This window comes from Gossypium raimondii, chromosome 12, assembly GCF_025698545.1.
Source record: "Gossypium raimondii isolate GPD5lz chromosome 12, ASM2569854v1, whole genome shotgun sequence".
Lineage (NCBI taxonomy): Eukaryota > Viridiplantae > Streptophyta > Magnoliopsida > Malvales > Malvaceae > Gossypium > Gossypium raimondii.
The window spans coordinates 40,566,572-40,638,660 of record NC_068576.1 but is presented as its reverse complement, the minus strand read 5'-3'; the positions used below and the strand labels follow the sequence as shown (position 1 = coordinate 40,638,660).

At 33.6% G+C, this 72,089-nt stretch overlaps 5 protein-coding genes and 1 pseudogene across 10 annotated transcripts; 3 read left to right on the top strand and 3 right to left on the bottom strand.

The window, feature by feature from the left end:
• Positions 1-19,864: 19,864 nt before the first annotated feature.
• Positions 19,865-21,658, bottom strand: LOC105764139 (protein ASPARTIC PROTEASE IN GUARD CELL 2). The gene has a single exon (XM_012582630.2). The coding sequence runs from the start codon at positions 21,444-21,446 to the stop codon at positions 20,004-20,006; it is 1,443 nt and encodes a 480-aa protein (XP_012438084.1). The 5' UTR covers positions 21,447-21,658; the 3' UTR covers positions 19,865-20,003.
• Positions 21,659-34,708: 13,050 nt separating this feature from the next.
• Positions 34,709-40,670, top strand: LOC105764138 (transcription factor SRM1). Of its 6 annotated transcripts, XM_012582626.2 has the most exons (4): positions 34,819-34,839; positions 35,086-35,192; positions 35,307-35,743; positions 39,916-40,670. In XM_012582626.2, the coding sequence occupies exons 3-4, from the start codon at positions 35,358-35,360 to the stop codon at positions 40,397-40,399; spliced, it is 870 nt and encodes a 289-aa protein (XP_012438080.1). In that variant the 5' UTR covers positions 34,819-34,839; positions 35,086-35,192; positions 35,307-35,357; the 3' UTR covers positions 40,400-40,670. The 6 variants fall into 6 exon arrangements, with proteins under 6 accessions (XP_012438079.1, XP_012438080.1, XP_052481489.1 ...); XM_012582625.2 differs by having other exon boundaries at positions 34,709-34,839; positions 35,086-35,743; XM_052625529.1 differs by lacking the exon at positions 34,819-34,839 and having other exon boundaries at positions 34,909-35,192; positions 35,336-35,743.
• A 3,619-nt stretch (positions 40,671-44,289) lies between these two features.
• Positions 44,290-47,301, top strand: LOC105764137 (uncharacterized). The gene is made up of 3 exons (XM_012582624.2): positions 44,290-45,340; positions 45,709-45,818; positions 46,402-47,301. The coding sequence occupies exons 1-3, from the start codon at positions 44,459-44,461 to the stop codon at positions 46,994-46,996; spliced, it is 1,587 nt and encodes a 528-aa protein (XP_012438078.1). The 5' UTR covers positions 44,290-44,458; the 3' UTR covers positions 46,997-47,301.
• A 1,618-nt stretch (positions 47,302-48,919) lies between these two features.
• Positions 48,920-50,174, top strand: LOC105764136 (putative GEM-like protein 8). Its single transcript, XM_012582622.2, has 4 exons — positions 48,920-49,154; positions 49,261-49,341; positions 49,474-49,748; positions 49,835-50,174. Exons 1-4 carry the CDS (start codon positions 49,028-49,030, stop codon positions 50,033-50,035), a joined length of 684 nt encoding a protein of 227 aa, XP_012438076.1. The 5' UTR covers positions 48,920-49,027; the 3' UTR covers positions 50,036-50,174.
• A 1,002-nt stretch (positions 50,175-51,176) lies between these two features.
• On the bottom strand, positions 51,177-55,810 carry LOC128035505 (alanine--tRNA ligase-like; annotated as a pseudogene).
• A 2,863-nt stretch (positions 55,811-58,673) lies between these two features.
• LOC105764135 (F-box/LRR-repeat protein 4) lies at positions 58,674-60,681 on the bottom strand. Its single transcript, XM_012582620.2, has 2 exons — positions 60,225-60,681; positions 58,674-59,901 (listed from the first exon to the last, which is right to left on the bottom strand). Exons 1-2 carry the CDS (start codon positions 60,565-60,567, stop codon positions 59,009-59,011), a joined length of 1,236 nt encoding a protein of 411 aa, XP_012438074.1. The 5' UTR covers positions 60,568-60,681; the 3' UTR covers positions 58,674-59,008.
• Positions 60,682-72,089: the final 11,408 nt, after the last annotated feature.

Here is a 72,089-nt window from a genome sequence, read left to right as displayed (position 1 = left end):
TCCAATTAAAAAAAAAAAACTAAAGTGCAAATTCCTAATGAACGTGCACCAAATTCTAGCTCCCTCAGCCAATTTGTTTTCCTTTTTGAACTGCCGTGGGCTTCGCAGAACGCAGTTATAGTTAAAATCAACTTTGTTATGGTAGTTGGTTTTGAGGATACGTTTCAAAATATATTATACTCCATGACATATATCATAATACAATGTAGTAGGATAATACATTTTGTACTTTCATACAACAAGGAGGGAGTACAAATGAGGTAGTGGTGGTTGCTACAAAGGTTGGTTTGTCCAGTCGAGAAGGAGAGCTAGATTTTTCACTACACCAAAACAGGCTTTTAGCGGCGATTTTAGCGGCGTTTGGATAAAAAACGCAGCTAAAGATCTATCATTAGCCGCGCTTTATGGAAAACGCCGCTGAAAATAAGCATTAGCAGCGTTTTCCAGAAAGCGCCGCAAAAACCTAAGCCCAACGACGCCGTTTTACGAGCTTTTGGGGATTTAGCGACGTTTTTAAGAAAGAGCCGCAAAAAAAACATAAGCCCAACGACACTGTTTTTTGAGCTTTTGGGGATTTTGCGGCGTTTTTAAGAAAGCGCCGCTAATTCTCAGGGCTTTAGCGGCAATTCTGAGAAAGCGCCGCAAAAAACATATGCCCAACGACGCCATTTTGTGAGCTTTCAGGGATTTAGCGGCGTTTTTAGGTAAATGCCGCTAATGCTCAGGGCTTTAGCGGCGTTTTTGAGAAAGCGCCGCAAAAAAACCTAAGCCCAACGACGCCGTTTTCTAAGCTTTCGGGGATCTAGCGGCGTTTTTAAGAAAGCGCCGCTAATGCTTAGGGCTTTAGTGGCGTTTCTGAGAAAGCGCCAGAAAAAAACCTAAACACAACGACGCCATTTTCTGAGCTTTCGGGAGATTTAGCGGCGTTTCTAAGAAAGCGCCGCTAAAGCTCAGGGCTTTAGCGACGTTTTTGAGGAAGCGCCGCAAGAAAACCTAAGCCCAGCGACGTCGTTTTGTGAGCTTTCGGGGATTTAGCGGCGTTTTTAAGAAAGCGCCGCTAATGCTCAGGGATTTAACGGCATTTTGAGAAAGCGTCGCAAAAAAACCTAAGCACAACGATGTCGTTTTTTGAGCTTTCGGGGGATTTAGCGGCGTTTCTAAGAAAGTGCCGCTAACGCTCAGGGCTTTAGCGGCATTTTTGAGGAAGCGCCGCAAAAAAACCTAAGCATAACGACGCCGTTTTCTTAGCTTTCAGGGCATTTAGCAGCCAAAAATCTAGGGGCTTTGGCGGCGTTTTTGAAAAGGCGCCGCTAAAAATATTTTATCTTAATTGGTTTATTCATATTAAATAAAATTCAATTTATTTCTAATTGAATATTTAAAATCTTCATAAAAAAATAATGACACGTAGAAAAAATTTGAAATAAAACTCATGGAAAAATTAAAATACTATTATTTAAAATAATTGTAAAAGAGATAATAATAAATTTGTTTAGGGTATATGATTTATTTAAGATTTAAGGCCGGTTTAGGAGTTTATATTTTAAGGTTTAGGGAGTATGGGTTAAGGGATTATGGAATAGGAGTTGGGATTTTATGTTTAGGGGTTAGAGGGTTAGGGGTTTAGAGGTTAGACGTGCTAGGGGTTAAAAGTTAGGGATTTAGGGGTCGAGTTAGGGTTTTGGGTTTAGATTAATTATTTTTTAATTTATATTTTAAATATGTTCTTATATAATTGTAAAAGAGATAATAATAAATTTGTTTAGGGTTTTTAGTTTAGGGTATATGCTTAATTTAAGATTTAAGGCCGGTTTAGGAGTTCATATTTTAAGGTTTCGAGAGTATGGATTTAGGGATTATAGATTAGGGATTATGGTTTAATTAAAGGTTGGCCAAGATTTAAGGTTTAGGGGTTTAGGGTTTAGGGGTTAGATGTTAGATGTTAGTGGTTAAGAGTTAATGATTTAGGGTTTCAAGGGTCGGGTTAGGGTTTTGGGTTTAGATTAATTTTTTATTTATATTTTAAATATGTTCTTATGTAATTGTAAAAGATGTATAATTTAGGGTTTAAATTATGCCTTGAGAGATATATATAATAGATAGAGTACTTAAATATTTATATCCTTCAATGGTTAATTTAGGGGTTTAATAAGATTAAGATTTAATTGAGATTTGAAATTTTATACAATTAATTAATGCTTTTATATTTTAAAAAATTTGAATCTAAACAATTTGATATATTGAAATATTAGCTTAAATAGAATTAATAAATAAGTTAATTTTATTAATTAATAAATAAAATTAAAATAGAAAAATAAAATGAAATAAAACCCTAAAACTGTTAATTTTATCTAATTTATTATAAATATTACTTAAAGGAAACTAATAAATAAGTTAAAAAAATTAATATTAGTTAGGAGAGGACCAAATTAACAAATGGAATTAAATTAAAATAAAAAAATAAAAATGAAATAAAAACACTAAAATTTATAATTTTTACTACTATATATTATAAATATTACTTAACAAAACTATGGAATACCAAAACGGCACCGTTTCAATACAAAATTTGATTTTATAGTGGCGTTTTCATTAAAAACGCCGCAATAAAAGAGACATTAGCGGCGTTTGGAACAAAAACGCCGCAAAAATTCTTAATTTTATAGACAAAACGACGTAGCTTTAGGCTGCGATTTTAATGGCTTTAGCGACGCTAGGAGAAAAACGCCACTAAAGGTGCACATTAACGGCGTGTTGATGAAAATGCCGCAAAGTTGGGCTGTGGTTTAAGCAAAACGACACCGTTTTGTCTAGGCATTATTGGTACTACCGTAAAAACGCCGCAAATGTTCAATCTGTTGTAATTAAGATGTCGTCGCTTTTGTAACCCTCGAAATTATGGACTATTTACCTTAAATACAATTAATAAATAAGTTAATTTTATTAATTAATAAATAAAATTAAAATATAGAAATAAAAATGAAATTAAAACACTAAAAATGTTAATTTTATCTAATTTATTATAAATATTACTTTAAGGAAACTAATAAATAAGTTAAAAAAATTAATATATAACATTTGATAATTTAGGAGAGGACCAAATTAACAAATGGAATTAAATTAAAATAAGAAAATAAAAAAAATAAAAACACTAAAATTTATAATTTTATCTAAAATTTATACATATTAGTTAAAACACTAAAATTTATAATTTTTACTACTATATATTATAAATATTACATAACAAAACTATGGAATACCTAAACAGCGCCGTTTCAATAGAAAATTTAATTTCATAGTGGCGTTTTCATTAAAAACGCCGCAATAAACGAGACATTAGCGGCATTTGGAGCAAAAATCCCGCAAAAATTCTTAATTTTATAGACAAAACGACGTAGCTTTAGGCTGCGATTTTAATGGCTTTAGCGGCGCTAGGAGAAAAACGCCACTAAAGGTGCACATTAGCAGTGCGTTGATAAAAACGCCGCAATGTTGGGCTGTTGTTTAAACAAAACGACATTGTTTTGTCTGGGCATTAGTGGTGCTACTGTAAAAACGCTGCAAACCATCGAAATTATTTCTGCTTCCAAATTTCCCCATACCAGAAAACCTTGCTATTCCCCTCTCTATTTTCCCCAAAATTCCCCCAAATCAAGAACCCTAGCATGCTGCCCTCGACGACCCGAACCTTTTCCAAATCTGCTACATTGTCGTAAACTGTCCCTTCTACCAGTGCTCGTCTATCATCGCACTCGTGGACCGTCGCAGGCCTCTACCGTCACACTCTTCTGCCGTCGGAGAAATCGGTAAGCTTCTTCTATTCTTCTATTTTTCTTATGTTTTTCCCTCTGCCCTTACTTTTTTGTTTCTTTTTGGTTTCTTTTAATTACAAGACAAATAGATGTCAGGTTTTATGCAGACTAAAATGTTTCATTTGAGATGCTCTTTTTTCCTTTTTTTTTGTCGGGTTTTATGCAGATAAATAGATGTCAGGTTTCTTATGCTCTTTTTTTTTTGTTTCTTAGTCATAACTATTGTAGTTCTTCTTCTCAGCCTATTCCCACATCATATTATCAGTCACAAAAGGAGGTATGTGACTTTATGGCCATCTTGATATTTATATTTTTCATGGTAAGCCTTGATAGTTCTTTCTGAGGTTCATCTGACCAATTCCTTGCTCCATATGTACAAATTTTACCTTGAAAATTTAATGAACTGCAGAAATATAATTTAATGAACTGCATGTATGAAGGGATGGTTTGTGCAATATTTATTAATAGTTTTTCCCTTTGTTTTTTGGGGAAAAATAATACCATTCTTGAAATTGTTAGAGAAAACCCATTTCGCTTAGGATTTTGGCAGCTTTTGCTATATGAGCAGAGTCATTCCTAGGTCATGCCACCTTTGAGTTTGGAGCTCAAACACTTTTATCTTATCATTCATCTGGCAGTTCCATAATGTTAAGAACACTAGGACCTGGTGTACTTTTCCAAAATGTTTGTCATATATGATATTTATTACTGTTTCTTTAATCTATACAAAATGGAAGTCACTGGAAGTCTATGTTAGGTAATTTCTATTTGGTTTTGGTGGTCAAGAAATGAACTACTAAAGATTTCTATCTTTACTTGTAGACAATGAAGTTTCTTGCTAGAAGTAAGCACTTGTTTATGGTAACTATTTCTTATTCACCATAGGATGTGGTTTACAAAGATGAGTTTTAGCATTTGGTTTGACTTGATTTGATTTGGTTTCTGATCCTATATACTCTTTCAGTGAGTAGCTTAGGTTACTTCTCGGTATATTTTTGGATTTAATAATTTATGGTGATATACCATAATCATAGGTTAAATAACTTGCATAATACATAGCCTACATAACTTACTTAACTTACATAATACACCACTTACATAACTTAAATAACTTACAACGCTGTTAGAGTTTTTGAGAGAGATGTTTCCGTTTACAAAAATCCCTCAATCATGCAAGGATATGAAGAAAATGATAAAAGATTTAGGTATTGGGTACACCAAAATTCATAGTTGCCCGAATGACTGCATGTTGTATTGGAGCGATCGGAGAAACCAACAGTGCTGTCACATGTGCGGCCAATCACGTAGGATAAATAGAAACACAGAAGATGGGAATGACGATAAAAATGATGCACAACCAAGAAAGAAGTCGGTCAAGATTTTACGGTATTTTTCGCTGATACCAAGGCTTTAAAGGCTTTTCATGTCCTCGAAGACAGCGGAGTCTATGACGTGGCACCATGATGGACGAACCGATGATGGATTATTAAGGCATCCGGCAGATTCTTTAGCTTAGAAATCATTTGACAATAAATTTCCAAGTTTTGCAAGCTATCCTAGGAGTGTGAGGCTTGGCTTAGCATCTGATGGATTTAATCCTTACAAGATCATGAATACTGCGTACAGTACTTGGCCAGTAGTGCTTGTTCCTTACAGTCTGCCTCAGTGGATTTGCATGAAGCAATTTTCCCTTATCTTATCTATGATTATCCTTGGAGAGAAAGGATCCAGAAATGATATCGACATTTATTTACAGCCACTTTTTGAAGAGTTAAAACAATTATGGGTTGGTGTCGAGACATACGATGTGCTGAGAAAGGAGAACTTTAATTTACGTGCAGCTTTGATGTGGACCATTAATGACTTCCCCGCTTATGCCAATTTATCCGGTTGGACTACCAAGGGTCATTATCGTGTCCTTGTTGTCTTTGCAAACATGTTCGCAATGGTTATACAATGGGAAGAAGTTCTCTTACATGGGGCAATCGCTTCGGTGGTTACCGAAAATCATAGATTTAGATTTGAGTTCAAGATTTGACTGCATCAAGAGTTCGAAGCTCCTTCGCAACAACTGGATCTGAAATCTTGTTAAAGTTGGAATATATGAATTTCAGTTATGGGAAGATGAACCAACCGGCAAACACGTAAAGAAATAAAAGATCAAATGATGAAGCTGATGATGACTCCGATGAAGAGGATGATCCTAATGAGGCGGACTTGTGGAAAAAAAGAAGTATTTTTTTGAGTTGCCTTATTGGGAGTACCACCTATTACGACACAATCTTAATGTTATGCATATTGAGAAAAATGTCTGTGAGAACATTGTCAGTACAATTTTGAATGTAGACGGAAAATCAAAAGACAATCTTCAGAGTCTACTTGATTTAGTTCAGATGGTAATTCGACCTGATCTTCATCTGAATCCACTTCCGAATGTGAAATATTGGTTGCCGCCTTTAATTTTCTCAATGTCCAAGACGGAGAAAGAACTATTTTGCATGGTGTTGAAGGATATAAAGGTTCCAGATCCGTATGCATCAAATATATCTTGATGTGTTAGTGTTAAAGATCGAAGATTATATTCGCTAAAATCACATGACTATCACATCTTGATGCAAGATTTACTGCCAGTTGCTCTACGATGTTGTATGTCCAAGAAGGTGACGTCTTGTATAATTGAACTATCTAGTATAATGAAAGCCATTTGTGGCAAAGTTTTGGATGTTCAAGAACTTCAGAAGGTACAGGATCGAGCCACATTGACTTTATGCAACATGGAGAAAATCTTCCCACCTTCCTTCTTCACCATTATGGTTCACTTGATAATCCATCTCCCGCACGAAGCAATTCTTGGCGGACTCGTTTTCTATCGATGGATGTATCCCATAGAAAGGTGTTAATTAAAATTTTTAAAATTTTCCTTCATTCACCTCTATGGCTTTAGTAATACACTTTTGATAATGTTGTATATCGTGTTTAGGTTCCTATCCAAATTAAAGTCTTACTGCTGCAACAAGCGATATCCAGAAGGATCGATTGCTGAAGGCTACTTGGCAGATGAATGTATGACCTTCTGCTCAAGATATTTGGAAGATGTTGAAACAACGTTAGACATTTATTTGTTCCAAAGTTTTGGAATGTTGGACTCACAGACCATAACTTTGCCGATACTTATTTGTTCCAAAGTTTTGGAGAACCAATCAGCAAAGTTGAAATTACAGAATTAGATCATTTATCGTGGGTACAAGCACATCGATATGTTTTGTTTCACCATGAATCAATGGAACCTTTACGGAAGTAAGTTCTACAAAATTGATAAATATTTATCAAATTAAAAATTGTTTATCTTCTAACAAAGTGAAATTTTTTTAACATAGTGAGTACAAACAAATATTGAAATCTAGTTCACGCCCCCGAAGAACACAACATCGAGATATCAATAAGTTGTTTACAGAATCTTTTCATGAATGGTTAAGCCAAACGGTATGCAGTTGGAGCTTCCGCTTACAAATAACAATATTTTCTAATAACATTTTTAATTACTCAGTTTACTTTCCATTCAATAGGTTTGGAGTGGGAAGAACGTAAACGACGAAGTTAAATGGCTATCTCAAGGTCCAAATCGAGTAGTTAAAAGATATAGTGCGTTCCTCATCAACGAATTCAGATTTCATACAAAATCGCGAGAGGTTGAGGAGAACGCAAAGTTGTTAATTCTGCAATTACAAGTTATGCTAGCGCTAGGGACAATAATCCTGTCGAGGGAAATGTGGAATATTTCAGACATCTTACTGACATAATTGAGTTGGATTACTACGGCAAATGGAAAGTTGTCTTATTTCGAGGTGATTGGGCCGATGTTAATACTGTTCGTGGAATTAAGTAAGATCAATTTGGTTTTACAATGGTGAACTTCGCCCGATTGATTCACACAGGACAACAACTAAAAGATGAGCCATATGTATTCTCATCTCAAGTCAAACAAGTTTTTTACTCAAAAGATCCAACTGATGAGGGTTGGTACGTTGTACTCCGTAACATCCCTAGAGACTTGTTTGAAAAGGGCAGTGGAAGTAGAGATAACATCGACGACAGATCAGAAACTTTGCCCTTTCTAGAACAAAACTTAAATGATAATATGCCTAGTACTAGTGCACAATTTCAATGGGTTCGTCAGGATACAGGTGAAGATATTTACAATAATGATGTAGTAAGATTTTACGATTGTTTAATTATAGGTAATATCATAATTTAAATCTTGGTCTTATTATATATTTCAACTATTTTATATGTGCTGTTATTGTTGTAATTAGTTATTAAGTTTTCAACTATTTTATGTTTATTGCAGATAAAATGCCTAGAAAAAAAATTCCAAGGGGAAACATTGTTCAAAATGATCCAAACTCGACAAAAACAAATAGTACTGAACAACAGACAGCAATTGGATCTTCAAATGTTCCGATTACACCTGAGGATCCCCTAGAAGTTCAAAGTAATTTTACATTTAATTTACATGCGTGTTGACTTATAATTGATTTATTTTTCAAATTCTTATATTATAATATACCATTTGCAGCTGAAAATGGTGGGACGCGCAGAGGTCGAGGACGTACGCTACTTACAGGTTTATACGAGTTAGATCTAGTCGAGCGTGTCAAGGTATGCAGAAACAGTTTTGGTCAACCTGTTGGATCAGAAGCTCGACTTTTAGCAGGATACATGGGCATTTTAGTACGAAATGCGAATATGTTGCCTATGAACTACGAGTCATGGCATCAAATGCCCGATAGCAACAAAAACCAAGCCCTCGATAATATTAAGGTAACAAAATGTTAATGACATCTGTAATGCTTGGGAAATAGTTTCATTTATATTTACTTTATTAACTTGTGTTTTTTGTAGGCGAAGTTTGCTTTAGAGGTCTCGGATGCTTATGTAAAGAAGGCATTGGGAAAAAGATGGAGAGACCATAAAAGTACTTTGAAGAAATATTATTATAAGACAAAAACAACCCTCGATGAGAAATTGCAAAATGTCCCGCGGGTTTCTTTGAGGTACCAATGGGAAGATGCGGTTAGATTTTGGCATTCGAAGAAAGGCGAGGTATGACGTACTTCCAAACTATTGTAATTATTTTGGTTTATAGTATTTACTATTTACGTACTAAAAATTTCATAATGTAGGATCGTGAACGAGTTGGAAAAAGCAGCAGACAGAAACAAAGATTCACTCACATAGCCGGGTCGAGAAGTTTTTCATGTGTAGCTGAGGCGGATGTATTTTTAATTTTTTAATATTGTCAAATATGTATAACTTTCCATTAAATAATATTTTTACTACTATATTGTAGGAACGGTCGTCTGGTCAAAAAGTTGGACGCCTTCAACTTTTTGAAATTACACATAGGAAGAAAGATGGATCTGCTATGACTCCTGAAGCTGGTGAAATTATGGTACGTTTACTTAATACGATTTGACTTGTTTTAGTTATTTATAGTGTTTATTTTCTAATGGTTTAATTTATTGCTTGTAATGCGACTATTGTTATGTTGCATTTGTTTTTTTAATATATATTACGTTTCTAACTATGTGATTTATTTATTAGGAAAAACTAAAGGATAAAAAGGCAGAGTACGGAGCGATTGCTTCTAGTGATAGTTCTGTTCATCTAGAAGACATTGATAACCGGATTATTATTGAAGTTTTGGGTCCTGAAAGGTATGGTCGGGTTTGATTTCAAGGATCTTTTGTTAGTCCAACCCAATATTTTGGATCCATCTCGCAGTAATACATGGCTTTGGGGAGTCAGGCTCAAGCTGAAGTTCAGAGGTTAAAAGACCAGATGGCTCAGATGCAAGCGACCACATTTGAGGTTCAAAGGAAATATGAAGAACTCCAGCTACAACTTAAAGTAGAGGCGGCAACGAGAGAAGCAGAGGCTGCAATGAGAGAAGTAGAGGCTGCAGCGCGAGAAGCAGCGAGAGAAGCAGAGGTTCAAAAGAAATATGAAGAACTCCAGCTACAACTTAAAGCAGATGCGGCATCGAGAGAAGCAGAGCAGAGCAAAAAGTACGACGAACTTCAACAAAGCTTGATTATGATGAAGATGTTTTAGCAGTCGCAACTTCCGCCGTCATAGTGTATTGCATAAATATTTTTATCATTTTAACTTTTAACATTTTTGTAAAGAAAAGTATGAATTCACTTTTATTTATTGATAATAATATTATTTTATTCGTTTAATTTGAAATATTATATAATTTTATTGTTTTTGGCTGGTTTAGATCTGGTTGCTTTTGATTTGTTGTTACATGAGGGCTGATAAAATGAAAAATTTTATTTTAGAAAAATCCAAAAATTAGTGGCGTTTTTTATAAAAGCGTCGCTAAAGAACATTACTTTTCGCGGCGTTCGTGATGAAAGCGCCGCTAAAGAACATGATCTTTAGCGGCGTGCTTTTTTTAAGCGTCGCTAAAGAACATGATCTTTAGCGGCGTTTTTTTTTCGAAGCGCCGCTAAAGAACATGATCTTTAGCGGCGTTTTTTTTGTAAATGCTGCAAAAGTTAGCGACGTTGTCGTTAGCGCCGCTAAAGGCCTAAAAAAATGCCGCTAAAAACCTGTTCTGATGTAGTGTTTGGAGAGTGGAGGTGAAAAGAATACAAAGGTTTAAAACTGAATGAGCTTTGAAATAGTATAAGCTTGGTATTTTTGAAGAGTCGATCCCTTCTTCATTGTTCCCGGAGGTATTTATAAGCTCGGGTCCTGTGTAAGCTGATGTTAACGTATTGGACTTGACATTTGGCCATCATTACGTAGTGCATTGGGGATATCTTTGATAGGACAATGATGTCTGTGACAGGACAAATCTTGTCATTCGTTCTGACTTGATGGGATAAAACAGTTGGTTCCACATGATATTTAGTGACCAAATATTTCATGTTCCTAATGAAAATTAGGCCACCTGTTGCTCGTGTGGTCATCTAGGAAAGGCGAGCTCGCAGGTGACCTCCCACCTTGCTGATGGCAAGTTTACTGCTCAAGTGTCTTCTTAACTTATCAGGACAAAGATAAGAATGTAACATGTACCATTTACATATATGTGTAAACACCAAATTAATTATTAAAAGTGAATGATGTAAATATCTTTTAAAATTTTAAAATTAACAAAGTTACGCTATCTAAATACACCATTATTTATTTAAATTTAGGTTATAAAATTTCAAAGCAAAGGTAAGATGTTATTAATCTATGTTAAAATTGATATACTTTAAATATACATTTTATTAATTTATTTAAAATAATAATTAAACTTTCTCTATTTAAGTATGTAATTTTTGTTACAAAATCAAGTTACATATTAAGAGGAGAATTACATCTACATAATTTGAATTTTGGTCAACAAGAAACTTTAATTATCCTCTTTTATACTCTTAACATTTTATTAATTTGTTTAAATTTAAATAAACTAAATATATAAAAATAAATTCCATTGCTTTGATTAAAATAAAAGTTAACTTACAATTAAATCATTACATTCTAAACTTTTATTTTAAAAATATTTTTACTATAAATTTTGATTATTTAATCATCTATGGATGAAATAATAGAATAATAAAATATAATTTTAAAATTTTACATTGGCTATTAAAATAAATGATAAAAAAACATAATCATATTTTATCATACAACTATTATTAAACATTTGAGTTTTTAATTATGAAAACTTATTATCTATTGATATTTCTTCTTAATTTTTATTATACAACTAGTATAATTCACAATTAAGTTTATATAGCATGTTTAAAAGTCCTTACAAATACTTATTATCTATTGGTATTTCTTCTTAATTTTATTATATTTATTTCCATTTTGAATTTAAATTTTAAATCAATATTATAAAAATACTAAATTAATTCAACATATTATAATTTTACTAGTTCCTAATGTCACATGTGTCTTATGTGATTTTATACGTTTGAATTTTTAATTAGTTTTATAAATATTGTATTTTAATTATTGTAATGAGTTTAAAATAAATTTTTATTCATATTGTTACATATAATTAATATATGTTAACCTATTCAACAATTCAAATATTATAATATAAAAAATTAAATCATAATTAAATTATTTATAACATATTCAATATATATTATAGTTTTACTTAAGTAATATTATTCAAAATAATAACTAATTAACATATATAAATTATTTTGATATAGTTCTAAAAGAAAATTCTAATTGTTTTTTTTTGTGTGTAAAGAAATTTCTAATTGTTATTAAAACATTTGTAAAAACTACGAAAAAAAAGAAGATATATCATAATTTGTTAAGGACCGATGGATGAGTCAAGTTGTCAAGATAATTCAATTAGAATATAGTTAGAATATAGTCGAGCTTATGTTAAATGTTATTTATTCAGTTAAGGTTAACTATTCAGTTGTACAAATGGTTGTTCAAGCTTAAGAGGAATCTAGATGATTCTATTACTCGATACAAGGCACGTCTGGTTGGGAAAAAATACTCACAAGTGGTAGGTTTTGACTATCAAGACACCTAGTCCCATAGTGAAGCTTATTACAATTTGATTATTATCTTTCTTACTGTCTCAAAGGGTTGAAAGGTGAGACAAGTTAACATCAACAAGACATTTTAAATGGAGATATGATAGAAGGTGTTTATGCTTCAACTACCTTAGTATGGACAACATTTTGAGAATCAACAACTAGTTTACAAACTGGTTAGAGTATGCAATATTAAGCACATCATATTTTGTTAATTGTAGTTGTTGACTCAATTGAATTTAGTTACATTAGTTGAAATCAATTGCAATGTAACTGAATGAGCTATGAGTTATTAAAGTTGTTAATGATTTGGTTGGTTTATTTTAACAATTAATGACCTGTATTGTGTGGATATAAATAACATCTATCAAATATAAATCAATAACTTCCACTTCAATGTAAAAGTATTTTTTTATCTTTCAATTTTTTTTCATGTTTCTTTGTTGATTTTCTCATTTTCTTTATGTTAATTTTCAATTGTTATTTGTGTTCAGACCATACTTCAACATGGTATTAGAGCTAGTTTTGATTACTGAAAAATGTTGATTGTCAATTGCTTTGGTTGTTGGTGTCTGTTTGTGAAGTTGTTTGGTGGTTGGTAAGGTGTTGAAACTTTCAAAGCTAGGTTTGATCACTGGAAATGGTGTTACTCTTCGATTGTTTAGTAACTAATATTTGTTGAATAATTCGATGTGATTTGCTCAGCTAACATGGTTTTTTTTTTTGCTATTTTGAGTTGGTGTTGGTGTGATTTGCTTGGTTGTATTTGTCTTTGATCTCGGTTGGTGCTTTGATAAGTTCTTGCTCATAAGTTGTTTTTCTCTTAGTGTTCGATTGATGCTCTCATTATGGATTTGAAATTTTTGCTCTTGCTTTTTTGTTCTACTCTTGAGATGTTGTGCATCTGTTTCTTGGTTATGAAGGTTGTGGTGAGTAATTTGATTCAGGGCCTAGTACAACAAGTTAAAATCTTGTTGATCTAGTGGTTTTGGATTGAATGTCTACTCTAAAAATTCATTGTTCCTACTCTATAACAATGATAACACTGGAAATTTACTAGCTAATTCTTTTTGTGGTGAGGCACTTGATATTCTTTTTGCCATTTTTCACTTTTATGTGATCCCCATAAGTGGTAAGTTTTAACTAGCATGACACCTTTAGTCTTATTGTGAAGCCTGTTACAATTCAAGTTGTTATCTCTTTTGTTGTCTCAAAGGGTTGGAAGTTGTGACAAATCGACTTCAACAATGCCTTTTTAAATGAAGTTTTGACAGAAGAGGTGTTTATGATTCAACTACCAAAGTATGGACAATATTCTTAAAATCAACAAGTGGTTTGCAAGCTCAACAAGGCTCTATGCAGCCTCAAACATGCTCTTAATGTCATGGGCCGCAGTTCAAAGCCCGTGATCATTGCACCAAATGCATCCAATAGAGGTCTATTGCTCAAATGGGGATCATTTGGCCCACGAGAACTGGCCCGATTCAAAGAGCTATTGGAGAAGCCTGTCAGATTGAAACTTGGTTGGCCCGATAATGAAGACATGGCAACTTAGGCTAATATGGTAACTAATCTTAAAAGATAGAGGGAATCATATTTTGTAAAGATTAGATTAGATTTGATATGACATATCTTGTAAATCCCTAAAATAAAGGGATATGGCTAATCTCGTCTGTCGATGTAAATGTATCTTGACCGTCGATTTTGGGGGAGCTCAGTTATAAATAGAGAGCCTCCCCCTCAGTTGTACTCACTCCTGTTATTGTTTCATTATTCTTTGTGAATAAGAGAATTGAGAGCATTTACTCAAACACTTTGTGAGCGCTCTTTCTGTTGTTCTTTTGTTTAGCTTCTTTTGGCATAAATCGCTTCCGCTATTCAATTGGTGCCTTGGAGGAGTTCTTAAAAGAATCCTCACTTTTGGGTGTAAAGGCTGACTTAGGCAAGTTTGAGACGAACGAATTGTCTAAGGCCGCACGAATTGCGAGACGAAAGGTCTAGCCCCAGTGACATTAGGGCATTGTTCGATAAATTAAAACAACATTTGCTCTCAGCTCTGCATCAACCAAATCTGACGCCTCATTGTTTGTTAAGCTTGGAGAGGAGACTATCATATATGTTCTTGTATATGTGGACGAAATCATTATCACTGGTGGGTTAGTCCAATATATTCTCTAACATATTGCACATCTATATCCATAACAAACCTTACCATCAATCAATCACATATTAGTCTCAATGCATTATAGTTGTCCAAGCCTACAATAATACTTGACTAAGGACCTTCAAGAATAATCATATCATGCTTAGGACTTTATCATTATACAATTTATTTAACACAGAAATAAAGACTGTAAACAATTATGACAATGCCTTTACTAATAAACTAGGTAAAAATATATTAGGCCTTTGGGGATACTCCAACAGTGCCTTGAAAGTGAAGGACTAACTTATGAGTCAAGCTGTGAAGCTAATTCAGTTAGAATATGGTTAGAATATAGTTAATCTTCTGGTAAAGGTCAACTACTCGATTGCACAACCTGGTATATTTTTGTTATTAGCAGTTGAGGTTCTTGAATGATAACTTCGATAGTTTGAGTAGTCATTGATCTTAGATATAGTTTGTCATTGATTGTGCTTTAGGGCAGTTACTGTCAGGATCTTAGCATAATTGAACTCTTCACAATTTTATTTTTATTTTTCCTAACCATCAATAAACTGATCATAATAACTTTTAAATAATATATGGTTGATATAATATAATATATTAGACTGTATTATAAAATTTCATATAAGAAATATAAAGATATTTATTATATAAATAATTAAAATGTACTAGTCAAAGTAAAAGTAATATAATTTTTTTTTTTGTAAATGGAAATATAATAATAACTTATTACTTTTATATGAATTATTGATAGATTACGAATGATAGTGTAACAACCCGATTTTGGGTCTAGATGGAACAGTAGTTTTTGGACGATAAATCCGACGAGGAAAAAAAATGTAATGGCCTGAATTTTCAGAGGTGTCGGAACGGTGATTCGAGATCGCTAAATTCGACAAATGAGTAGAAAATATTATTAATTTAGTGAGTATAAGCTAAAGGTGAAGTTAGGAAAATTTTTGAAATAGTGAATAGTGCACTAGAAATAAATATTAAAATAATTAGAATAAAAAATAGGGTATCGAGACCTCAGAGATTTTAAATCGAGCCATAAATATTTTTATAAATATTTATGGAGTGTTAAAAAGTTAGTATTAAAGTTTCGTTAAGAAATTTTAAAGTTCCGATAATTAATTGAACAAAAAAGACTAAATTGTAACAAATGCAAAATTATGGGAAATGATTAAATAGCTTAAATGATAAAACGAAGAGGGCTTCAAAGGCAAATAGACCCAAGGTCTATTTGGGCTGGACGGCAAAGGCATGAAATCAGCAACAAAGTAAGGAGAATTAAGGGCAAAATTAGAATATTGCAAAATTTACTTAATAAAGTTAGGACCAAAGTGGAATTATCTAGATTTCTCTGTATTTTTCTGCATTCTCATCAGCAAAAACACCATAGAAGGGTTTCCTTAAGCTGGTTCTTCCTATTTTTACTGCAGGTAAGTTCAATTCTTGATTATTTCTTGATATTTTGGTGTTTTTGTGACTTTTACAACTAGACCCACTTGTTGAATTCATTAGTTTTTGATTCTATGAAAGAAGTTGAAAGTTTCTATGAATATGTGCTGGAAGTATATGATGATTTAGCATGGAATTAGAGCTTTAAATTGTTCATATGCTGATTTTATTGAAAGAATTGAATAGAAAGTGAATGTTTGGGACCTAATAGTAAAAGAGTTTGAAGATAGAGTTATATGTGGAAATTCTGAATTTCAATAGTTGTGAAACAACTTATAATGTCTAGGTCAAGTATTAATTGAGAAAATTAGATTAATTGAGGGGTTAATTGAGAAAGGACCGAATTGTATAAACTGTGAAATTTGGGGCAAAATGGAAATCAACATTTTGCACTAAAGCAGTTTTGAATAGCAGCAGTAGTATAACTTTGAAAAATCACCAAAAATTGTGGAAATTGAATTAGAGGGTGAATAAAATATGAAATTAAAGCTTATTGAGTCTAGTTTCTATAGAAGAAACGGTGTAAGTAATGGAATTTTAAATCATGAGATATAATAAATTTTGTGAGACAATATCAGAATGATTTCGGGTTCCCCTGTTCTGACTTTGGAAAATCATCAAAAATTGAATAAAAATAATTATGAGTTATAATTTATATGATTAGAATTCTTAATGAGTATATTTTCCAAGTAAATAAACGGAAACATCATCCAAATTCTGTACAATTAGATAATTCATTTTTAGTGAAGAGTGGTCGGAACTGTCAGATAGCAAAACAAGGGAAACTTTAAAGAATAAACTGTACTATTTGGCTGAACCAAAAATTCTGAATATTTTATGGTAAGAAGGTATGTGAGTCTAGTTTCAGGGAAAATTAATGGATCTTAATTTGGAGCTCTGTAGCTCCGGATAAAAATAATTTAGTGACTCTAACTCGGATAAACAGTTTCGAATATACATGTGAGTGAATAGTGAAATTATAGCTAATGTTGTTTAAGTGTGTTATACACATTAAGGATGTGGAATGGAGAGGAGGAGGAGGAAAATTGGGAAATATATGAATGATTTGTGTATAATTGGTCATATGCTTGATTATAATTGATAAACGATGAAATAGAAATGATGCTTATATTTGTGCATTATTGGTCATGGTTTAAGCTCATGTGTGAAAATAAAGTTTCATAGTATGTGTGTATGGTATATTCGGTATATGATTTGGCATGAAATAATGTCATGAATGGTTTATGAATTAACACATGTTGGTAAACCTGATACATGAATAAATGTTGTGCTCATCCATGCTTATAATGCTTATGCTATATGTGTATTTGGCTAACATATTTGGTGTATATGCTTAGGCTTTGGCCAAGTAGTGGCTAGATTATACCACGTTAAATTTATAAGTTATGCATTGAAATGGTTTATCGTGTGGTTAGTTCCAAAAAGAGTTATGTTTAAATACACTAGCTTGCAACTATGGTTGAATGATATGCTTATATCTTGTGTGATGTGCATAAAAACAAGTGTGGAAAGATAATGAAATAGTAAGTTCATATGGCTGAAATTTAATGGTTAAATGTTAATTTCATGAATTATATAATGTATGATGAAATGTATTTAGTGTTGAAATGAGAGTAAAATAAAAATGCGAAAATCGAACAAATGATCAAATTAAGCGGAACACCGGATTTGAGTACTTCTGATCAAGAGATAAAGTGATAAGTGGTAGCTTTAGCTACACTTATCTGATCAAGTGACAAAGTGATAAGTGCTACACTTATCTGATCAAGAGACAAAGTGATAAGTGGTAGCTTTAGCCACACTTATCTGATCAAGTGACAAAGTGATAAGTACTACACTTATCTGATCAAGAGACAAAGTGATAAGTGGTAGCTTTAGCCACACTTATCTGATCAAGTGACAAAGTGATAAGTACTACACTTATCTGATCAAGAGACAAAGTGATAAGTGGTAGCTTTAGCTACACTTATCTGATCAAGTGAAAAAGTGATAAGTGCTACACTTATCTGATCAAGTGACAAAATGATAAGTGTTAGCTTTAGCTATATTTATCTGATCAAGTGACAAAGTGATAAGTGGTAGCCTTAGCTACACTTATCTGATCAGGGACAAGTGATAAGTGATCATACGTAATACCATATTTATACTATGGCAAAGTCAAAGTGAAGTACTCAATTTTCCGTAACCGTTCCCTAATTTGATTAAGGATGGTAAGTGACAAATGGGCCCAAATGAATTAAAGTAAATGGATAAGTGGTAGTGTATTTATAACAGGATGATGTTGTTATTTAAGCTAAAGTGATATTTTCATTGCAAAATTGAGAATTTCATAAATGTGTTATTGAATGGTATAATCGAGAAACGTTGAGTTAAATGGTAAATATTAGTGTTGAACTTAATGTCATTGAATTGTATGTGAATTAAATGGAAATTGCTAGTGAATTGATTTAAATTGTGAGCATGAGAAGTTGCGAATTGAATGAAATGGAAATGAAACATTGAATTGCATGAGTATGTATCGGGTCTTGTAGACCCTAATTATTATGATTATAATGTTTTAAGGATATATTGTGACAAGTTATAGAAGCATGTTAATTATTTTGAAAGTTTTAATTTAGATGAAATTTTATAACTCGGTTAAATACGTTTACAAGTGTATGTGTTTTGGTAATGCCTCATACCCTATTCCGGTGTTGGATACGGGTAAGTGGTGTTACAGATAGGATGTATATATTAATCCAAATTCACAAAATATAACTCAAAATTCAAAATTTCAACTTAATCGACAAATCATTTCGATTATTTTAATTATTACAAAAGATTGAATGATTGAGGAGGTCAATTAGGTTAGTTTTCAAAATTTGAGACCCTACTAGTGATATATGTACATGTGTAAATATCACTTTCTTAGACTTGTTAAAATGAGTTTTTGGTATTTGTATTTTCGTTTTCCTGCTTTTGATGAATTCCCATGTTAAAGCTGCTGTTCATCCACTCACTCGTCATTTTCCTCCTCTTTTCTTTTACTTCTCTTTCCTCATTATCCTCACTCGGGATTGAATTTTGGTAATCAAATTGGCAGAAGTGAATTATTCATTATTACTTATTAGGGGTTTAATCTTCGTTTAAGACAGACAAGCACTGACAGGTGATAAAGACTGCCCAACTACCATCACTTTTGGCTTTCACAAGCATTGGTTTTAGGAGGAAGGGTGTGAGAACAAAATTTTCAAGTATATCCCGAAGGATCCCAATTGCCTGCCAACGCCTTTTTCTTTTTCTTGATACTCCCTTCTTTAACCAAACAAATTGCAACTTTTGGGCGGTCTTCAGTTCCAAATCTGAACTGGTAAAATACCCCCCTAATGCCTTCATTAGAGATATTAAGTTGGAGTTTCGTCTTAACCTCATCAATCTTGAAAAAGTGATGTAAAAAATCTTGCAAAAGTCATTGCTTGTTGGGAGGGCTTAAACAGGGGCCTAGTGATGGCGATGCCTTCACATGTTCACCATAGTGGTGCCTCCCCCCTGGCCCCAAACCCAAAGCCACAGCCCTCATCATTCCAACACTCCACTCTACAGCCTTGCTAGACAGATAGTGCCAAAGGAATCTCCATGTGTGAAGATAATGGGCAATGAGGAATGTGCTGTGCATGTCAGTCGATCAAGGTCGTTTCCACCCTTAACCCTATAACCCAAATAGACTACTCAGTTGTAATATCCAAGTAGAACATTCTTTTCTATGTTTCCTTCTTTTCATTGCCTGCCTGCAGATTTATTTATGTATTGATCATTGTCATTAAAACTAACACTTTATACATTAGGAATGAGGCAAAAACTTTAAAGAAAACCATAGATTATAGTATGATACAAGCAGCACATGACATTATTAATACATCAGACTCTTATGTATTAATAATATATAATTTAACTAGGGATAATACCCACCAAAATTCACTATTTCTTCACACCATCAGCTTAGCAAACATTGGGGCCAAAGCCAACGAATCCGTTGGCTCCATCAAAGGAAATTTGGATCCCCTCTTGCTGGATGTTCCCTATTATTGAAAGTCCGGATGTGGAGGAAGCAAATGCAAGGCAGAAAGTACCCACATCATCAACTGGTATAAGAAAGTTACTTGCCGGTAAGGTCAGGATGGGTCCGCCTGAAAAATAGAACGACACCGTTGGAACCCGAATCGTTACAAAATCCGACAATTTATAACATGTATCGAATATGGATACTGTGGAGATTCGAGGTAAGTTAGCTGTTTGTGCGATAAAAGCATCACGCAAGGCTTTGTAAGCCAAGGTCGGAAACCTTGACACGGCGGTGCCGGTGTCCATAACAACCCCTCCATACCCCAATTCGGTAAGCTGAAAAATGTCTTCAGATACAGGAACCCGGATGCCACCTACTCCCAAACCCGAGAGCCCTACATAATAAAAGCTCGGTGCCTGTGGGTTACGTAGCAAAGGGACCCATGCAGCACCTACTGGCATTGCTCCACGACCGAATTCTAGTGATCCGGATGCATCGGAGCCCCGACTGACTAAACAGTAACTAAAAGCACCCCCTGTTTGACCACCCAATTGACCCACTAGCGATAAGGATCCACCTCCAAGACCCAGTAACCCGGCTGCCCCAATGAACATGCCCCGGTTAATGTGGCCGCACCCAATAGCCACATTTTTAACCACGGTTCGACCGAAAGTGAGTGTTTCAAGCGCCAGTGTCCCTTTTGTGTAAGACCCATCACCGTACAAAACCTCGTATCGGCATCGACCCGCATTGCAACCCGAATTCTCAATCCGGTCACAAACGGCGGAACTACAAGAGATGCCAGCGTAAGACGCAGAATCAGCCGGATCAAAAACCGGGTCGGATTGCCTATAACATTGGTTACAAGGCTGACACTGGACCCAAACAATATCACTGCCCGAATCAATGACCATGTATTGACTTTTTGGTGGGCTACCAACGCCTATTCTCACAAAATACTCCCCACTTCCTTGGTCCATCCCTGAAACGACGTCTGACCCAAAATCGTTCACCTCATAAGCAGCACCTCCGTCATGGCCTCCGCCGCCGGAGAGGCGTCGTAGGAGACTTGCAACCCTTTTCACGTCCCTTTGCATGCGTGCATGAAAACGGCGGCTATGGTCGCGAAAAGTAGCACTAGTGTTGGAAGATAACTTGTCCCTATGGACAAGTTTCAGCTTCCATTTCCCTTGAGTTTCACTAACATCGGAAACTTGGTGATGTTCAGATGTTTGGAGAGGTCTGGGTATTTTTGTCCCAATGAGAGTTTGTTTGACGTTCAAGAGTTGAAAGTCGGGGTAGGAGGCAGTGGCGGCGCTACTTAGAGTTAAGTGTAGCATCGCCACTAGGACTATTGGCAGCGCTGAGGAAGCTAACATGGGTGAGAGCTTTGGTGGTTTATTTAGGGGTTTTAGGGAAAGGTGGAGGGTTCAACTGAGCCGGGTGGTTTTGGGTTAGTGTGTGCATATATAGAGGCGAAAAGACATGTGGGGTTTGGAATAATAATTGAGGATTAAAGCAAAGCAAAGCAAGCAGTATCTATATCTACATCTGTTTTGGTTTTGGTATAGGTTTGTTTTTGTACTGACCAAGAACTTGATGGGAATGTCTTGTGCTTGTTTATAATGTTCCACTCTCCTTTTATTTTTCGGGGCGGGGGTACTTTTTCTCTTTCGCTTTATGGGTGGTGTTATCTTGACCCAAGTGTGAATGATTGATTTCTTTTCTAAATTTGAACCCTTCAACAAGCTGGAGGAAACAATGTTGGTTGGGTTCGTATCCATCGATATTGATTGACTGAAGGAGATGGCAACTAATACTTGGAATTACAGAAAATGCTATAAGCCAAAGAAACGCCATCTGTGCCTGCAATTAACTTATGAAATGGACGACTATTAGGGGTGCCACAGAAGACCTTTGAGATCATGCCTTCAAACTTTGGATTGATTAGTTTAATAAACTTGGGTTTCCTTTTCCTCCTAAATTGTTTAGTTTCTGTTTATTGTGTGGCCTTTTCATTCATCTTTACAAAGGCCAACGTGAGTAGTTGTACTAAATTATCCCCTTCTCTCAAAAGGTGAATGATTTGAGGAAGCGAAGTTTCTTATTCAGCTGACCCATTTCTTTTTAGATTTAAAACAAGTTACAAATACGGTCCAAATTTGGATATAAAATTACAAAATTCTCACAACCACCTTGCCATTAAACCATGATCTAACAACAAAAACAAAATATTACTTAATCTAACTCTTAATTGGACTTGTTGATAAGTTACACAATAAGAGATAAATTATCTTCGGGTACCATATTTCATTGGATTTACAATACTAGATAGGTCAAATTTGTGGGTGTTTATGCAGCTTCCCTTTCATGGTGTATAAAGACAAACACACCGCCTGCCTATATATTTTTGGTTGTCCTTGAAAAAGCCTATACGTTATTAACTAGCAATTTTTAGAGATTTTGGAACGCCACTTAATACTTGGATTTAGATGCAATTATTTGTAATTACATAAGAATAGTATGTTTGGATAACCATTGTAATTGTTGAATGCTACCGAACATTACACTTTTCAAGTTTCATAAAAAATCTAACTTTTAAAAAGAATATTTTTTATACAAGTTATAAAATCATATTATAAATATGAACATGTATGAGCGTTTGGGATGATTATGACAAAATTTTATATTATAAATTATAAAAATAATTTGTGTATTTTATAAAGTTATAACCAAAAATATATTATTTAAATCCTAAAAATTTCTGAAGTTATGGCAAAAAATTATTATAAATAAATTTACATGTTATAAAAATATTATAATATTTTTTTATAAAAATTATGGCCAAATGTGGACATAACTTATTTATGTGTCTATACTATATATTATAAAAATAATACACTTATTTATAAAAAATATTAATGGTTTTTTTTATCATATCTTACTTATAAAAATAATTTTCTTATGAGAAAATTATTTTTCATATAGTTTATAAAGGTTATATTATATATATATTTACTTAACTTACATATTATTTGTATGGGTCAAGAGATAGACTTATCAAATCCAAGCCCCACAATGAAGACCTTATGAAGTAGCTTCAAAACACAATACAAACTCCATTTACATAGTAGAAGTGGCCACCAATATTTTTTTTTTGGGCATTTCCCCACGATTGTTCCGAAAAACATAAAATATACTTAGATGTTGATTTTCAAAACCAACATATCCAACAAGATCTGTGTTTGAATATCCAATGAATTCCAGATTATCGGATTGCCATATGTAAGCATGTAACTTTAGTTCCTTTCCAATGTTGAGTTTTGGACATTGGTTCTAATGGATGTTACCATTCTTAACAATGGGTGCAACACTTTACGACTAATCCTTTATTTTAAATCTCACAAGAATTTTATTGATGTGAATTTATTGCAACAATTGTAACATTCCTTACTCGACCCGATTACCGGATCCGAGTTACAGGATGCCACATCAATTTTTGAAGCAATTAAGGTCAAATACATCGTAAATAAAACATTCAAACATTCCATCAAGATATAAATATATTCACGTTGTGATATGCAATTAAATTTGAGCCTTATGAAAGCTCTTTTGTTGACTCAAGTATGAAATATGACCAAATTAAAATATTTTTAAAGTTTTCAAAGTAGGTATCGATACCCCTTTTAGGTACCGGTATCCTTTTCAGTTTCGATGTTTCAGAAAAATCAATTGCAACTGAAGGTGTCGATACCTTACTTCTTGTATCGATACCATTTTAAGGTTTGATGTTTAGAATTTTGAAAAAAAACCAAGTACCGATACATTTATCTTGAGTATCTTGAGAACCAACTTTTACTTGCATAAATAATTGATTTTAAATGTAGGTTTGGTGAGAATGAAGAGTAAGAAATGAGTTTAAGAAAATATCGGGTGTAAAGTGGATAGACTTCTAAATTTTTAGATGAATATTGAAAATCCTATATTTCACAAATCATTCCAAATATTTGTAGCTACTACTCACCCTACCTACCCCATCTTTTATATTTTTACTTTCAGGAATTCTCAATTTTATATATATATATATATATATATATACACACTTCTATTTTTTAGATTTTCTTAAATGTTTTATAACTAGAACCAAATTGATAAAATGTACAAAGGTTAAGGGTTAAATTTATTAGTTTCTTTTTTAAAAGTAAGACTAAATTGATAAAATATATAAACATTAAGAGTTAATTTTATTATTATACCAATCAAAATTATGTGAAATTTTGATAGTAGGTAGATTGATTGATATCAGCATATCTATACTACTATATATAAAAGGATGATTCTAAGACCTTCCTTCTTTGACACATGTTCTTGCTTCTTTTTTTTTTTCCATTATTAATAATAATGGTCAAACTTCAATATTGATACATTTATTTTTAAATTATATAAAAATGGTTAAATTTCAATTTTGATTCTTATATATATGTTTAAATTTGAGATAATTTTTATACGTTAATTTTTATATAATTTGGTACCTCAATGTTTATAATGACATTAATTAGTTTAGATATTTTATTCTAATTAAATTGTCGACGTAAATTTAAAAATTATTAACATTGTTCAAATTTTATTAAATTCAAATGCATTACAATGTTATCATTTTCTATGATTATAAAATGAAAACATAAAAAATAGAATGTCATACCGATAAATTTAATAAAAGAATTTTAACCGTGAGATAGAAACTATATTAATATCAATTAGATTACTATCACGGCTTTGAGAAACTTTACTTAATTAAATATGTATAATTATGTTATATATAAAGCTCAACTTCAACCAAGAAATACAATATGTTAGGTTTGACTATGTGTATTCTTGTCATGTTTATATTATTATTTTAATTATAATTATATTTAAATATATTTATAACTTTCTAACATTAATAATTGGTATAATGGTTTATTTGATCCTCTAATTTTACAAAAATAATTATCTTAGCCTTTTATTTAATTTTTCTCATCTTTAATCTTTGAACTTGCATTTCTTGTCAAATCATCTCAAAATAGATAGAAAAATTAAAGTTTATTAATTTTGCTAATGTGGCATACAAGTAGATGCCACTCCATCGATTAATTCATTTAAAACATATTTTAATTTTTTTAATTTTAAAAAATAATTAATTGCTAGTGTGACAATCCATGTGTTTGTCATGTCAGCAAACGTTAACTTTGCCATACATTTTGGGGGTGATTTAATAAACAACACGAGTTTAAGGATTAAAAGAGACAAAAAAAATTAAATGAAAAGCTAATTTTTTTTATAAAGTTGGAGGGCCAAATATGTAACGTCATGAATAATTTATTTCTGTTTCTGAAAGTATCTAATAAAAATAAGTATTTGTTACAGTAGTTAAGTGTTTTGGGTGTGTGTGTGGGGTCTTGGGTTCAAGTTTTTCTTTTGGCAAAATTATGTTATTTTAGATCCAAGCCTTACCCTTGTTTAGTGGGATTAGTTAAAAATGTTTGTTAATCTATATTAGAATGAGCTTGCTGGTTTGAGTGGTAAGGGAGTTGGTGTGTTAGAGGTCTTGTATTCAAATTTTTGTGTGAGCATGGATGTTATTTTTTCTCCGGTTGTCTGAGAGTGTTTGGGTGGAGTTAGAATTCTAAAGTGGTTAAGGTTTAGTGGATAATGGCGGTTGTGATTTAGTGGGATATTGTCAAAATATTAAATTTTATTTTTATTTTGTTTCCTCTCTCCTTCCAGAAATTCCTGTTCATTTTTTGACGTCCTTCTCCAAGTTTTCCTCTTCCAAACTTTTCTTTTTGATTTCTTCCTTCTTTGATTTCTTCGCTATTCTGTCTTTCAAATCACCACGTTTGGGTGCTGTAGACTCTATTCGGTCTATAGTAAGTAAGTCTTCTTGAAGTTTGAAGTAGTTTATCAAGTATGTCGTTTGAAGTAGTTTCTCAAGTATGTCGTTTGGGGTTTTGGATAGATTGGCTTCGATAATTGGAATTGATTGGGTTTTTGGTGTTGTTCTTAGGTTTCAGGAGTCTCGGGATTATTTTGCTGTGAAAAGCGAACTAGGTGTGTACCCGAAACGTAGAAAATCAAACTTCGGCAAAAGCCGAAAGACTATTTTGTTGATGCTACACAGGTGTGTGGCTGGTCGTGTGTGAGACACGGTCGTGTGGTCGACGAAAGCACACAACCATGTGCAAGACACGACCGTGTGGTGGTGCAGGTGTGGCTGTGTGGGTTTTGGGCCAGGCTATATGAGCCACACGGGTAAGGCCAATCTGGGTGTGTGGGCCATGCAGGCGTGTGGGCCCACACGGGCATGTGGGCCCTTAATTCTAAAATTTTTCCTAGGGTCGCACGGGTCGTTCCGATCGACTGTGGGCCTACTGTAGGTTCGGTAAGGGCTAACCAAACCCTAAAATTATATGTTCTATTATTTTGCTCTGAGTTAGACACTGTTATGTATGTCTGATTAATATGTTAATTATATATATGACATTCGTATATGAGCATGTTATGCATGGAATTACTGTATCTGTATATTTGTATCTATGATTGGGGTGGGTTTTGCATATGTGAAGGAAATGTTTTGTATGGCGTTCATCACCTATATTCTAGCAGCTTGGCTGCACTTTATCTGATATGTGTCGTAACGGCACGATATGATGTGTAGGGATGGGTGGGTGTTTTTAACCCCACATGGTGTGTTGGGATGGTCGGAGTTGGTGTGTAGAGGATGAGGGTAGGATTCTGTATATCTGCTCTGCATATCTAATTCTGTCATTGTATCTGTAAAGGACTTAGGTCCGAATCTGAGCCTGAATCTGACTGTATATGTGATATCTGTATGAGTTGCATTTCTAAATTTTGTTGGGTTACACACTGAGTTTACGAAAACTCACATCAGTTTGTCTATTCTGTTTAGGTAATCCACAGACTTAGGTGGATCGGTGTGACGGAGCCTCGCGGTGACCACAAGTTCGTACTGCTTAAGTTTTGATATTTATTAATTTAATTAAGAATTGTTTTCTGGGAATTTTGTAACTTATGGACTCTCCGGACTGTTTGAATTTATTTTGGGATTTGGATTTTGACTTGACTTTTTATTTGCGACGACAGACTTAAAAAACATGGTTTTTACTAAAATAATGGTTTTCTAAAAACTACGATTGAGATTATTAAATATAACGATTTTTAAGACTTTCTCCATAAATTATGTTTTGACAATGAATTGCTTAAAGGACGTTTTCAATAACAGTTTTAACGAATAAGGGTTACAAGGCTTTATCGAAATAACTCTATTTTCAAATCCTTCTTTGTGACATCTCTAGATTTGGTCATAACGTCTAGGTCGAGTTTAGGGTGCTAAAAAATAAGTCATTATACCTTAATAATCTAATATGTATTTATCTTGACTTTTAACATCACACTCTAATTATTTATTATCATACTTACATGTGTGGAATTTAAAAATATCAACAAATATAATTCTTTTGGTGTTTCATCAATCAATTTTCCTTTTAATTTCTTTTTGGTGGTTTTCATAATGAGAGGTGCTTCCAAAGTTTGTATAATCATTACCAGATTTTATGTATAGAGATGGAATGATGTGACTATATATATTCTTCTCCATGGGATGGGGCCATCATAATCAATTTGCTTCCTAAGCTCAAGCATGGTTGGTTGGTGTTGGGTGATAATTGAAGAAAAGAAAAAACAATACTCTTTTTATTGCATTGAGATGCCATACTATGATTCTTTTCCTACTCAAATCCTAGAGTAAATATTTGACTCAACTTATTAAATGTAAATTTTTGTTTTTAGCACCTCCGAAAAACTAATAAATTAATTGATTTTTTAATACAATTTTCTTTTTTAGGTTTTATCTTCCCAAAATTTTATAATTTTATAATTTTATAATTAAGACAAGCAAGGGCCTTCCTTTCAAACACTTAAATACGTTACTTATTGTTTTGTTTGTTCATAATAAAGTAAAGTAGTATTATATTTTATGTTTCAAAAGTTTATAATTTAGTCTCAATTTATTAATACCAAATTTTAATTTTAAATGATAATAAAAAGTGATATTTGATGTATTGATAGCATATTTTTTATTCCATAAATAATTTTAAAATTCTCACATATCTAAGAGCCATCATAACTCTCCAATTTGTTCTAAGATCGTAATTAAAGGTGAGTTCATGACTATAAATATTTACGTTAGCCAATCCCTCTTTTACAAGTTGAATATATGTGTCATATTTCCATGTTATATAAATATTAAGATTTGGGTATTTAGATGAAAATTTTCCAACAATAATAATTCCAAAATCAATTTAAATGCGTCACTTCTTGTATTGATTGAAATATTAATTAAGAGTCTCTTTTCCCAGCAAACATGTAATAGTAGATATGCATATTGTATGTTTCTTTTGTGATCATATCGCGTTTAATACAACTAATTAACGACCTTTTTTTACCTTTATTGAGTGGAAGTTTGGTTTAAAAGCAAAGGTGGCTTGTCTATGATATTCATATGCATGCATGGCGGCTCATTGGCAAATCAATTCCAACTGTTGAGCAGCAAGAAAAACCAGAAAATTAACAGCTCTACTTCTTTGATTCAAAAACTCACTTGAATCTATGCTAATTAACTAGTTGATATCAGCTCTAATAATTTTATTCTTATTAATCCAACTATTTAACTAAATAATACACTGGTGTATGCCACACCTTGAGGAAGGATGTGCTAATTGTCTTGGATCAGTTTCATTGTTGAACTTTCATCAGAAACACTTACAAAAGTCTCATCAAATCGGTAATAACATTTCTGCACAATATGGCCAATCTTACCACATAACAGATACTATGGCTGATTGTGTGAAAACCTTCCCTCACGACCTCTGGCACAATGAAACCCTCTACCATTCTAGAAACCACCTCAAAACTGCTGCTTATGTCCTTGGTTATAGCTCCTATTGTAACCACTTGGTCCAGAATTCTTGGACCGACTTACACCTTCACTACTCTGTTGACTAGCCAAATTAGCTTGAAGAGGTACATCAGACACAAATTCGAGTTGTCTTAATTCACAACCAAGTAGCATCTCAGTCAACTTTAAATTTAATCAGAATCACCCTAATGGTAATAAATATAAGAAGACATTAGATTAAGAAAAAAGAAAGAAGATGCATCTTTCAAGTATGCTTACAAGACATGAAAGATTTATTAATTTAAATCTTAAAAAGCTAATTAAAAGAAAGAAAAAGAATGAATGGATGGATGAATCTAAATGCAATTTACCATAAAATTATAGACAAACATTTTAAGTAAGCTTGATTTCCACTTTCTTTAGGTTCTTGTCGCTTGCATATATAGGATTTCATAGCGAAGGTTGTCTCTCAAACCTTTTTTGAGTCACTTGGACTCTATGTTATGATTAAAAAAAAACAAAACATGAAATATTCTGTGGGAGTGCGCACTAGAGCTAAGATTATATTGAAAAATTGTGTCAACAGTTAGAAATACGACAAGGCCAACCAGAGCTGAAATGTTAGAAAAATAAGAAAGAAACCCTATGTGGGAATTAATGTTACAAATACATGTTAGAAAAACTGCAGTTGGGAACACATAGGATAGCACCACCACTTCCCAATAATTGTACCATTATTACCACCTAAAAGTTGTCTTAATATCTTTATTTTATTTTCTCTTTCTGAATGTCAACATGCAACTCATTCATGTGTATATGAAATTTAGATGGATATGTTTTGCAATATGGCATAAATATATAATTATACACTAATTAACTTACAAGGTATTCTATATATATAATTGAGGACAAAGTTTAATATGATTGAGTCATGGTATAAGAAAACAAACTTTTGTTTCCAACAACCACCATTGTAATCCTTCGAAGAAAAAAGTATTAAAATAGTGAAAGAATGATGAGTTTATTGATATCTTGATAAGTATTTATAATGATTACATTGCTCATTAAACCGCAAAGAAGAGATATAGAAATTTAAAAAAACAACTGAACATAAGATAAGACAAGGAAGTTCAAGAAAGATAACAAGAAATCTAAACAAAATAGTTATTGATGTGGACTAAGTCAATGCAAGTTGGTGTTGATATCAACCACACCCAACTTGGAAAAATGGTGACAGAAGGAAGCTCGTGGCAGTGTTTTTGTTAGAAGATCCATGACTTGATGAACGAAGTGGAAGTCAATGACCACATGTTTCATGCGGAATGTAAGTTGTGTTCACAATGTCACAGAGAACCCGAGGAACTGCTATAAGTGGAACACAGAGTTCATGAAGTAAGTGAATGAGTTAATCAGTCTCAATACAGCTGCGGCAACGACAACTTGATATTCAACTTCTGTTGATGAACAAGAAACCGAGTGATGCTTTTTCGAAGACCATGAAATAGGAAAGTTACGGAGATAGATTATATATCCGGTTGTTGAAGTGCGATCGTTAGGATTACTAATCCAATCAGAGTCAGCATATGCAAGTAGGTGTAGATCAAGTGCCTTGGTAATTTGAAGACCATAAAAAGAGGTAGCATGGAGATACTGAAGAAGTCGTTTGAGAGAAATCCAATGAGACATAAATTGTTGATGAATAGCTTGTGATAGCATCAACAATATCAGGGCGAGTCCTGGGCGTGGAAATTCCTTTACAATTGTGCATGTCAACCTCTTGTAATATATCATTTGTTTATGCTATAAGAAAGGTAGAGACTATCAGTGGAACGAAACACCTCAAATACCAAGTAAATAGTTAACCGGACCTAAAAAACCGATTAGACAGAAGCCTTGATGATATTCTCAACACCCTCAAGCTAATTGCGAGTTACTAGAATATCGTCAACATAGACCAGCTTATACATAGTGGAGCTAAAATTGTGTAAGATAAATAGTGAAGAGTTAGATTATGATTGAGTTCTGTGTATCATGCACGAGGAGCTTATTTAGGACCATATATTGTTTTCTGAAGATGACAGATATAGCTCGGTTTTTAAAATATTGGTGGTTGTAGCATACAAACTTTTTTAGTAAAGGCATTGTTAACATAATATATTTTAAGCATAAGACAAAATATATAATTATATAAATAAAGTAATAATAAATTGAACAACTATAATTTGATTGATTTTAATATAAAATAATACATAATAATTTTTAAAAAGTTTGAAATATTAAATAGAATTAAATATTATAAAATAATACATATTTTAACTATTCTCAACTTTTAATTATTTAGTAATAAATTTATTATTAGACATGAATATAATTGCAATATCTTTGAATTATTTATTAATTTTGTAAATGTTTAATTATTTAATTTTTCCTATGCCCTTAATGGTTTTTTATATTTTCATTATAAGTCATTTCACTTGCTATCTTTATGATTGAATTCAAACACATTTCACCATTAATTTTAATCTCGTTAATATAATATTTAATCTCACTCTTATAATAACTAATCGTTTTTAGTATCAGCGATGCTAGTCAAACTCTCCATCCAAATGAAAATGTAATCATTACAACTACTCATGAAGGCAAGAACTATTGAAGTCTAGATATGTGCTTTGGTTCTGCCATGACATCCTCTCTTGAAATAATGCAGTCAAGTAGCCTAAGTATGCACTCGTGATTCATGAAAAAAGAGATCCAAGGTTCATATTTTGTGTGAAAAATGGCAGTTCAGTCTTGGGTTTGTGTTTCCTACTCTGGTAGACCGAGCACAGTGATTCTATGAGATATCTGCCTTTATGTGTACTGCTCCCCAAATTACTGGACAGCAATAGGCTAGCTAGGTGTTTTGCATGACCCAAGTAGTTGGGTTTGGATTCGGCTTTTCTGTTTACAGCTTCTGCGCTTTGGGTTTATTTGTTTGTTTGTGTGTTACGATTTGTAGGCATGATGGGTATTTCTAGTCAGACATTAGAAAGGACCATCTCTGATGAAAATTACTAAGCAATGATGTGGTTGACCAGCTGGTTCTTTTGCTACCAAATTCCCAGAATTTTCAAGACACCAACTCCGTTGTCAGCATAGCTGTAGGGTTTTTGAATGTGAATCCAAAGAGGGAAACGAACGTGGGTGGGATTGTGTTTTTGATCAAATTGTGAAACGTGCATTTTGGTGGGGAATTACTTATTATCCTCCATTATTTCACAGGAATGAGCTGTCTGCAGTTGCACTTCACTTCATCCCCACCACCAAATCCTTATAACCATAGCACAAGCCAAATAGATGTGCAAATATTCAGTGATGTTTCTATCCATTACCTTTCCAAATTACTTGTATTACAACTAAACGATCATTTTAAATGATGAGAAATAAATTCATTTTTTATCATTAGTTATCGGGTGTTCAAAATATTCTAATTTGTTATTTTAAATTTACAGTATTATGTAATTTACTTTTTTTTAAATATTAGTTATTTGAATATCTTTTCTTTTTTAATTTTTTAAAATATTTTTATTGTTTAAAAACATCAAAATTAAATCATAATAAAATCACAAGTGTCTTTACGGTCTAAGCAGAATCTTGTTCGGGTTGGGAGTGGTATCTAGATAAAACCATCCCATAATGACACTCACTTGTAAATTTCTTTTATATAATCCCTCTCCTCTAATTAAATTATCATAGTTGATTTTTTTTAAATCTTCAAACTTTGAAGTCCATTTTTAAATATTTTAATTAATTAAATTGTATTTAAAAATTACTTTATTCAAAGTTTCTAAATTCATTTTCTTTTCAAAATTTTATCATTAATATATTTAAAATCATAAGAAATCAAAGTTAAAAATTATTGATGAATAAAAATCAAAATATAACAAATTAATATTAAAAAAATTAATCGGTGCATTAGTCAAGAGAACTAATGTGTAATTATTTTAGGCTAGCTTGTATATTCATTTTCCCACTTCGGGATTTCAATTTTATTTTATTATAATTTAGTACCTAAAGTATCAATTTTTTTAATTTTGATCCATTTTGTGACAATAGTTAAAAAATTTGTTAGGCTACTTTGGCCAATAGAAAAGTGTCACGTGGCAATTAGATTTATTTAAAATAAAATTTAAGTTTAAATTTAAAAATTATAATATTAAATATTAAAATATTAACTTTGACCGGCATTGACCTATTATGTGGCGCCATTAGAGTAGACCACATGTCTTTTTATTTTATTGTTTTTAAAATGATATATATTATATTAATTAAAATATAAAAAATCATATAGTATATATAAAAAATTTAAAAGTTTTAAAAATTATAAAATTATAAAATTTAAAAAGTCAAGATAATGTATACAAATTAAAAAATATTTAAATTTCAAGTAATTGCAAAAAAAACCCTTAAAATTTAAATACCTTTTAGAATTTTCTAAAAAGTATTTTAAACTTTTTTTTAATATTGGTTACATTTTAACCGTTCTTTTTACATTTTTGTAATAATATTATTAATTTTAAGTAATTTCTTTTCAATTATCGTATTTTTAAAATTTTATTTTATATTATTTTATATTATTTTCTAGATTTTATATATATATTTAAATTTTATATATCTATTTACATTTTCATATTTTTAAATAAAACTATCATGTGATTCTTTGTGATTAGCTGTCAAAAATAGACTAAAAAATATAACAGAGGCATATTTAGATATCAAATTGAAAAGTAATTGATACTTTAAGTAGCAAGGGAAAAAATGTTTAGATACGAAAATAGAAAAATAAGTATATTTCAAGAGCTAAATCGGGTAATTAATTAGTAGAAGTAAATATTTTATTACCATTCTGAATTATTGGTTTTTTTTTTGTTAAACAGGATTTTAACTGATGGAGGTAGTTGCGGGAATGAAATGGATTTGGTCAAATCTAATTTGGATTCTTAATTTATAAGGTCAAAATACACGTAATTCATATAAACAATTTATTTTTATATTTAAAGAGTTAAATTTTAAATGAAAAAAAGAGAAAAGTTATATTACAAATTTCATTTAATTTATCAATTTTTTTAAAAATATATATTTTTAGTGAATTATAAGAAAGAGCAAACTAGCAACAATGTGAGAAGGGAGATTCGAATCCAGATTATACTTGGGTGGTATTATAGAGGTGATCATGGGTTGGGCGGTCCGGCTCGACCTGACGGTCTGCTCGAAATATAGGAGGGTTTGGGTAAAAATATAGGCTTGAAATATGGGTTTGGGCAAAAAAATGAGGCCCGTTTGGAAAACGGGTCAGGCTTCAGGCAAAACTTTTTTGGCCTGGGCCCGGCCTGAATATATAATAAAGATATAATTTTTATTTTTAAAATTTTAAATTTTAAAGTATTTTTTATTTTTATTTTTTATACAATTTTGGTGTTTATTAAAAAAATAGGTCAAGCCGGGCCAATCTTGGGCTTAGGAATTTTTCCCAGGCCAACCTGGACAAAATTTCAGACCCATATTTTAGGCCGGGCCAGACTTGAGCCTAAGATGCGGGCCAAATTTTTTCCTGAGTCCGGTCCAGCCCGGCCAATGATCACCCGTAGGTGCTAACGGAAAAGAAAATTGTAAAAATAAATAATGGAATGTCTAAAACAGACAATACTCTGTAGCTGAGGTTTTACAGAGTCAACCTTTGCTATCGAATGGATTATTTTTCTAAATACAACATAAAGAATCCAGGTTTTGAAAATATCAGATTCAAGAATTGCTCCGCTGCACCAACAACACTGTTGGTATGCTTTTTGGTTTACTGGGTTATTGTTGGAATTAAAAATACCCATTCTCAGTGTCTGCAGCACAGGGTTTTTTGGGTTTTCCTTTTTCTAAATTGTCTTTTTCACAGTGAAACTCACCCTGCATTTGATCATTTTCACAATAAAAAAATTGGTTTTTTACCTGCTATTTATTATTATATCTTTGGTTTTCATATATTTCTCATTTCTGACACAACTTCGGTTGCCTCTTTCGTTCATCTATAGGTCAGCAATTCTCAAGAGACTAATTCTTGAATCCTGGAGCAAATCAGTATTTAATTCCTCTCATTCTCCACTGGGGGCTTCTTCATTTTTACTGGGCTTGATCTCTGGTTAGCTCTCTTGTCTTTTATTCCCCATAATTTTACACCTGTTAGTGAAACCCAGTAACGTAATCACCCAATAACTATGGTTGAAAATCCATGGATTCTGGTTATTCTAATTAGGCAGTGCCGTTAAGTCACTTATTTTTTAGTCGTGGATTGAGACAAGCCTAGATGACTGTAGATGAAGCTAGCAACAGCTCCGAGTGGAGTAGAGAGCAAGATAAGGCATTTGAGAATGCCCTTGCAACATATCCTGAGGACACCTCAGATCGGTGGGAGAAAATCGCGGCTGATGTGCCTGGTAAAACTTTGGAAGAGATTAAACAACACTATGAGCTTTTAGAGGATGATGTTAACCGGATTGAGTCTGGTTGTGTGCCTTTACCTGCATATAGTTCTTCTGAGGGTTCAACATGCCATGCTGGTGATGAAGTAACTAGCAAGAAAGGAAGCGACCATTTAGGGCATTTTAATAGTGAGTCAGATCATGGGAGTAAGAATTCAAGGTCAGACCAGGAACGTCGTAAGGGGATTGCTTGGACAGAGGATGAGCACAGGTGAGTTAGATGCTCCCATTTTATTTTTAGTTTCTGTTTTCATTTAGATTGTTTTTATGTACCTTTAGAAGTATCTTGATTAAGTTTATTTTGCTTGTCGAACTTTAGTACTTAAGTGTTTTTTATGCTTTAAGGTTATTAATTAGGTACATTTGTTATGTTTTGATTGTCTTGGAATCTCTTATCTTGTTCATGTTCAGAATCTTTGGTTTTTATTTGACAAAAAAGTTTCCAATAATTGCTTTCCACTGTGAGTTACTATGAAGCTGTTGATTTTTGTTGAAGGTCAATAGATGAATAATGTGTCTTTAAATTATGTGAAATAACGGAATAGAACAGAGAGTTTCAATATTATGACATGGAATAGATTTCTTGCCAGTGCTTGTTCAGTCTCTGTCCAGAAAACTTGTACCCTGAAAAGAATAGTTACACAATCTTTAAATGTGACCTGTATAACACTCGTGGCCCTTATCTGCGGATTAACCTTTTAACCTTGTCTAATGTGGGTTAATCTTTTCGAAACCACCGTGATAGCCTTACTTTTGACCTAAAGCTGGCATTTTAGGTTTTGATTGCTTTAGGATGGTGTGTGCCTCTAATGTGCAATTGTTGTTTTTAGTTTTTTGCATAGCAGTTTGTGGTTCCATCATGAAAGTGCTTTGCAAATTTGATTCTGATATGGAAGGGAAGGGAAGGGACAACTTGAGACGGGTTATTGTAGAGAAATAGCTTCTCATCAGGCTACATTATAAGAAAGGAATTTACGAAAATAATAATCGTAACCTATGTGATTTGCTGCATCATGAAGTATCATGAATTGGTGCTTAGATTGTACAGCAAGTTTGCTTTGTTGGGTTAGTTTGATTCGCGCATTATGTTGGAAACCAAGCCTTTCCAAGTGAGAACTACGTTAGTCTGTGGTCAAATTTGCATCAAATTTAACGAATTAACTATTTAGGTTGTTTTTTTTCACTCCTATTTCGATTATACCACTTTCTAACTGAATTCTGCGTTAGACAAATTTTGGATATTTTACCTATATGAGCTGTCTCACTTCACAATATTTGGAAAGTTCACTGCCCATTTAGAATACCCATAACTAAGAGCAAGTAAAGATTAAATTCTGCCATTTTTTCTACCATATTAATTATAAGTTCCTCTAGATATTACAGATATTGGTTTGCTCTTCTTTCTCCACTAACTTTTCGAAGTTTAGCATTATATTTTTTTTTCTCATTTAATAGGATAAATTGTGTAAATTTATGTCAAATAACAGATGGACATATGGAGATGCAATTTAGGCAACTTGGCTACACATCCCTGGCATGTATACTAGGCCATATTAAGAGACACATAATGTGTATCTTCACTAAACCATGTGACACATGTCAAGCAACCTTTTCACTTCAACCTAGTGTGGCTTTTGAGGTTAGGCATGGCATGGAATTTAAGAGTTCCTACTTTAAATTGCTTTTGGGCATTTAGAAAATAGTAAATGAGTTGAGATAGGGGTATGCTTTAGGCGTAAAACTTGGCATTAATAAATGGTTTATCGTGGATACCTTATTCTATGCTTAGCATGTTGGTCGCTGAGCTTCCATTTTTCCCATTTGGTTCTTGATAAAAGTGTACTCGAAATAAAGGACAAATAATGACTTAATAGCCAGTTAAAGAGCCACTTGATTTATAAATCTATGTCAAGATTTTTTGTCCCATTTTTTTTCTTTTCTATTCTGTTTCTTGGTTTAATTAGAATGAGTATCTTTGAAAATAATGAACCAAAAAAAAAGAAGGTGAAAACTTCCATATATTGTTTAAATGACATGATAGGCTAAATAATTATTATTTCAGTATTAATTTGAACCAAATTTGTTAAGGGGGCCTTACCTGATAGAATTTAGAAGGTTCTGTGACAAGTTTAGAAAAATTGAAGTTTGATGAACTGAGCAGGAGAAAAGTAGTCTATATTTATATATACTGAAAAGGAAAAAGGTGTAAATTTACTTACTACGTCACCATTTTATCATTTTCTCTTTCAACAACTTTGATTCCAAACTGGAGGGAGCTATACAGCATGCTTCCATGGGTTGAAACACTTGTAAAAAACTCAGCGACTTGAAATGAAATAATTGTTGAATTTCAGCTATAGTTATTTATTTGGTTAAATGTTCAATTCCTTGCTAAAGATATGACTTTCCTTGCAACATTTAATTAATTCCCATTTCCAAAATTAACTGTAACTTATTGATGTAGAGTCCTTAGTTTGATAATTCTGTTCTTGACATGTGAAGTAGCCTATTTGTTTTAACATTTACTATTACATTGTACATGTAAACTACTACTATGATGATTTTATTTTACCGTTCCGATGTGAGTTTTACATTAAGTAGATGTTTTGTCTGTGCTTAAGTTTTATCTTGTAATTACTTTAACTTTGTGTTGGGAAATTTGGTATGCACTAGAAATAACTCAACCTAAAACATAGATATCTGATAGCATTAAAGATGCAAGGTTACTGTGATAATACATGTACTTAACGTTTTGGTGTGTTAGAGTTTGTGCTTGGTAAATTTGGAAGTAAGTATTGAATGCTTTCCCTTTGGATGTATGATGGCTTGATTTTTTGTCGCAGTTGTAAAGTAACATCATCACAACAACAATTGACTGTGTTTAAATAATCAGAATATTTGTTCTCTTTTCAAAAGAAGACATGCTAAAAGGGTGTTAAGACCGTGGTGGTTGGTGAAAAACCCTGCATGAAAAATATATTGGATGATTAATATAGCTGGAGGATATTTTCCGTTGAGAATGTTCAGTAACTGTTGCATGATACTACATGCTAATTCTGAGGATAGTTGTAATCTTGTTTTAGAGAGGCAGCAATCAGATTTGGAAATCTAAAGGACATCTGGGGAAAAAAGAATCTTGTAGAAGAAAGGATAAATGTAGAATTCAATTGTAACTGCTCCAGGTGGATATCTGATGTCAGCTTCTGTATATAATGAAGATTGGTGTTTGTCTTGATGCTAAAAGCTGTATGGTAAAGATACGGAGTCTCCTGGAGCTTTATGTGCAACCTGCAAACTATGTTAGGAGTTTTTAAAGCATTGGGTAGATCACTTTGAAAGATTGCATACAATTAAAGCTTTTCTTATGGTCTACTTGTATTAACATGAGTGTTAGTGCTGTTGTCATTCCTTCCACAACTCATGTATTTGTGCAGATTTCTCTGTTTGAAGCCTTGGCTTTTTAGCTTTATATGAAGTTTGTTATTGGGAAAGCAAAGTTAGGAGATCCTCCGGAAGATTCAGTAGATATATACTGAGAAATTATTTGGAAGAATTGGATAGGAAGAAAAAGGTAGGTTCCGTGCTTTATTTGCAATTAAAGTTGTTCCCCTTTTGGATTAATTGTCAGGAACAGCTAGGATTTCTGAAGGATGTTAAAAAGCATATATGGTGAATGTAGTTGAATGCTCCTTGAAGTGGATCTATTAAGGTATGTTTGAAGGAGACGAATCTGAGTCTTATTGGAATATATACTGTAATTTTTATATACTGAAAAAATTAGTAACATTTAAGAACATACTGATTTTCTTAGAAATGATAGTTGCCTAGGCTTGCATAACTTGAGTCACCTGTTGGCAGAGTTTGTCATTTTTGTTTAAAGTTTAAAATCCAGCTGTAATTGCAGGCAGCTTGATATAACCTTGGGTCATATGTGAGGCTTTTGGAACATTGTGTTTGTCATCAGCATCTCTTATTTGCTCCCTCTCCTAATGATGTGTGTTTTAGTGTTCTAGACTTCTGGTTGCCATAGTTTTGTGTAGTCGCAAATAATATTATATTTCTGAAAAGTTCAACGGTTATGCTTCCTGTATCTTAAAGAAGAAAAAGAAAGAAAGAAAAAAAAAACAGAAAGAAACTTGTGTTCTCTTATTAAAAATTCTGTTTTAGTAATATGCTCGTTTAATCAAGAGACTCGATTTTTATTGAGTTTAGTTGAGGTGCTATGATTTTATTCATTTTTGTTATTTGAAATTTGCTTAATGAGGATCCTTTCTATGAATGTGAGATGTACTTTGATGTTGCATTTGACCAATAGGCTTGTCATATTATGATTTTATTGGTATGTTTAGTCACTGTATCTTTTCTTTGTCCCTTGAAAAACAGGTTATTTCTTCTTGGTTTGGAAAAATATGGGAAAGGTGACTGGCGAAGCATATCCCGGAACTTTGTGGTCACAAGAACGCCAACACAAGTTGCAAGTCACGCGCAAAAATATTTCATTCGCTTAAACTCCATTAACAAAGATAGGAGGCGATCTAGCATCCATGATATTACTAGCGTGGGCAATGGAGAGATTCTAGCAACCCAAGGACCAATCACTGGTGAACCGAATGGTGCAGCAACTGGAGGTTCCTCCGCAAAATCAGCCAAACAACCCTCTCAGCTTCCTGCTGCACCACCAGGTGTTGGCATGTATTCTTCTCCAACTATAGGGCAGCCAATAGGAGGGCCCCTTGTCTCAACAGTTGGCACGCCAGTTAATCTTCCTGCCCCGCCACATCTAGCTTATGGAGCAGTGGTTCCTAGTGCACCGATGAACATGGGTCCTGTCAAATACTCAATGCCTCATAAATCTGATCATAGGTAATGTGGTGTTTAGCCGCTAAATGTACAAAGGATAGCAGGCATGCTTGCTTGTGCCGCCATGGGGTTTCTGGGTATTCCATTTTAGCCGGAATAAGATTTTATTATTTGCAAGCACAGGTTGCGTCTGTCATTTGGTTTAATCTAAATAAGCCATAGGGAGAGAACTTCGATGTACCTGTATAGGCAACTGTGGAGAGAGAAAATGTTAAATATGGCAGATTTATGAATTGCTCATCATTTTCGCAAGAAAATGCTAAATATTATTTGAACCACGTTTTCATGATCATATAAGATTAGGGTTAGGGGTTAAACTGAAAAAACCAAGTCAACGGTTCAAATGATTTATTTGATCGATTTTCGGTTTTTAAAATTTTTAATTATAAATACTAAATACTAAATACTCAACCCAATATCTAAATAATCAATAACAATATAAAACTTAACCCAACTAAACTCAATTGTATGAAAATTAAAAATTAAAATATACCATAAGTCATTAGGCTCTTCAAATGATAAATGATTAATGAATTTTGAAGTTGTTGTTGGTTACTTTGATTATGTTTATAATCGAATTCGAATTATGTTAGCACCACTGAATATACATTACTTTAGATTATATTTGTTTCTGTATGTAGATTTTGACGAGAGACATAACATATCAAAGGTCATAAAGTATCCAACTCGGCAACTCAACTTGAAAATCAACTTGTTGCCTATTTTATATGTGTGTATATATATGTGTGTGTGTTTTGGTCATATGACATGTAACTAAGTTGATTTTAGATTATTGTTTAAGTTAGTGCTTTGGTACTTTTGGTAACATGACTTATAATATTTTCGTGGTTGGATTTTATCCTTTAATTAGTAGTTATTCATGCTTGCTTATATAGGCTTGAATGTGCAAATTAGTAGATTAAACATTGATGCATTGAATGCCTATGATTTGATGGTGTTTGAGTGTGTTCTCTTGTGACAAATTAATGTTTTTATATTGAGGCAAGTTTTAGGTAAGTTTAAGTGCAAAATAGTATGGTGTTGAAGAGTTAGAAATGTGCATTTTAGGCCATTTAGTCATCAAGTCTTGAGATAGTGAGACCGTAAGAGCGTGTCTCGAGACTGTTAGAAAAATTTTACCTTATTATTGAGTCAAAAGCTTAATGTCTTGAGACTTGTTAGGCTAGTCTCGAAAACAATCTCATCTAGTTCTCGAGACAAGTGGCATTTGTCTCTAGATAATGAGACATCAAAGCTAAATAAAATTTGCCATACTCCAAGTCTAGAGACAAGACCCCTTGTCTCGAGACATTTAAACATCGAAACTAAAATAGTAAAACAGTAGATGACTATCTTGAGACCAAGTCTCGAGACTTGAAGACCTTTATCTTGAAACATGTTAACTTCAAAGCAAAAATACAAAATTAAAAGAGTTTAGATTTGTATTCTAATCTTGTATGAGACCCCATTTAACTCTAATTATTTAAATCATGTTTAATATGCACTCATATATGAACTCCTTAATGTAGTTGACTAATAAATCATAAATACGTAAGGTGAGCCTTTATAATTCGATATCACAAAAAGAATTTGCTTGTAACACTAAATAGTGGCATGAATGAAATCGATAAAAATCACTTCTAGTGGGTTCAACAGTAATAATGAGTAGAATAAGTAAGTTTATCCTTATGTATTTATTGAGCTCTTTGTACTCACGCGCTAGTTGTTTAAACGTGTAGGTTGTGTAGGTTGTGGACTTATCTAGAAACTTATGATTCTAACTTGAGATCGTCGCATCACCATTTAAGATTGAGGTTGTAATTGTTATTTGTATTTTGACATGTACATAGAGACTTGGACTATTAAAATAATTTGCAAATATTTTGAATTGTGAAATTAAGTGCCATTTGAATCCTATTTGAAAGTCTCTATAGCCATTGACTTATAAATTGAATTATCCATGTTTGAAAACTTACTGATATAATGTTTGGGGATGATTTGAAATGTTTTTGAACTAATTTTGAGGTTCTTTGCATCAAGTTTTGAGACTAGACTCTTTAAGTATCGAGATTGACAAGTTAGTTGATAAAAAGCTACATTAAACCTTACTTAGTTGATAAAAAGTTACATTAAACCTTACAAGTTTTGAGACTTTGGTGCTAAGTATCGAAACTTACATGTCAAGTCTCAAGACTTATATAACTTGTATTTTTTTTAATTGTTTTAAACCTTTAGAACCCTGTTTTAAGTTTTGGACATGTCCAAACATCTATGAAATGTTTCAAAATAATTTTAAAAACGTATTCAAGCTTTCTAAATGATGAGAGTGAGTTTAAAATATTTTTACTAAGTCACAAAATGGTGTTTTACTAAAAGAAAATTTTTTGTAGATGTTAAGAAAGTGTTCTGGTAGCATCCCCTATCGGTACTAATCATCGGGACAAGTAAAGGTTATTACACAGTGACAGGATCCAGTAATAACTTAATTTCTCAAGTAAATTAAAAATGAGGGGGTTAAAATTAAAAGCTAAAATAATATTAAAAGTAACTAAAAAGAAGTGGTAAAATAAAATAAATGAGAAGAAGCTTTAGTCAAGGTAAAATCCCTAATTGATTCATAAATATGATCATCAACACAATGATATCTTCAATGCCTTTGCTAAATTAGTTTTCGTTGTTGACTCAAGACTGGGCAGCTAATCTCTCCCTACCTATTTGGTAATCAAGAGACAAATTGTTTGAAATTAGTTCCCTAACCAATAAATAACTTTATAATTCAACACTTAAGATTTAACAAACGGCAGGATTAAGAACAAGAATAACTTAATTTTAACCGACAAACTCACATCAACAGAATTTATTTAATTAATCATAAATTACGACCTAAATAATCATTCAGGTTGTCATAAGTATTAAAATGAAATAAAAAATTGCAGAAGGAGTTAGTGAAAGTGAAACATCCACCGTCAATTGACGAAATAGTCACCACTTTCACCTTATTCTTTTCCTTCCTTTTGACACTCATAAAAAACCATGCATCCATTGAAGCTTAGAATTATGAGCTTTCAACATTGCCAGCAATTGAGTTGCTCAAAGCCAACATCTGGAGGGGGTCAAATGTCGAGTTTTGCATCATCATGCTGCTGGACACCCGTAATCGACTAAAGCTATCTTTGTTGACAAAAGGCGTTTGAAAACATTACTTGTGTTTTTGGAATTTATTGTCATTATTTTTTTTTTTGGATGTTCTTATTTTTTGCTGTTGGAGAATGCTTTCCTTCAATTTTTGGTCTCGCTGCTGCATCACTAGAGAAAAAGGGCAAAAGCAATACAAATATCCCATTTATTAGGATTCCTCCCATTTGGTGTGATTAAAATGATAGTTGTTTATTTAAATGTATAACAATGTGGAGGAAATTTTGTGAAAAATTAAAATTAAAAAAAAAATCCACTCCCGATTTTTATCAACATTCTAAGTATAAAATATCCGTGTTAAAATTTTATATTGGTATTAATTTCATTAAAATAATCATATTTTTTACATTTAATATATTTTTAATTTTAAAATACATAATGACAAGAATCAGTATAATCTGAAACAACTAAGCAAGCAAATAAACTAATTCGTAATAAATAAATTATGAGAGGATGAAAATTAATAGTGGACAAAACAGGACTCAAAACTATTTTTTAATTTAACTCAAATAAATATATTCGATTTAATTGAACTTTATCTCACTCAAATTAAAATAATAAATAAGATTATTCAACTCGATTAACTTAAAATTATTTTATTTAATTCGATTCCATCCATCCATGGTATTTTCTAAAATCGAAAGCTTTTCCCGCTTTTAATGCTGCCCTTGTTCTTTCAGGGCAACAATAATCCACATGGTAGCTGATACCATTTATTCTAATACACTTGTAGCTTTAGGAATTCGAGGATTACTCCATATATACTCCATACTATGCCAAGAATTGTGGATTCCAAAAACTATTAAAACCAGTACAATCTTGTTAGCTTGGACTACAGAAATTTTTGAAACTACAGTTGAGCTTCAATTCCATGGCTGCCTTTCCATTTCCCTACACTTTCTCTCTCACAAAACCTTCCATTTCAAAGTCCTTAACTACCCGTCACCATGTAAAGCTTCTAGTTTTACCTACGACCTGGAAAAACACCTCAAAAACTTGCAGCTGCAGTGCCCAAAATACCCGCTGTGCTCCTTCAAATTCCCCACTTTGGACTGTCACCGACATAGCCCAAGCTGTCGGTGGCAGGATTGTAAAATGGGGTCCTCCAGGAACCATTTCAATTGATACCAGAACCATAGAACCCGGCCAATGGTTCTTCGCCATTACCGGGGAAAATGTTGATGCCCATGATTTTATAACCCTTGATTTATCGAAAAGTGGATGCGTCGGGGTAATTGGAAACCGTGTTTGCGAGAATTGGGAAATGGGTTTCGTCCAGGTTGATGGCGACACTGTTAGTTCATTGCTGAAGATGGCAGCATTTGCAAGGAACAGGTTTGTCGGTAAAGTGGTAGCAGTTACGGGAAGTGTTGGGAAAACTAGCACAAAAGCTATGATAGCTTTGGCGCTTGAGAGTTTAGGGAGTAAAGTTTATCATAGTTATGAGCACTGGAATAATACATTCGGGGTTTCTCTCTCATTGATAACGATTCCTAGGGATGCAGGGATAGCAGTTTTGGAGATGGGAATGAATCGGAAAGGAAAGTTATTGGAATTGACACGGCTAGGGAGGCCTGATATTAGAGTGATTCTTAAAGTGGCCACTGCTCATTTGGAGAATCTTGTAAGCTTGGAGGGAGTTGCAATGGCTAAAGGGGAGATGTTCCAAGAAGCAAAGCCAGGAGATATATGTGTAGCCAATGCTGATGATCCTTTTGTCAAGAGCATTCCAGTTCCACAAGGAGCTAGAAGGGTAAGATAGGCTTGTGCTCTAATCGTGTTCTTCCAACACTTGTTATCCATGCCAGTTAAACTATTAGAAACCTATTATATGTAACATTACACACTGCATTGGCATTAGCTTATGCTTTCTAAGAGCCACAGTGTATGAGATACTAACATTTGGGCTCTTCCCCCTGCCCTACTATAGACATGTCAAAGTATTCAAGCAATTATTAGCAGCATGCTTTTAAATGGTTTCATGGTAAAAGGTGAGTCCAAGTCTTTGGACTGTCTAAGCTGTATGTTTCTCCAGTTAATCTTGGCAGTCAATAATGTGGTTTCTATTTTTTGCCTTCCATCGTAGCTGGCCCTGTAGTTTGACTTTTTCCTGTGCGTCAGGTGCTTTTTGGTCGGAGTTTGGAGTCTGATGTTCGGTTGGTAGCAGCAGAAAGGGTAGGCAGTGGTGGCGGTGTTGGAGTTCAAGTTGTCTTACAGAAAAACATGGAGATGTAAGTTTTTCTTTTTCAAATTGAACCACTCTTGGACCAAAGAGTGTTTGAAATGAATAGATCCTTGCTAATTATTTGGGGCAACTCTGGAAAAGTCAATTGAAAAGCAGGAATTTTTCTCTCAATGAATGGTTCCCTTTTAGAGTTGAGATTTTGACAAAAACAGTTGCATTCTTGCTTTGAAATCCACTTTTCGAAACTGAAGTGAATGATCAGTTGGTACGAAAGGGTTGTGCTATTGTTCAATACATTCATCATCACCATTCACAAGAGTAGGGCCTATCTATCAATGGTGATTAAAATTATATTGGAATATAATTATAAATGGAATGCAAAGTAACAAAATTAGTGGCAAATGAGATCTAAGAGCTAGGACTCAAACCAGATATCAATTTTCTTTTTTGGGTAAATTGTAACTTTTCCTTATCAACAACTATTTCATAAAGACCAAAACATGCAGAATGTTTAGGTTTGTACTCTGTAGTTTGGGCTTCTTTTCTAGGATTACATCCTTATTTGATATAAATCACTTGAAACTATTTATGCCTTTGATTCATAAACAGCTTATTGGCTTCATATCTAGGGTGGAGTTTGTGATTCCGACTTTGGGTCTGCATATGGCTGTCAATGCATGTGCAGCAGCAGCAGTTGCAACTTCTATGGGTGTTCCTCTTTCTCAAGTTGGAAGATCCTTATCTCGATACATTCCTGTTAGTATGAGGTCCGAGTTTGTTGTAGCTAAAAGTGGCATTAAGATAGTGAATGACGCTTTCAATGCCAATCCCGTTAGCGTCAAAGCCGGCACCGACACGTTGAAAAACATCGATTGTGATGGAAAAAGAGTTGCTATTCTTGGGGACATGTTTGAACTAGGTACTCATGAGATAGAGTATCATGAGGAGGTATTAAACTATTGTCTTGATGCCTGTATTGATGTAGTTGCCATTGCTGGGCAGAGGTTTCATTTAGCAGCTGATAATATGAATTTAATGAAGAAGATGAAGGCTGTACGTGCTGTTGAAACAGAAAATCTTATTCCTAAAATCTTGAACTGTTTGAATATGAATGATGTAGTCCTCGTGAAGGGTGGGTGTCAGATGCAAATGGTGAAAGTTGTGGATGCAATTAAGGCAATGCCGAGATTCACTCAACCTTCATGTTCGGGTTCGGAGAATTGAAGACAAGAACAAGGATGACAAATCTGATAAAAACAACTGATCAGGAGTCGAACTCTTAAAACAGAGTCGGTAAGGTGTGGGGCTAAGCAAGTGCCAATGTCCCTTTCGGACAAGGCGCATTTGTTCGAGACTTAACTACTGTAAGGGACTTCTACTCTTTTGTTGCTTTGTAAACTACTTTGTTGGATGCATTGAAGAATCAGGATATATGTACTCCTACTGCCATGCCATCATGTTGCAACCAACATTACATTTGTCATATGGTATGTTTTTTAAAGTTGACAAACCGGCCTGTGATTCCATCATCGTCCTGTTGTGTTGTGTTTCTTTAATGTTAAGCAAAACATAGTTTAAGTTATGGTGATTTGGAGCAATGGAAAGCAGGTGAGGCAATCTTCAATCAGCATGGGCCTACTGTCCATTCATTTCCACCTCAGGATTTGGGTTTGAAGATTTAAAAAAGAAAGCTAGAAAGATTTGTATTAAAGATAAGCACATGGATTGTTGCTTGGTTAGGTTTGCCTCTTTTGTTTTGACCAATCAAGCTTTTATGCTTAACAAATCAGCTTTTCAAAATAGGTTTCTTCCTATATCATACATAATATTTAGAAGTTTCCCAATTTTGCTACCCTCTTACGTCAGTCAGCTTTCGATATCTTTCCACTGATAAAAAGGAAAAATTGGGGAAAAGAAAGAACAAATTATTTGACTACGACCTTTAACAAAAGAAAAGTCACATGGATAAATTCTGGGTATTTGTATTTGTAGAAACGGATAATTTACATTTATAGCTCATTGAACTTCGCATTAATTTTTTATATAGGTGACCAAATTGCATTATTCTACTTTTTCATTAACAAATTGGTTAAATTCTACTATTAGTCTCTGTACTTTTCGAATTGCTTAATTTTAGTATTTGTACTTTTTTAAAATTTTAGTCCTCGCCCAAACAGTTGCGAGTCATGTACATTCGTAGATTTAGTCAAAATTCTCCAATTTGATCATTCTAAATCCTAATAATTTTAAAAATCTTATTAAATTCCTAAACCAAAAATTTAATCCTAACATGCTAAAAGGAAAGATGGTAGTGGCAGTTGGTACTATGATAGTTGATCCCACATGGTCTACGTATGACATGTCTAAAAACTTGAAGCATCACTGAGTCAGTATGAAGTCACTGCATATATAGATCATTCTGGGTCTGCAATTTGTTTGGTTAAGGTTTCCAATTGGCTACCAAATTGCATGTTTCCTTTATCTTAGCAGTAAAGGTGAGCAAACATCAGAAAGTTACAATGCCAACTCAGAAAGTTTCAAATCCACATCCTCTTCCTGTCATTTACATGCCAATCCATGACGTCTGCTTCTGTTGCTAATTTTTGACATTTTAATAACTTATCTCAATTCATCATCTCTATTTTTCACACACTTTAAAAAAAAAAAACAACCTGAATATTTTATAGGTAGACAGTTGTTCTATTATTTTTGGCAAAATGAATAAATAAAATCTAAAATGTCCTTAAACATATTCACACTTTTCTGGGGTGGTGGTAGCTCATCTCGCCCCCTTAATCATGCGGCATTTCGCAACTGTTCGTTTACCTTTCGGGAAAGTTCCCACGACGAAGGAATACAAATATATGGGCTGCTTAGCTAAATAAGTGAAGTGAAATAAGCCAAATTTAATCTTATTCACGCAATCATAAATAAATATGAAACTGTCAATTTCAAGAAATGGAGCAACTTAACATTTTCTTGGTTAGGTATTTAGTACAAAATTAAAATCATACAGTTGGACGCAACTTTCATTTCCTCAGCATCTTTTTCTTAAAGAAACCAAATCTTTTGTTTTAAATATTATTATCATTTTACAATAAAGTTTGGAATTCAACCAACTACCCCCTTTTGTATCCCTTTAAATACCATCTGCCAATCTACAACATTCATCCATAATCACAAACCATCTCTCCATTTTATCATTGAAGTATTCCCAAAGAGAAAACCAGAAAATCTAGGATTCAAATTTCATTCATGAAGATGAAGAACCAGCTACTAGAACAAGTTATTGGAGTTCCAATGAAATCAATCGTATATCGAGTTGAGAGAACCCCGAGACGATACTTACCTGATGCTGAAGGGTCTGCAACGTTCAGGACAAGTAAGTTTTGCTCTTAACCCTTAATTAATTTGTGTCAATGATGGATATGAAAATTCATTACAGCCAAGATGTTCACAATACTAATGGGAAAGTTTTGGAATTGCAGGCAAAGGGAATTTTGTACTTAAAAGAATGAACAAGCTAGGGAAGAAAGCTGATAGTTTAGCACATGGAATCCGAGAACATGGTAAGAAACATATTAGTACCGTATTCAAAGCTTATAGGTATCTGACACTCATGTTGGAGTACATGAGATCATGGTGACATGAAAGCTAATGTTTTTTTTTTTTTTTTGGTTTATTACTTGTGAAATTTGCAGTGAGACTGGGGCCCAAGATCAGTGAAACTGTGAAGGGAAAATTGAGTTTGGGGGCAAGAATTCTTCAAGTAGGAGGGGTGGAGAAAATTTTCAAACAATTATTTAGTGTGAAAGAAGGAGAGAAGCTGTTGAAGGCTTGCCAATGCTATTTATTCACAACGTCAGGTCCTATAGCAGGCCTTCTTTTCATCTCCTCTGCAAAGGTCGCCTTTTGTAGCGATAGATCCATCAAAATCCCTTCTTCGAATGGAGATTTTGTCAGAGTACATTACAAGGTATCATATATGATTGCCTCTCTGTCTTCATAATTTTGCACCCTGTAATGGCATCATCTCACGTTGTGGTGTCAAATTGGATGCAGGTTTTGATTCCACTTGAGAAAATCAAGGGAGTTAATGAGAGTGAAAACATGAAGAAACCATCTCAGAAGTACATGGAAATTGTGACAGTTGATGATTTTGATTTCTGGTTTATGGGTTTCTTGAATTATCAGAAAGCTTTCAAGTTTCTGCAACAGGCAGTAGTATCCCAAAGAGTAGAGGATGAACAAGTCACTTTCTAGGTGGCTTACAAAATTATTTATTTATCCTCTGTTTTCATCAAGTTGTTTATTGTTGATGAAACCAGGAAAAAACCATCAGCCTTAGAAATGTAAAAAGTTTTTGTTGTTGATTCAATATATAGGCTCCTTAATTCTTCAATCCCCCAAGGCTCCATATCCACTAATATATAGGATGCGTTTCCTTATAATGGTCATGGGTGACTATGGCCGGCTCCAATCTTAATATGATCGGATTGACCATCTTGATGAGTTTGAACTCCCTGTGAACACATTAAACCAAAAATAATCCACAAGAACAATACCTGATCTCAAGCATGACCAAGATATTTGAATCAGTAAATCTTTTTTATCGATAACGAGTCTTTTACCTCCAGCATCGCATAATGCATGTGAACATGGACGTTCAATTATATATAAAATATTCTAAAAAGAAAAAAATAAATCGAGTTTTTTAGATTCTACAAACAAGTTAAGAATTTAACAAGTGTATTATAAGGTGTAGTAAAAAGTATAAAAAAGGTAATTACATAAATGAATTACACTTGTCGCACCCTCAATTGATTTGTGAAGTCTAAAAAATTCTGCTGATGGTGTATCAAATAATTACCCAAATTATCATATGATATTAATCTGAGTTAATATTTACTATACTAATATTATTTCACAAGTAGCATTGAAAATTGTCCTGTATTTTTTTATATTTATTTTTTTAATATTTTGTTTGAAAGTTGAACATATTATAGTTGTTAGATCCTAATGGGACAGCAATGGTCAACTCTACGAATAGTACAAGCGGTCTGGGCAGTCGGTTCCATGAGTAGTACTAGAACCCTCTGGGGAAACCCCTCAATTTGGCAAATAAACGAGCCTGACTTATTAATCACCACAACAAACCTCAACCACCGCGTACTACCTGAGGTGACCTAGGCTTATGGCGTCAAACCATTTGACCACTTAGTAATGTGATTGCATAACGTCAGTAAGTTAAGAAACAATTTAATGGCAGAAATAATTGTGGAGTGTAATAATCAGTAGTTCGCTCGGGGATGCATTAGGATAACGTATATTTTGCTGTTATGATAAAATTTAGCAGCAACAATCCCTCCTCCATTAGCAGAGTACAAGCTTGGAAAACCAGTTATCATCTCAACTTCATTGACGCAAATGAAGTTGCCAAATCAATAGCCTCATTAACACGTGATGCATCCGTTCCCTGAAATGGAACATACATTTCCATTAATTACAGAAGATGGGGGTTGCAAGCCAACTTAAATATCACAAAACACCAAGGAGTTTGGAGTCTAAAGAACAACATGCAACAGTATTCAAGATTTAAGTGCTAAGAATCCAAACAGTTCTTACAGAACCGAATTTTGAAATAAGTTACCAACATGTCCTGTAGACAAACCACCCTTGCCTCTACCACACTTCCCCTTCAGATTTCTCCGGTACACCAGCATAAACAACATCCTTGTTTGTAGTTTCATCGATACTGAAAACCATAACTGGCATTTCTTGTTTATTAATTCGCAACAAACGTGTGAAGCAAACTTCGATAAAAAGATTCAATTAATTAAAAGTAAGGGTCAACATTAGCTAGAAACCTTCTGCTGAATAACTTTTGACACTGTTTCGCGTAGAGCAGCTACATCTAAACCAACATCAATCCAGGTGATACAGAAGGAAGGTTTTTCTGTCATCTCAAATTTTTAATCGATGGAATTGTAAAATTATAGTAAAAAGAAGTAATTGGCTTAATGGTTAAGAACTAGTGAAGTATCCTTGAGGCTTGAGTTCAATTTCCTTTGTCTGCAATTTTTTTTCTTTTAAGTCTGTGCCATCCGCTCCTAAAAAATGGTCAAAGTTCATTCTTTTCTTAAGGATTAAAATAATTCTATGTTGAGTTTTTTTCTCTTTTCCCCTATTGTTGTCCCCCTCTCTAGCTCTCTTCTCTTCTCTGTTCCCCACCTCCCCTTTCTTCCATTCTCCTATTTTCTTCCACCATTATTGTCGCTCCTAGTGGTCCTCTTCCTCTCATTTTATTTCTTTTGATCAGTTTTTTCATTGTCGAGGCCGAATTATTGTTGTCCACCTTTTGTTCTTCACTGTTGTCGTCACTGCTTCCTCCTTTTTCCTCCTCTATCACCGCCATGGTGATCAACCACCACTCTTGTCGCCATGATGAAAATAGATTTAATTTTATTTCAAGACAATTACAAACATAACAATTGGTTCATTTTTCAAATGAGAATGAGATTCCATTGGAACAAATTAATAATAATGATGAATCTTGTCAAGAATTAAGAAAAAATAAAAGGATTAAAAAGGTCAAAGATTTTGGACAAGATTTTATTATGTTTCTTGTAGAAGGAAAATGTGAAAAAAAGTATGTGCAATAAGATACCTTATTGTTATAATACGGAATTTGATCCTATTACATTTCAAGAGTCAATGAAATCTCAAGACTCTGTTTTTTGGAAAGAAGTAATAAATGATGAGATGTGTTCAATAATAGAAAATCAAACATGGATCTTAGTTGATCTTCCACCAGGTTCCAAACCTATAGGTTGTAAATGGATCTTCAAAAAGAAAATGAAGGTTAATGGGAACCATTGATAAATTTAAAGTAAGATTAGTAGCCAAAGGTTTTCTACAAAAATAAGGTATTGATTACTGTGATACCTATGCTCCAGTAGCAAGAATTGCTACAATTAGACTTTTAATATCACTTATCTCAATATATAATTTGGTTGTTTACCAAATGAATGTTAAAACTGCATTTTTAAATGGTGAATTGGAAGAGGAAGTGTACATGGAACAACCAGAAGGTTTGTTGTTCCAGGACAGGCGTATAAGGTATGTAAGCTTGTTAAATCTCTATATGGACTTAAACAAGCACCAAACCAATAGCACCAAAAGTTTGATAAGGTTGTTTTAGCTAATGGCTATAAAATAAATGAATCTGATAAGTGCATATATAGCAATTTTGAAAATGGAAAAGGTGTCATAATTTTCTTATATGTAGATGACATGCTCATTTTTTGCACGGATTTGGAACAAATAGAAAACATAAAGAAATTCTTGTCAAACAACTTTGATCTGAAGGATATGAGTATAGCAGATATTATTCTTGGGACTAAAATAACCCAAGAGGAAAGCACTATAGCTTTATCACAATTACATTACATTGAAAAGGTGCTTAAAAAGTTTTATCTTTTCAATTGTATACCAGCACCTACACCCATGGATCCTCAAATAAAATTAGCATCTAATGCTGGTAGGAAAATTGATCAATTGAAATATACAAGTCTAATTGGTTGTCTTATGCACATAATGACTTGTACAAGACTAAAAATTTGAGTAGGTATACAAGTAATCCAAGTAGTTTGCATTGGCAAGCTTTGAATAGAGTACTTAGGTACTTAAAGTAAACTATTAACTATGGATTGTGTTATAATAGATATCCTTCAATTTTAGAAGGGTATTCGAATGCTAGTTGGATTAAAAGTTTGGAAGATCATGCATCTACTAGTGGATGGATCTTCATTCTTGGTGGATGAGTCATTTCTTGGGGTTCCAAGAAACAAACATGTATTACTGATTTCACCATGGCAGCAGAATTTATTGCATTACCTGTTGCATCTAAAGAAGTAGAATGGTTAAGAAATTTTCTTTATGATGTACCTCTATGGCCTAAGCCAATTTCACCTATTTCTATCCGTTGTAATAGTGAAGCTACTCTAGCAAAGGCATATAGCCAAGTATATAATGGAAAGTCTAGACACATTGGATTAAGACACAGCTATGCCCGACAATTAATCTCTGATGGAGTGATCACTATTAATTATGTGAGGTCAAGTGAAAATTTAGCGAATCCTTTGACAAAAAGTCTTGCTAGAGATGCAGTCAACCATACCTCAAAAGGGATGGGACCCAAGCCCATTAATTAGAGTCACCCATGATGGAAACTTGACTCAACATTTGGTATAATGTCAAGTCTTAAGTTCAATGAGACAAAGTACATCACTAGTATGTGACTATTAACATTATAAATGAATCCATCCTAAGATTAAAGTGTTAGGTACCTGTAATGATAAGGGAAGGATGAGTAATGTACTCTTAATGGACTCATAACATAAATATGTTAGTGTTATAATTACGGGAACACTCTTGATGTATGTGAGTGGAAGTGTGGCCGCTTCTAAGAGCTCAAGGGCTTGGCTCTGACAGCACTCATGAAAAGAGGACACAGACACATGGCCATAATAGTGTCCCTGGATACTATGCATTGACCGATGTTGAAATCATTGCGTGAGATGTGTTCGATTAATCAAATGGAATAGCTGGTTCAAAGCTTAGTCTACAATGCAATTTCTATTAACTTTAGCATGTTTTCACTAAATGAAGGTTCAGTTGTAAAACATCTTCATTTATGCAAATTGATTTCCAAGAATGTCAAAATCTAAAATATTTTGAAAATGGGGGAGGGGGATTGTTGGAATATTTTTAAATTTTTATAGTGTTCCAATAACTATAAATGAAATGGTGTAATTAATCAAATGTTAAATCTTTTGATTATTGCTCAAAAGTCATATCACTTGATTTTTGACAATATTAAATGAATAACTATGTCTCTTTATAAAAATATTATTATTCGGAAAAGACACCTATTGAAAGATGTCTCTATGAAGAGACATGAAAATTCCTATAAATAGGAATGTGATTTCATTTGGAAATCGCACCAACAAGTTCTAATATTATTTCTATCATTCCTCTATTTTTTTTAATATTATTAGATTATTCTATAAAGAATTACTGCAGAAATTTTTTGTAGAAATTGAGTTTCTTGTTATAAATTGCTCAGTGCTTAGAGGACTACTTTCGTCAATGCAAAACGCAAATAGTCATTGGCTTCATTGTATCCTCGAGGTTAATTTGCTTGAAACTCTTTTTGCACACCGAAGATAGGTGAGGGCGAATATAACCTTAAAGATAGTGGCTTGATACACGCCTTAGAGCCTTATCCTATTTCTTCTTTTTCTGTTTGAGTTTCATTTGTGTGTTCAAGATTTTCCTCACCGGATATTTGTACTAACATTTTATTTTCAAACAATGCATCTTTTGAATAAAATTGGACTAAAATTATAAATAACCTAACAAATCGGTGATTTTATTAAATTTAATGCAACCACGTTAAGTTTTTCGAAAAATTGTTTAAAATAACGATAAATCAAACATTCTTACTTGACCATTCGGCGACTAATGTAACATTTAGGATTCGGCCATAAAATCTAGATCAAGTTTGAAAGGTTACATTTTCCCTCTTTGGCAGCAAGCTCATCCAATTCAGTTGCTATTATGACTGTTTTCTGCATATTTTCTTCAGCAATGTTCTTTTGTGCTTTTTTCAGTTGATTATGATAAAACAAACCAATTAAAAGGAACATGGTTTCTCAAGCTGAGGTGATGAAAACTAAATTTGATGGTGTTTACAGATGAGCCGAGATACCTGAAGTTGCGCAATCTTGCCCCTAATGACAGCTTTTTTGGCAGTAGGAATTGATTCAGAATCCACACTCGTTTTTAAAGAGGCCACTTTCTGTAAAGCAACAAAATAAATTTTCAAAATGGAAGGGAAATCGGTATGCTACGCCCTTGTAGAAGGATGAATCCTCCATGTGCGACAAAAGAAGGAATGTTCGAAGCCAAATTAGAAACAACAGAATGAAGAAAATGCTTAAGCTTATACTTCTCCAAAGACAGCTCGCAAACCATTGATACGCTTGGCTTCAGCAAGTGTTGTTTCCTTTGAATATACATCTAACTCAGCTTTGATTTGCTCATTCACAATAGACTCAATTTTTCTCAAATGGTCAGCATTGATAGCCCCAACATTGGATCAAATTTAGCAATAATTTGAATCATACTGCAAAGTAAATAACTAAGGTGCTAAGTGATAAACTAAAAGAGTTAAAACAAGTCAAATTAAGTATTCAAGTTTTTGTTGTTAAAAGTTTCAAGTACTAAATTTCTGATGGTGGGTATGCCACTGGAAATTTATGTATATGTGCGTGTTTTCAAATGGTTTGCTATAAGATCATAATAATTTGGCTTTGTTTGACAATTGACAGTGACAACATGTTGCAGCCCAAAATACATTTATGAAAATGAGGTAAATATTATAGTGTAAAATAACATTATATCTTATTTTAATAAATTTGAAAGAAGTGATATATGAATGAAAAATATATCAAATGCATTTTTTTTTAGTTTTAGAATTAAAATTTAAATTTTGTGTCTAATATTAAATTAAATTTGAATAATTATGTTATATTACTAACCATTCTATTAATGTAAATTATATCGGTTGCTCTATGCATGTTCAAATTCGAAAATTTATTATAGACGAAGAAGAAAGAAAATGCTTTCAAGACAAAGAAAAAGTTTCGTGGAGCAAAAGTCGAAATTAATAATTGCATTACTGATAATAGTATAAATGTAAATCATGAATATTTTGAAGATAAACTTCTCCTATCTTCAAAACTAATCATTTGAATATTCTTTTAAAAGGTATGTATTTTGATTTGGTTATTACTAATTTAATTTTTATAATAAAATGATTCTTTAAATTGATATTTAATACAAAAAAATTTGTGGTTCTTGAAATATTACACCAAAAGAAAGGTTTAAACTAAATCACCAGTTTGGTTGATTTTAATTTTCTAGAAGACCTCAATAGTCATGGCACCACATGTGCTTTTATTGTCGTCGGAACTTTAACAAAATTAAAATGGCTCAAAGATGTTTCTAGAATTTTCGATTCTAAAATACAAAGGGTAGACTTATTTGCTAGGATAACATCCTACAAAATTTCTAGTGATAAGGTGATAACTTATAAAAGTATTTAAATTTTAAAAAGCTCTTCACTTGATGTTATAAGGAAAGCAATTTTGGACAAGGTAGATTTAATAATGATATCATTGAGAACATATAATTTGTTAAATAGTTTCTTATATCTTCGTGATCTAGTTAATATGGAAGGATATTTGGCAATAAAAGAAAATATAGTGGTTTGTACATCTTCAAGTAATCATGTTGAAAACCTATACTCTCTTTCGGGAGGGATAGCTCATTGAATTATTGAGGTCAATATAATTCTGGTGGAAAATTCGTAACACGAGTTGAGCTAGGAGGTAGAATACAAATCAAGGTACATCATCATTCTCTAATTAAATTACTAGCCGAATGATAAGGTACAAACTTATTATATATTCTTTAATTTAGGGTTCGGTTCATTTATGGATAAATATGAAGATCATTGTAAACTAATTCATTGGTCTGATAATGAGCTCTCTAAAATTTTATTTAAATCATATTGTAATCTATATAAAATTATATTAACAGAAACAATTGTTTATATGTTAAAAGAGTCATTGAAGTTGTAGAAACAAGTAAAGGAAAAGAAGTTGAATCCAAAGCTGAAACATCCCAATTACAAAAAGAAAAAAGCGAAAATACGGAAACATATGAAGGGAAAAATTATTATCATGATGAAAAATATGGTTAATAAAAGAACTTTTAAGTATAAATATTGCTAGAATACTGTGCTCATTTTCAATAAATGAATTTCGATGATAAGAATTTCACAAACCTGTTGTTTACGTCAAGAAAAGATAGCAATAGGATTCGCAAGTAAATAGCAAACGGAAGGTATGATTTTAAAAGTTCGTTTCATTATTTTGGATAATTTATATATATATATATATGTCTATTAAATATTAATATTAATATTATCATATTATTTTCAAAAGAAAATAAAGCAAAAGCCAACAAGACTATTTAAAAGGAAGATGAAGAACTTTGGTAAAGTTATTTTCAAATCTGGAATAAGCTCAAATCCATATGATCCATATATACTAAACGTAGTTATATTTTTTTATTGATAGAATATATAGTTTATTATTTATTATCCGTTTTATATCAAGATTTAAATATATATTCATACAATTGATATTTTGGTTTTAACTTTCGCAACCTGATACATGTGCTTTGTGAGAAAATATTTTACATGCTAGCAAATGCGATGCTCAAAATATATATGCTTATTAGCAAGTGAAGAGTGGTACTTCAATGGCTAATGCGGTTGTTGTTGACATGCTATCTTACATTAAATCATTTCACAAAGATCGGGAATTAGCAAGAATTAAATCGGCTATAATGATTAGTGGTAATTCAACATTTATTTCATATTCATTAGTGTTATTAAAATCTTTTTAACCATTACAAGTTTGTTTAGGTTCATGGTAATAACTTTTCTTTATTCTTATGGAGCAGATCGAGTGATAAAGTTGTGTTGACATAGGAAATAGACGTATTAATCGTAGAAAGTAGTGAGTCCAGGTTGAGTCTGCAAAGTATTTCAGTAGCAGTTAAATTACCTTTTCCTTGAAGCATCGTTAAATGAGGGCAAGATATTTTTGATCCTTTGATTCACCTTTTACCAATCATCCAAAAATTGAAAAATAGATTCAACCAGATATCTAGATTTTGGTGAAATGGTATCCAATTATTCATTGATCTTAATGGAATAGATTTTCTATTCTCTAGTCCTAAATGAATTACAGAGAAAGAACGCAAGTTGGAGAAAATTTATAGATGCTACACAACTTTTATTGTCATGGCCAGATACAAATCAATGGTGATGTAGGAACAAATTACCTCATTCCACAAAGTCATGAAAGGAGTAATATACATGCAAAATACACATATACATCCGAGCAAAATAATAAACAGATAAAACAACACAAGCATTGCTCGATCCAACCTCTATGCATAACATGTACAAGAACTCGGAATGAAATTTGCTTAAAGCCGTCGCTATGGCACTCCCTCCCATTGGCTTTGAAACCTGGTCGGTTGTAAATTTGGGACAGTATCTTCCATCGGTACTAACTGGTTCAAATTGTCAAGATCTTAAACAAGAACATCTGGCTCACTTAAGCTACCGGTGAAGTTCACTTTACAATACTCGGGGAAAACTAATCCGGCTTCATCACAACCTGCCTTAGTTACATGAGGGCAGGACCTCACATCAAGGTATTCCAAAGAATTGCATTGATTCAAAAGCATATTGATTCCTGAAACAGTAATCTTTGGACAGTTACTGATTTTCAAAACCTTCAAGCTGAACTCAATTTCCCCATTTCTTAAATCCTCAAAAGCAGCATCTGTAACCTCCTCGCAGCATCCAATATCGAGCGCCTCTAAGTTCTTGCACTGTGTAAGAATGCAGCTCAACGAAGAGTCAGAAATGTTTAAGCACCAATCCATCCGCAAATTCTTAAGACTATTTTTACATGCAGCAGCTAATGACTTTATAGACTCATCAGACACATCCCGGCAACCACCGATTATAAGAGTTTCAAGATTTTTGCAGAATTTAGATACGGAGAATATTGACTCATCCCCAACTTTATAACAGTCCAACAACTTCAGTGTCTTCAGAGAAGATGAACAAACCTCAGCAACCTTGGAAATCCCAACATCTCCAACACTGCTGCACTTATTAATGTCTAAAAACCTAATGTGTTGACAACCATTTACAAGATCTGCTAGTCCAGAGTCACTTATGTTGGTGCATCCCTGCAAGCCTAACTCCACTAGATTCTTACAATTCCTAGAGAGAGAAAACAACAATCCATCAGTGACAAATCTGCAGCCTGCAAGATGCAGGCTCCTCAGGTCATGGCAACCGTCAGCAACAGCTGACAATCCCTTGTCTGTCAACTTTCGGCAATATGATGCATCCAAAGATTGTAGGGAAGGAAGACCCCCACCAATCAAAGCCAATCCTCTATCTGTAATAGCTGTAATACATAGAGGACGCAAGCCAAATTGCCCCAATTCAGAATGCAATATAGGATAACTTGATAAAGAACAGGTATGTAAGGAATTGAAATACATATATAAAAAGACTCAAAATAGAGAAACACCCATCAAACCAGAACCAAAAACAAACATCTTACAACCCTGCAAATTGGGATTATCAAGCACTATTGTCAGTAACAAAAAAGAAACCCTCAAAAGCCATAAAAAAACCTTCCCCACAGATAAAAGAGAGAGAGAGAGAGAGAGAGAGAGAAGAAATGCCAATTAGAAGAAAATAAAAGCCCAAGGCAAACACTTTTACCTTTACAATTTTGCAACTTGAGGACCTTCAAGCACTTGAAACCTTCAGCGATAACGGCAAGATCAGAGTCAGTAACCCCAGGATAGAAAGACCTGGAAACGGACTGAGAGAGGTCCAACTCCAGCACGCGTGTGAACCTGGCAGCCATCCTGCTGAGCATGTGCGATCCCGCACGAGCGGAGAGCTTCTTCCTCTCGGTACTCTGCAGATGCAGCCATCTCTTGCAGACCAGACCAAACACTTCCTTGTCCTTATCACTTTCCAGCCTTGACAGTATCGATCTCAACTCGTCGTCCGTCAATGTGTCGTTTATGCAAACCGGGGGCGCAACAGCATCGGCCATTGGATTGGATCCAATTGTACAGAGATGATTAGGGCGGAGGATTTTGGGGATTAGGGTTGAATGAATGGAAACCTCTAAATATAATAAATTATATATGTAAGATGAAATGAGAGAGGGAATATAGTATATAAGCTAAGTTGACAGAGGGGAGATGTAGGAGAAACGCAAAGGTTACGGTGCTGGGATTACGGAAATGCCCTTGTTGGTGGTGGAGTGACGGTGCATGTTACAGGGGCATGTTGAACATTTCAGGAGTAAAAGTTAAAATTGTCGGTTAAGGTGTCCGATGATTTGGAAATTGGTAAAGTTACAAAGGTTGTTCGAAATTCGAATGATGCCCACGATTGTTGGCTATTTAAATTTTAAAACATATTTATTTTATTTAATTATTTATACCATTCAATCAATTGGTTCGGATAAATGCTAATAATTTTGAATACCAATTACTCCATCCATCGCCCTGACTAATCCCCTCACAATTGACCATAAAATATCTTCTTTTCTCATTAGCGAGGTCGAACCTCGATCTCATAATTAAAAGGTGAACTGAACAACCACCACATTACACCTTATAGGTAATATTACTCAAATTTTGATATATAATTTGATATTTTTCATCTTTTGAGATGAAATATTTATATATAATATTTAAAACCAAATTTTGTAGAAAAAATAATATATAGATACTCAAATTCTTGATTTTTATGTTTTTAGCAATTGCAAGCTATAATTGATTATTTTAAAAAAAAGTTAAATATGCCTAAAGTCTTTCTAATTTTTTAAAATTTGAAATACTGAGTTGTTTTAATTTCTTTGGATTTGAAATGTTAGTCCAATTACAAACTCTATTTATTTTTTTTCCTTAATATTGCTAAGTTGGAATTTATAAATATTTTTAAACAAAATAAAATTTTAAACTATTACAAGATGCTAACTTCGGTCCTAGTAATTACTTAATACAAGCCGAAATTAAGGACTTTTACAAGAAACTACGGAATCTACAGCTACCATCAAAAATTACAATCATAATATGGCGAATTTCCTGGAACTACATCCCTACCCTAGTAAATCTCAGACATAAACGAGTGGCCACAAATGTTATATGTCCTCGTTGTTGTACTTGGGAAGAAGATAGTTATCATGTCTTTCGGCAATGCCCTACAATAATAGAGGTATGGCAAAATTTAAACCTTTATTGGGTCATAAATAACACGATTCAAAGCTTTTGGGTATGGCTTACCTAGGTTTTCAAGAGGGGTACTTGTAAATAGTGCTAACTTTTTTGCTGTACTTTATGGTTAATCTGGAGTTCAAGGAATCAGCTAGTACATGAGGGGAAGAACACGACGGGAAGGGAATTATAACAGAGAATACAAAGGTATATGGTAGAGTTAGATGGTTTGGAAGAAAGGAAGATTACCTTCAATGTAGATAGAAGCCACAGACAACGAGAAGAGAACACGAGGGTGACGATTCAGTTTGATGCAGCTTTTGACAAAAGAAACTCCAAATCGGCTTCGGGTCTAGTGGTTCGGGGTCTGATGGGCGAGATTCTAGCATCGAAGATCGTCCTTCATAATAACGTTTCATCTCCGTTTGCAGCAAAAGCATATGCAGGATTACAGGTCATTACGTTAGGACTTTCAATGGGTATACTCTCGGTGGCAATCATGGGGGACTCACGAACAGTCATCTAGAAATGCCAAACAACAAAACCAGATAAATCAGTTATTAGGGCGATTATTAGGGATATTCAAAGAAAAAAATCTCGTTTTCAAGAAATTAATTTTCACTTTATTCATAGATCAAAAAATGTTTATGCCCATAAACTTGTGCAAGAAGCCTTAGAAAAGGGAGAGGACTTGCACCTAATGAGAGTAGTTTCAGATCACAATTGATCTGCTCCGGAAGGACGATGGTTGAAGAACCCAGACTGAGGCGGTTTCGTGGAGAAATAAAAGCAGAACAGATAGCAGGTAAAGAAAATATTTTGGAAATGGCTATCGTCAGAATAGATGGGACAAGTGATGTGACGAGACGATGGAGTTATAGTGTCCAGCTGTTGAGATTGTATTGGAAATCATCCATATTTATGGAAAGTCAAAGATATGGGTATCAAATAAAGTCAAAGATATGGGTATCAAATATTGGAAAGTCAAAGATATGGGTATCGAGATATTGGCATAAGAAATTTGAGATATTTGCAATATTTGGTCCCTAATTGTAAAGTGACTTTGCAAGTTGATCCCTGAACCTCAACTATAAATAGGCATAACCATCTCTCATTCTGTATCTCATATTTGCCATTCTCTACTTAAGGCATTGTTCTCTCACTCTCTCTCTTTGTAAATTCTCACTTGTATTTTGGAGTGAAATATATTTGGTAGTGCCCGAGGACGTAGGCAAAATTTGCTGAACCTCGTTAAATTCTTGTGTTCTTTATTGTATTATTCTGCATGAATTGTGAGTGTGATTTTAGTGATTTATTGTGCTATTAAATTACGATTGAGGAATATTCTATCTAGGAAAGACTTGGTACTTAAGCGATCCTTGTGATCCACCTCTCTTTCCTGGGAATTGAACTTAGTGTGATTTTTTAGTACAATAATTTACTCTTTTACACGCTTCCGCACAACAATTGGTATCAAAGCTAGATTCGTACTTGGGGAATACAATCGTTCACGGTACTGTTCACGTACAGTAGTTGGGATTGAGGAGAAAAATGGAAAAGGTATCGTCATCAACAAAGACTACTGTGACTAATGCAAAATTTGAAGTAGAGAAATTTGATGGTACCAATAATTTTGGTATGTGGCAATGTGAGATCCTGGATGTCTTATGTCAGTAAGAGCTGGATATAGCCCTTGAAGAAAAACCTGACAAGATGGATGACAAGGAGTGGGCTAAGATTAATAGATAGGCATGTGGAACAATTCGCCTATATTTGGCCAAAGAGCATAAGTACTTTGTCATGAGGGAGACATCAGCGAAGAAGTTGTGGGATACACTAGAGGAAAAGTTTCTAACAAAAAGTCTTGAAAATAGGCTTTATATGAAAAAAAAACTTTATTGATTCACGTATGCACCCGGTATGTCGATGCATGACCATGTGAACTTATTTAATAAAATTTTAACAGACTTGCTAATTTTGGATGAGAAATTTGAAGATGAAGACAAGGCATTACTGTTGTTGAATTCTCTTCCTGATGAATATGATCATCTTACCACCACATTGCTTCATGGGAAGGATACGATCACATTTGATGCAGTCTGTAGTGCGTTGTATGGATCTGAGACTCGAAAGAAAGATAAAAAAGATCACAGAGATACAACTACAGAAGTCTTAACAGTAAGAGGTCGTTCGCACAACAACAAATCTGGTAGAAGGAGTAAGTCCAAAGGGAGACCTGCCAAAGATGCATGTGCTTTTTGTCGTGAGAAAGGGCATTAGAAAAAGAATTGTCATAAGTTACAAAAGGGCAAGGCTATTTCTGATGTATGTGTAGCGGAGCATGATGAGGAGTCAGACTTTAGCTTGGTTGGCATAGCAATGGCATGTCATACAGATGTGTGGATTTTGGATTCAGGATGTACTTATCATATGTGTCCTAATAATGACTGGTTTTCTAGTATTAAAAAACTAGAAGGCAGAGTTATTTTTATGGGCAATGACAGCGCTTGTAAGACAATGGGAGTAGGTACAATCTAATTGAAGAATCACGACGGCTCAATTCAAGTCTTGACAGATGTTCGCTACATATCTAGCTTGAAGAAAAATCTCATCTCATTAGGGGTCCTAGAATCTAAAGGGCTCACAATCACTTTAAGAGATGGATTACTAAAGGTAGTAGTTGGGGTATTGACGGTGATGAAAGGAACAAGAAGGAATAATTTGTACTATTTAAATGTAAGTACAGTTATTGGATCAACATCAACAGCTTCTGCGAAAGATGCAGATTCAGAGGCTACCAAGTTATGGCATATGCGATTGGGACATGCTGGTGAAAAAGCTTTGCAGAGTTTGGCGAAGCAAGGCTTGTTGAAATGCGCAAATTCTTGAAAATTGGAATTCTGTGAACATTGTGTTCTGGGCAAGCAGACGAGGATAAAATTTGGTTCAGCAATTCACAATACAAAAGAAATTCTAGACTACGTTCACAGTGATGTATGGGGACCTACTAAAGTGGCTTCTTTGGGAGGTATGCACTATTTTGTTACTTTTGTTGATGATTATTCAAGAAAAGTATGGGTGTATCAAATGAAAAGAAAAAATAAAGTTTTGGATGCATTTCTAAAATGGAAGAAGATAATGGAGACTCAGACAGGTCGAAAGGTCAAACGACTTCTATCAGACAATGGTACTGAGTACAAGAATGATCCATTTCTACAAGTATGTCAAGATGAGGGCATTGTGCGACACTTCACTGTTCGAGATACACCACAACAGAATAGGGTGGCAGAACGTATGAATCGGACTATACTGGAGAAAGTTCGATGTATGTTGTCCAATGCTAGATTGAGCAATGAATTTTGGGCTGAAGCAGTTACATATGCATGCCATCTAATTAACCGGTTGCCATCAGCTGTAATAAATGGAAAAACTCCTATGGAGAGGTGGGTTGGTAAACCTGCTACTGATTATGATTCTTTACATGTTTTTGGTTCCACTGCATATTATCATGTAAAAGAATCTAAGTTAGACCCAAGAGCAAAGAAAGCATTATTCATGGGTTTAACCGGTGGAGTAAAAGGATACCGTCTCTGGTGTCCTGATACAAGGAAGATTGTTTTCAATAGAGATGTGACTTTTGATGAATCAACCATGATGAAGAACAAGGATTCACAAAAGGATAACAAAACCAGTGGCACTTTACTTCAGGTGGAGCTTGAAAAGGTTAATAATGATCCAGCTAATATTGAAGGAACAAATGATGAAGAAGTTTCGACCCAAGAACTTCTACAGCAACATGATTCAATTACATATAGAAGGCAGAAGAGAGATTCGTATGCCTGCTCGCTTTGATGATATGGTGGCCTATGCACTTTAAATTGCAGATGATGATGTTCCTTCTACTTACACAGAAGCAAGAAGTAACCTTGATAATGTAAAGTGGAAGCAAGCTATGAATGAAGAAATACAATCTCTTCATAAAAATAAGACTTGGGAGTTGATGACACTACCCAAAGGAAAGAAGGCAATTGGATGCAAATGGGTATATGCAAATAAGGAAGGATTTCCTGGTAAAAATGAAGTTTGATACAAGGCTAGATTGGTAGCAAAGGGTTACGCTCAGAAAGAAGAAATAGACTACAATGAAGTGTTTTCTTCAGTTGTGAAGCATTCGTCTATTTGGATTTTGCTAGCCTTGGTTGCGCAATATGATCTTGAACTAGTTTAGCTCGATGTGAAGACCGCATTTTTACACGGTGATTTGGAAGAGGAAATCTGTATGACTCAGCCAGATGGATTCAAGGTTGCTGATAAAGAAAGTTGGGTTTGCAAACTGACAAAGTCGCTTTATGGATTGAAACAATCTCTGAGACAGTGGTACAAGCGATTTGATCAGTTCATGAAAGGGCAAAAGTACATAAGAAGTAAATTTGATAATTGCGTGTATTTTCAGAAGCTACAAGAAGGATTTTTCGTATACTTGCTCTTATATGTTGATGATATGTTGATAGCATCTAATAGTAAAGTTGAAATTGAGAGATTGAAGACTCAACTCAACCTTGAGTTTGAAATGAAAGATCTAGGTGAACCTAAGAAGATTCTTGGCATAGAAATATGTAGGGATAAATCTCATGGCAGAGTTAGTTTGTCTCAGAAGCAATATTTGAAAAAGGTACTACAGAAGTTTGGCATGAACGAGCAGTCAAAAGCTGTAAGTACCCCGTTGGCTTCTCATTTCAAGCTTTCTACACAACTATCTCCTTCGACGAATACGGAACAAGAATACATGTTACAAGTTTCGTATTCTAATGCAGTAGGTAGCTTGATGTATGCAATGGTGTGTACAAGGCCCGACATTTCACAGGCAGTTAGTATAGTGAGCAGGTATATGCAAAATCCTGAAAAAGGACATTGGCAAGCTGTGAAATGGATTCTATGGTATATTCAGAATACCATGGATATTGGATTATTGTTCAAGCAGGATACTACACTTGGTAAATGTGTTATTGGGTACGTTGATTCTGATTATGCCGGTGATTTGGACAAACGAAGATCAACCACTGGATATGTGTTTACACTTGCTGGATGACCAATAAGTTGGAAGTCTACACTGCAGTCTACAGTTGCGTTGTCAACCACAGAAGCTGAATACATGGCTGTCACAGAGGCTGTAAAGGAAGCTATTTGGTTACAAGGTATGGTTAAAACCTTGGGATTGATTCAGGAGCATATTAACGTGTATTGTGATAGTCAAAGTGCTATTCATTTAGCAAAGAATCAAGTCTATCATGCACGTAAAAAGCATATCGACGTACGTCTCCATTTTGTGCGGAAAATTATTGATGAGGGGAAAATTCACCTTCAGAAGATTAAGACTGCAGATAATCCCGCAGATATGATGACCAAGGTGGTAACAACAATCAAGTTCAAACATTGTTTGAACTTGATCAATATTCTGCATGTTTGACAGTTGAAGAATGCACTATCAAGTGTTGTTGACAAAGGCAGAGAGAATTGTGTGAAGATAAGATTATTCGAATCAAATCTTCAAGGTGGAGATTATTGGAAATCATCCATATTTATGGAAAGTCAAATATATGGGTATCAAATATTGGAAAGTCAAAGATATGAGTATCGAGATATTGGCATAAGAAATCTGAAATATTTGCAATATTTGGTCCCTAATTGTAAAGTGACTTTGCAAGTTGATCCCTGAACCTCAACTATAAATAGGCATAACCATATCTCATTCTGTATCTCATATTTGCCATTCTCTACTTAAGGCATTGTTCTCTCTTTCTCTCTCTTTGTAAATTCTCACTTGTATTTTGGAGTGAAATATATTTGGTAGTGCCCGAGGACGTAGGCAAAATTTACTGAACCTCGTTAAATTCTTGTGTTCTTTATTGTATTATTCTGCATGAAATGTGAGTGTGATTAGAGTGATTTATTGTGCTATTAAATTACGATTGAGGAATATCCTGGCTAAGAAAGACTTGGTACTTAAGCGATCCTTGTGATCCACCTCTCTTTCCTGGGAATTGAACTTAGTGTGATTTTTTAGTACAATAATTTTACTCTTTTTTATTTATTGCTTTGTCTTTTGCTTTGGTGATTTTAGGGGGGATTCACTGATAACGAAATAGTGAGGCTCGATTTTGCAATGGTTTGTTTTAGCAGGCCTAAGCTCAGCTTTTAGGAAACAGCTTATGTTTTTCTATAATTTAATTATAATAAATATCCAGTTGATTTTATTCAAAATAAAATAAAATAAAATAAAATAAAGGGGTTTTTAATTTAATTGGTTGTAAGGAAAAAAGGAAAGAAAAAGAAGTTTTGCTCTACCATAAAATATAGTGATACTCCACCCAAATCTTGTACAAATTTGTTCTCTCCAACCTCAATCAATACTTGAAGATATCAAGAACAAAAATAATCGAAGCTAGAGTATAAAATTCAAATGTGGAGATGGAATTCAAAAGTAAAAACATGCCATGGAGAACCCAAAAATATAGAAGATTAATTATGATTATTTAATAATATTTTTTATTTCATCTGCCTAAAGGGGATTTTTTGAGGACACCTTCAATATTTTATAGTGATGCTAAGTGATTTCTTTTGGGATTTCAATGTTTTCACAATTGCTTTTAAATTTTGGATTTTTTATCAAGATGATTTTGTTTGAATTTTTTAGGGGTTTTTTTTCCAATAAAGACATTGATTTCCTAAAGGTAATTAAGTCTCGGTTTCGATTTTGATAGTGAATTTATATAGTCTTTTAGGAAAAAATTGTGATTATTTAGGTTTTGTCTTCTTTTTTTTTGAAGATTTTAAACAAGATGGGTTTCTTTGAAAAAATTAAGATGAGTTTCGTTTTAATCGGGAGTGGAAATGATGTTAAAAATCCGTCAAACTCTATTTTTATTTAAAATATATATATGATGATATATTTTTTATATGTTTTAATTAATATTAATTACGGTAAGGATGGCCTAATCGAGAAAAGACACATGGAAATATAAATCAACATCATAATTCCAACTCAGCAACATTAACGAAAAAATAAACAAAGTTAGTGATAGAACTAATTTTCAAATACAAAAAGTATAGGGATTCAATATTTCAAAATTAAAGTGTAAGAATTAAATTTACATTTCAAAAAGTATAGGACCTTGAGCCTATTTAAACCTTTAAAAAAATTAAAGGTGTAAAATAAATTATTCCATTGATAATTTCTTAAATTTACTTTTTTTTTTGAAAAATATGTAATATTTTATTTCTAAATACTATCTTGGTTTCTGAGATTAAATATTTACATAAGTTAAAAGAATTTGTTTTAAGCAAGGGGTTTTTGAATATTGTTTCAAAATTTTGTTAAGTGTTTTGTGTGGTAACACTTGAGATCCGGATCTGGCAAATTGATAGATGTGCCTTCCGCTTAGAATTGAAAGTGACCCGCTTTTTGTTTTCACCAATTAATACATCAATAACACCCCTAACTAGTTGTTTTCCCTTATCATCTCGTCGATTCCCAGAAGGTTTGGATTTTTTATTATTTACTTTGTTCAACTGATAGATGTCCTAAGCCACATATTGTTTCAACTAGCCAACTAATCAAAAGTGGATATGGATCCTCAAGGGAGTGATAGGTATCACTACCAGGTTGTGCTGGAGAGAGTCATGGAGAAAGCTCTGTGCTTGACGACATCCGAAGCCCTAAGGATATTCATGTGGTTGTTGTAGTAGGCAATATGCTCTTTTGGGTCCCCTACCCTGTTGTAAGACAACTTAAGGAATTTAAATGAAGTTGAGACGTTGAAGGTTAAGACCGTTGGAGCTAGAGGCTTATAAGCATAACTCCACGAAGCTTCGTCAGACTTGGAACCCTTGAATTCTTGTATCAACTCCAACTTGAAAGTTGTTATTTGCTCATCAATAGAAACTGGTTTGTCATATGCTCCCTGATCTTAACAGTGAACAGGTCAAACCTCTTCCATAATCTCATCATTATTATTCTCCTTCTAGTTTCTATGAATAATAGATTGGGTAGAACCTTCCAAGTGAAGAGGAGAAGGCAAGTGGGTTTCCTTGGTAGCATCTTTGGCTGCATGCAACTCTGGGATCAATTGCTCATTACGAGCATTCTGCAAGTTTAGTAGGCATTGGCACTCATGTTGCTCCTAGAACTGACGTTGCTGAGCCAGGAGTTGTTTTTCCATGAGATGCATCTTCTCCTTCATCTCAATGACCTGATGATGGAAGCTAGAGGCTTGCTACTGCTAGGAAGTTTAATCTGCAAGGATGGCAATGACAGTCAATTGAGATGGAGGGGTTGTGAAGCAAGCAAAGGCTTGTTGCAAATGGTGAGCAAACTACTCTTTGAGGTCTTAGGAGGAGGTTTCGAAGGGTGGTTGAGTGCCTATGGCAGTAGTAGGGTTGAATAGAAATGTGGGGAAAGAAACGTTTAAGAAGGCCATGAGTTTGGTGAAAGCCTCAAAAGGTTGGTTTAAATGAAGCCTGGTGTTAGCAGGGTTGGTGACATCGGATTAGAAGGATTGGAGGTGTAACATCGTCGGATTAGGGTTACAAAGTATTACCGAACAATCGAAATAACATTAACACCATAACATTTAATAAATTAATCTCAATCGAACAAAGGGATACACGGTCGTGTCCCAGCCCATGTCTCCACTCGTATAACTCACTGAGTTGGGTCACACGGTCGTTCGCAAGCTGTGTGCCAAACCGTGTAACTCTCTGACTTACGACACACGGTCGTGTCGCAGGCCTTGTGCTAGGCCGTGTAACTTACTAACTTAATACACTAAGAATTTACAAATGACACACAGCCGTGTCGCCATACCGTATGCGTCATATGGTCGTGTGACAGCCTGTGTCTCAGGCCGTGTGATCCAAAACGTTGACCCTAAATTCAAGCCATTTCAAGGCCAAACCATACCTAACCAACCATTCCATTTGTGCACACATTCAAGAGATTTAAACATCATTCAAGTACACCTAAACATGCCATTTCAAACATCATATTTCATCTAACCAATATGTCATTCAAAGGCACCACATTTATACCAAAACATCATTAGCCAAAACAAATCAATATTGTCATATTCAAAGCACAAAACCTAGCTCCTTAATTACCAAATAACATCACATATAATCATTTGCATATCATGACAAACATACCAACAAAGATCATATATTTCAAGTACCTAAAAATGGCCAAAATGACCTAACTTGACTAGGCATTAAAAGCCCATCAAACCAAACATAAACTTCAAAAGCATATACATACCAAATCAACCACTAACACATTCATGAACTACCATTACAAAAGGTCCTATACATGCCATATATAACCTTGGCCAAATTACTCAAAAACTACTGAAATGGTTATTGGATAGTGTGATAGGTCTTCGACGAACTTCTAACCGATCGAGCTTCTGATTATCTATAAAACAAAAGAAAGTAACTACGTAAGCAATTAGTGCTTAGTAAGCTCGTATAAACTCAAACATAACTTACCATTTCTTTAACACAAACTATAGAATAAGCATAATGTCATTACCAAAACCATAAGCTTAGTAAAAGCCTATACAAACACCATCAAACTCACTAGTAGGCTCATCCATGATACAAATGAATTCAATCATATAATAAGTAAATTTCATATACACATCAACCTTTTCATAAGATCATGAACCATTTCATTTGTATACTTACCATGCCATTTCCTTTACTTACCCGTTGAACCATCTAGAATTACATCGGATACTCGGGAATGCTCACACATAGTGTGCCTTCCATATAACTGTAACATTTCCTTTTCAATAGTGCTCATACGAGTTGTGAAATGGGTCTGCTCACACGAGCTGTGGGTCAGAATGTTAGCTACATGATGCTGCTCACACAAGCTGTGGGTCGGTAGGACACTCAAGACCAGCACCCGAAACACGAAATCCCTAATGACATGTCATTCGTATCTTAAGAATTCTTAAGGTTCAAACGGGATTCGTTATATGTCATTTACTCAAACATCGATACATATGCAATTTCAAGTCCATTTATATGAACACAACATAGCAAATAATCAATTTAGTTGCCATTAATACGATCATAATTCATACGAACTTACCTCGATAACTATGGTCATAGAAGTAGAGTTGCAAACTAATTTGAAGCTTTGGCCTTTCCTCAATTTAAGTCTGGTTGTTGTTTATCTTGATCTAAATAGATAATTTCATTCAACTAAGTACTTCAAGTATTCAATTCAATCCATAATTCATATTTATACAAAATTATGAAATTACCCCTAACGTTTTAACTTTTTACAATT

What these genes read in the sequence shown, in the direction of transcription:
- LOC105764139 (XM_012582630.2), bottom strand. Translation starts at nt 21,446, where the DNA reads ATGTTAGCTTCCTCAGCGCTGCCAATAGTCCTAGTGGCGATGCTACAC.
- LOC105764138 (XM_012582625.2), top strand. Translation starts at nt 35,358, where the DNA reads ATGACTGTAGATGAAGCTAGCAACAGCTCCGAGTGGAGTAGAGAGCAA. An exon ending in TGGACAGAGGATGAGCACAG is followed by an intron (nt 35,744 to 39,915) that starts GTGAGTTAGATG and finishes CTTGAAAAACAG; the next exon opens with GTTATTTCTTCTTGGTTTGG.
- LOC105764137 (XM_012582624.2), top strand. Translation starts at nt 44,459, where the DNA reads ATGGCTGCCTTTCCATTTCCCTACACTTTCTCTCTCACAAAACCTTCC. An exon ending in TTCCACAAGGAGCTAGAAGG is followed by an intron (nt 45,341 to 45,708) that starts GTAAGATAGGCT and finishes CCTGTGCGTCAG; the next exon opens with GTGCTTTTTGGTCGGAGTTT. An exon ending in TTACAGAAAAACATGGAGAT is followed by an intron (nt 45,819 to 46,401) that starts GTAAGTTTTTCT and finishes CTTCATATCTAG; the next exon opens with GGTGGAGTTTGTGATTCCGA.
- LOC105764136 (XM_012582622.2), top strand. Translation starts at nt 49,028, where the DNA reads ATGAAGATGAAGAACCAGCTACTAGAACAAGTTATTGGAGTTCCAATG. An exon ending in GTCTGCAACGTTCAGGACAA is followed by an intron (nt 49,155 to 49,260) that starts GTAAGTTTTGCT and finishes TTGGAATTGCAG; the next exon opens with GCAAAGGGAATTTTGTACTT. An exon ending in ACATGGAATCCGAGAACATG is followed by an intron (nt 49,342 to 49,473) that starts GTAAGAAACATA and finishes TGAAATTTGCAG; the next exon opens with TGAGACTGGGGCCCAAGATC.
- LOC105764135 (XM_012582620.2), bottom strand. Translation starts at nt 60,567, where the DNA reads ATGGCCGATGCTGTTGCGCCCCCGGTTTGCATAAACGACACATTGACG. An exon ending in CAAGTTGCAAAATTGTAAAG is followed by an intron (nt 59,902 to 60,224) that starts GTAAAAGTGTTT and finishes TATGTATTACAG; the next exon opens with CTATTACAGATAGAGGATTG.